Source organism: Megascapheus bottae, chromosome 27 (assembly GCF_031878675.1).
Source record: "Megascapheus bottae isolate mThoBot1 chromosome 27, mThoBot2.hap1, whole genome shotgun sequence".
NCBI classification, from domain to species: domain Eukaryota; kingdom Metazoa; phylum Chordata; class Mammalia; order Rodentia; family Geomyidae; genus Megascapheus; species Megascapheus bottae.
Window position 1 is genome coordinate 23,259,042 of NC_143535.1, and position 60,948 is coordinate 23,319,989.

The 60,948-nt window shown below is 38.2% G+C and overlaps 1 protein-coding gene and 2 pseudogenes across 4 annotated transcripts; 2 read left to right on the forward strand and 1 right to left on the reverse strand.

The window, feature by feature from the left end:
- Positions 1-4,432: 4,432 nt before the first annotated feature.
- LOC150045774 (ubiquitin-conjugating enzyme E2 L3 pseudogene) lies at positions 4,433-40,381 on the reverse strand (annotated as a pseudogene). The gene is made up of 8 exons (XR_016532881.1): positions 40,320-40,381; positions 37,957-38,296; positions 35,737-35,887; positions 29,273-29,445; positions 25,651-25,715; positions 11,456-11,565; positions 10,261-10,324; positions 4,433-5,131 (listed from the first exon to the last, which is right to left on the reverse strand). The product of XR_016532881.1 is annotated as a ubiquitin-conjugating enzyme E2 L3 pseudogene (transcript).
- Positions 40,382-40,905: 524 nt separating this feature from the next.
- LOC150045775 (uncharacterized) lies at positions 40,906-60,596 on the forward strand. Of its 3 annotated transcripts, XM_090319754.1 has the most exons (5): positions 40,906-41,429; positions 43,298-43,356; positions 56,521-56,647; positions 56,981-57,070; positions 58,054-60,596. In XM_090319754.1, exons 2-5 carry the CDS (start codon positions 43,300-43,302, stop codon positions 60,453-60,455), a joined length of 2,676 nt encoding a protein of 891 aa, XP_090175880.1. In that variant the 5' UTR covers positions 40,906-41,429; positions 43,298-43,299; the 3' UTR covers positions 60,456-60,596. The 3 variants fall into 3 exon arrangements, with proteins under 3 accessions (XP_090175880.1, XP_090175881.1, XP_090175879.1); XM_090319753.1 differs by lacking the exon at positions 40,906-41,429 and having other exon boundaries at positions 43,293-43,356; XM_090319755.1 differs by lacking the exons at positions 40,906-41,429; positions 56,521-56,647 and having other exon boundaries at positions 43,277-43,356.
- On the forward strand, positions 50,607-51,229 carry LOC150045776 (serine/threonine-protein phosphatase 2A catalytic subunit beta isoform pseudogene; annotated as a pseudogene).
- Positions 60,597-60,948: the final 352 nt, after the last annotated feature.

The window sequence follows — 60,948 nt, forward strand, 5'->3', positions numbered from 1 at the left end:
GTCACAATAGCTCAAAAGCTATGTACATATGGCCATATAGGATGAGACTAAGCGAAATGATCTCTAGGATATGGAAATAAGAGGTTTATCTTTGTGATTGTCATTCTTAATGTACTATGTGAAGTTATTTCTTTTCTCTTTTATCCCTCTTATGATTTATCTTATGTGGTTACTGTATTTGACTTCGTTAGTTGGTATATTGTATATATGTTTATTTGCTTATTTGAAATAGGGAAGGGAATGGGGAAAACAAGATTATTGGGAAGGAGTAGAGGGAGAGAAAGAGGGTCAAAATCATGAGAAGGGGTATCAGTGTTCAAGAAGTAATGTATCCACTATGTGATGAATATAACTTAACCCCTCGATACATTAACCCACATATAAAATAAAATAATAAAAAAGGGAAAAAATGATGGTAAAATCTTGCAGAGGTTTATCCAGTAAATAACCAAACAGGCAACCACACAAATAGACAAAAAGCAGACAAACAGAAGGAGGGCAGGGCACACTTACAGAGTGTAAGTGCTGTCATAGGGAGATACAACTTACAGACATAGAAAGCAAGAGAGAGAAAGAGTGAGGGAGAAAGAGAGAGGGGGGGGAGGGAGGGAGGGAGGGAAGGAAGGAGAGGGAGGGAGGGAGGAAGAGAGAGAGGGAGGGAGGGAGAGAGAGAGAGAGAAACACCTAGCTCCTTGAGCTGTAGGGATTATTTATAGGGTAATGACAGGGGGTTTGGCTTCAATGTTATGCAAAGACAGGTGCTTTGTCTTTGTTCTAATCACACCTGGTGTTATTTTCTGAGCTTCCAAGTAAGAATGCACCCTGCCATTAAACAGAAGCTTATCCTTGGGACAAGGAGGTGCTTTGTTATCTGCATTTTGGTGTAAGATGGCATAACTTCTCAGGAGGGCATTCATTTTGTCAGTCAGTAAGTTGTTAATTCTTGGGTGAGAAAAAGCATCCTGTTGTCTCCCTTTGGAACAAAGGCAGCACTCCTATGTTTCTAATCACAATATTTCTTTTTGCCATATATTTTTATTATAATTAATAGAAGAGCTACATTATATTCACCAGTTATAAGGTTCATTACTTCACAAATATTGATACCCTTTCTTATGTCTTGGTCCCCATTTCCCTCACCCCAACATCACCACTCATCTTGTATTATCCCCTTCCCTATCCTATTTTAAATAATCAAATAAGCATATATACAGTATATAAGATAACAAGGTGAAATACTGTAACGATATGAGGTGACCAATGGACAGCAAAAGAGATGAGAGATAACATAGTACATTAAGGACAACAATCACTTGTTATATAGCTTTTGTTTCTGCATCCTGGAGGTCCTTTCATTGAGTGTCATACTATATGGCCTTATGTATCTAGGTTTTGCTCTATTGCAAATCTCTGCTAGGAGAGCCCAAAGTTTCTACTGATTATGACAAATGAGGGAAACCATTGAGCCTATGTTGTTTTGAGTCTGGCTTACTTCACTTAATATGATTTTTTCTAAGTCTTTCCATTTCCTTACAACTGGCGCAATGTCATTCTTTCTGACTGCAGCATAGAATTTCATTGTGTATAAATATTATATCTTGTTGATTCACTCATCAACTGAGGGGCATCTGGGTTGGTTCCATATCTTTGCTATGGTAAATAGTGCTGCAATGAACATCGTTGTGCTAGTGGATTTAGTATGTCCTTGTTTTTGGATGGTTGGGTAAATGCCAAGTACTGGAATTGCTGGGTCATAGGGGAGCTCTATATTTAGTCTTTTGAGGAACTGCCATACTGCTTTCCATAGTGGCTGAATGAGTTTGCACTCCCACCAACAGTGTAGTAGTGATCCCTCCTGATTGAATCCCCTCCAGCATGTTGTTATTAGATTTCTTGATCCTGGCCATTGTAACTGGAGTGAGGTGGAATCTTAGAGTTGTTTTGATTTGCATTTCTTTTATGGCCAGAGATGTCGAGCATTTCTTCATGTGTCTATAGGCCATTTTTGTTTCTTCTTCAGAAAAGACTCTTTCAGTCTTTGGCCCATCTTTTAATGGGATGGTTGTTACTTTGGAGATTAGTTTTGAAGTGATTCAATTTTTTGAGCTGTTGATATATTTTAGATATGGGGCCTTTGTCCTTTGTATGGTTGGTGAAGATCTTCTCCCACTCTGTAGACTTCTAGTTAATTTGCTAGCTACATAGCTTTGCCATACAGAAGCTCAGCAGTTTAATGCAGTCCCACTTATCCAGCTTTCTCTGATTTGTTGTGTTTCTTGGTCCTTATTAAGAAACTCTCGACCTATACCAAGGAGACCTAGTAAACACCATATTTCTGACTTGCCTTCACCAGGCCTCAGTTTCCTTAAGTTTCCCTGCTTCATGTCTCTTAATATGGCTTTTTTTCCCTTAATCTTAAAGGAAGTACACAGAGGAATATTGCCTAGATTTGCTGTAAGCTTACCATTCCTATTTTCCCTAGTCTATTCAGCTTCATTTCTCCTAAAATGATTTTTGCTTCTTTAATCTTAAGGGAAGTACATGGAAGAATATCTCCTATATTTGCTTTAAGCTGGCTGTTCCTCATTTCCTTAAGTTATCTAGCTTCATTTTCCCTAAAATGACTTTGTTCTTTAATCTTTTTTTTTCTTTTTGCCAATCCTGGGGCTGGAACTCAGGGACTGAGCACTACCCATGGACTTTCAAAGGCTAGACCTCTACCACTTGAGCCATAGCACCACTTCTGGATTTCTGGCTTTTTCTATGTATGAACCCAAGTCTTAGTGCATGGTAGACAAGCCCTCTACCACTAGGCCAAACTCCCAGCTTATATTCCCTTAATCTTAAGGGAAGTAGATGGACAAGATTTAAGCTTAAATCTTTGAATCTCTGGCAGCCAATTACCATGACTCATTTATCTTAGACTACCCTGCTTCACTACTGCAGTGTCAAAAGTATCATTGCCTGAGTGGCTTCAACCTCATCTGATTAGTGCAGTGTGAGATTCTTCTTTTTCATATATTAAAAGTCTAAAAGCCTTAGATCAATTTATTGGCAGGGTTGGTTTCTTCTGAGGCCTCTCTCATCAGCTTACAGGTGACTTACTTTTTCCTGTGTTTCACATGATTTTTGCTTTGAAGATCCATGCCAAATTTACTTTTTTTAAGAGCATATGACATTTTGTGGGGGGTAACACTCCTGATCTGACTTTAATGTAATTACTACCATAGATACAAGTCACTTTTCCAAAAACAGTTATATTTTGATATACTAGGAGAAGGGACTTCAAAGTAAGGGAATTTTATAGCTATTTTTTAAATTCTTAATTTCTTAGATTGTCTTGTTTGGCTCTTATCCTGTATACAGTATCTATGTGTGGCCCATTCTTGATAGTTTGTCTTATTTCCTTTCTGTTTAATCTTTCAGAATCTTGGAATTTACATATCCAAGGAAGAAAGGTTGATCAACTTCTAGTCAGATATGAGGTATGCTTAAAAAATCATTAGCATTTGCAACTAGTCAGACTGATAGGTTATATTAAACTTAGAACCACATGACCTATTCAGTCATAACTTTCTCCACCTAAACTTGTTTGATGATAGGACTATTTGTTTGAAAAATAAGTGAACAGCCACAGCAGCTCACACCTGTAATCCTAGCTACTAAGGAGGCCAAGATCTGAGGATCATGGTTCAAACCAGCCCAGGCACTAAAGACCTTGAGACTCTTACCTCCAATTAACCACTAGAAAAACAGAAGTGATGCTGTTGCTCAATGGGTAGCCTCAAGCTGAAAAGCTCAGGGACAGCACCCAGGCCCAGAGTTCAAGCCCCATGACCCACCCCTCCACCCACCAAAAAAAAAAAGAAAGAAAAAGAAGTGAGCAGACAGAAATGTTTGCTACTGGTGGAGATTCCTTTGATTTTATGGAAGGGATGCACTAGTAAATTAAATAGAAAAGAAGAATATGCTTGAAGGAATGGCCTCTGGGAATACTTGCAAATTTCTCTTCTGAGTATACATTTTGATCTGGTAAATGGTATGCACTAATTCCAATTCCAGCAAACATGGAAAGTAACCATCTTAGCACCTGTGGCAGTACTGTTATTTTTTTTGAAATACCCCTTTAACAATATGCTAAAGGATTGGTCCTCAACTATTGGTTGTTAATGGATAGTGGTGGATCTGGTAGGATGTTTTGTGTTATTGGGATATGTGCCCTTGAGAGAATAGTGGAATTCACCTTCACCGCTTCTTCCCTCCTACTCTTATTATTTTCCCACTCCCTTAAAGTGAGAAGCCTCTTCATGAGCTCCTGCCATATGTGCTGCCTTACCATGAGTCCAAAGGCAAGGCAGATAACTAATCATAGAAACTTTCAAAACTAAATAAATAAAATAACTTCCCTTGTGTTAAGCGATTGTCTCACTCATTTTTTTGGAACATATGAAATTTTTAATCCTTTCTTTAAGGTTACGTAGACCACTTTTGATTAAGAAAACTGTAGAAAGTTAGTAACTGCCACAAGCAAACACCAGGCAGTGGCACATGTCAATTTTCCAGAGGCCTGCTTTGTGGGGTGTCTGAGTGCGCTGCTTGGGGTCTCTGTTCAAATTTGCTGGAATTCACAGCAGATTTTAATCCACAGGTCTCTTTCCCCATATTTCTTTGTAAACTCTTCAGCGTTCTTACAGAATTTTTTTTACAGTCCTTAGAGTATTCCTCAGCTATGTCAGGCTGGAGAAAGTGTTTGGGCTGGGGCCGTTCACCAGTGTTATGAGGGACTGGATTACTTGATCAGTCTTGGTTGCTGGCTTTCAGCTCTCAGCACTAATGGCAGACAGGCAGACCTGATCTTTTTTCATCAATGTTGGGGTGATAGATCTTTGTTTTAAATGTGATCTTCTGTCATTTGAATGGGTACTCTGCTGGAAATTTGATTTCAATTCTGAAATTCCCCTTATCATATGGAGGGTTATCAGGAACAATTAGCCCTTGCCAATTCAACAAATTAGCTTCATCAACATATCATTCCACATTTGAGGATCTCTCCAAGCTCTTTCATCAGCATCCTGCCACCATCTCGAATCTGGTGCTTGTCTCACACTTTTTTTAAAGTGGTGAAAATTGGCTAACAGATGATTTCATAATGCAAAAGAAAAACAAGCATATAGAAGTACTTATATCTCAATTGGATTTCAAATTATGGATATGCATATAAAATATCAGGAATTGAATGGCAACTAAAAATCAAGCAATGACACTAACCATATTGTTTTTTGCCCCATTGCTGTACACAAAACATTTTTCTAACATAAAATAGTATGATCTAAATCACTTTCTCTCTGGCCCATGTGATATAATCAGTAATCATTTTGCAAAATAATGAATCTGTCAATATAAGAATTCCAGAAGGTCTGATTGCCCTTTCCCTAATATTCTCTTACCCTTGAACAGTTTAATACATTTTCAGATTTCTTGCTGATATAAAGCATGGAATTGTATTCTGAAGAACTTGAATGCCAGGAATATATTTTAAATGGAAAAAATAGTAGAGCAAAAAAGAACTAGAAAGTGAAGGAAATAAAAGGAAGGAATAGATGAGTAGAGGAAGCACAGAAAATATAAGCAACTCAGAGAATACTGAGACTAAAATAAATAAACCCATGTATTCCAAACAGCAAGCTTGGCATAGTTGCTGTTATTTATAACCTAAGTTATTTGGGGAGCAAATACCAGGAGAGACATGGTTGGAGTCCAGCCCTAGCAAAAAGTTATTGCTATCTTAACAAATAAGCCAGAGAAATAATAATAGATGTCCATGATCTCAGCTATGGGAGAGGCTGTAGGAAAGAGGATTGTCATCTCAGGCATCTGTAGGCAAAAAAAAAAAAGAATTTCTCTGCACAATAACTAAAAATAAATGACTACAAGAGTGGCTTCATGGAATGCTTATTTAGCAAGTAGTCTTTGAAAAACTTGGGACAAAAAGAAAAAGAACTAGACAGTGAGAAGAAGTGATAAAGATCGGCAAGATTATTAGAAAGAACACATAATTTGCATCTCATCATAAAACTAACTTAAAGCATATAAAATTAATTAAAATATATGATAATGAAAAATCCACAAGCTGTCATCACATGAAAATGTCATGATGAATTATCTAACTATGTATAAATATACAGAGAAATTTGAATTAGGGAATGAAAACATGCTCCATAGTTCTCACCTCTCACTTGGCACCTCCAAAATGCCATAGCAAGCTATTTTCATTAATGAAAACCTTCCTCTGGAAGTGATGCTTATTTATATTTTCAATCTAAATAAATTCACCGTTTATATGTCTGACAATGTCATGAAATTTGGCTTTTCAATCATTAGCCCTTGAAGAACTCACCTTTCCATAGCTAATCAAATCTCAGAAACAATCAGCAATGCTATCTTGAAGTATGCCTTTTGAATATAAACCAGCTAACCCAGAGTCTACATTCTTAACCACCTTCTTTACCAGGTTCACACATTCTGTGCCACTATCCAACTGCACTAATTAACCCAAGGCTATGCACACTAGGCACTACAGGTTCTCTGTCCCCAAACCTACCAAAATTATTCCAACTAGCCAAATCCTAAGTCTATCTTTTCTCATGGAAGCCACAATAACTTGTTGCCTACAGTTTACTGTGAACATCTCCTGATCTACTCTATGCATCCCCACCTAGAACACCAAATTGGTGATCTATAGCAAATTATGTTTTCAATTAAAATGATACTTTTTTGCCATTGTTAGGTCATAACACAACTATATTTTTTAAACACACAAGTTCATATGAATTCAGACAAAAAAATGGGTTGAGCAGTGCTGGAAAACTCAGGCAGACACAGAGAATCCTATTGTGATAAGTTGGATAGTAGTCCCAGATTATATTAATATTATAAATTTCAGATCCTGGGGACACATAACTTTATGCATTTAAAGAGTCAATGATGTGATTAATGTAAGGCTCTTGAGATACATACATATTGGACTTCCTAATCAGTGTGTTATAAGATAAATCCTTACAAGTAGGAAACATGAAATGTCAGAGTCAGAGAGATTACATGATTTTATGCTACTCACTTTGAAGATACTGGATAGAATCATGAACTAAGCAACTTTAGATGCCAATAAAGAGAAGGACACAGATTTTTCCCTATAGACTGGGAAAGAAATAAAGCCTACTTATAGCCTGACTATAGTCTGGGGACACTTCTTTGGACTATGGGCCTCTAGCTCCTAAGATAATAAATTTATGATGCTATCGTTACTGATATTAGTGATTTCTTGTTATAGCAACCAGAGCACTGTTACATAAACCATAGCATTTTTATAGTTCTAACAATGAGGTGGCTCTAACACATACTTGGAAATGTGAAAGTTGTGAAGGGACTAAATAGAAGTTGAAAAAAATGAAGAGTACAATATTAATGTTGTATATTGGCCTTCACACACTGTCTGTAGAAATGTAGATGTTAAGGTCTCTATGTGTAAAGCTTAGAAGTAAATGAGGAGCAGGATACTGAAAACTACATCATCTGGGAAAATGTATGGATTACTATAAATAAACTTAATCATAGTATGTTCTGCTGGTGAGGCCTCAGGAGGAAATAAAAAATGTTATTGGAAAATGGAGCGGGGATTCTTGCTTTGAAGTGACAAAAAGCTTAGCTCAGTTATTTCCTGGTAATTATTAGAAAAGAATAACTTGTATTTAATAAACTTGACTATCTAGGTAAAATTTTGCACCAAAGTATTGTAGGTATGATTTTATTCTTCTTGTATTTCTTTAAAAATGAGATTAGCCGGGTGTTGATCGATCATGTAATTCTAACTACTAAAAAAGCTGAGATGTGAGGGGTAAAGTTTGAAGCCAGCCTGGGAAGACAAATCTGATAAACTCTCATCTCCAGTTAACCACAAAAAGCCAAAGTGGTAGAGATAGCTGAAGTGGTAGAGTATCAGCCATGAACAAAGTAAGCCAAGTGAGAGCACAATTGCTTGGGTTCAAGACCCAGTACTAACACACACAAAAATAAAGTAATTAAAAAGAAAGTGAGGACTTAATGATTTAAGAAATTATCAGAATATTTAGATTGTTTAAAATTAAGAGATCCACTTTGATGAAATATATTCTAAAGAGAAAGAAAGAATATGACTTGATGATTCTAGGAAGGATCAAAAGAGCAAAATATCTGATCTTAGGAAAAACTATATGACCTTTTTGTAGTTATCTTCATAAACCAGAAAAATAGATGAAGTAACCAGACCAGAAGGAATGCACATTAGAGTAATATATTGAAAATATTGTAGCCACAGGAAACATGGTTTGATACAGAAGTTACTGAAAACAGACATGGCAATATGTTTTTTGTTTTGTTTTAAAAAAAAGAAGAATTAAAAGGGGCCGCAAATGTGGGCTAGTGGTAGAGTGTTTGTGTAGCATTCAAAGAACCCTGAGTTCGATTTATCAGTGCCACATACACAGAAAAAGGCAGAAGTGGTACTATGGCTCAAGTGGTAGAGTGCTAGCCTTGAGAAGGCTCAAGAGCAGTGCCTAGGCCCTGAGTGCCCCAGGACTAGCAAGAAAAAATAGTAAAAGAAAAAGAAATAAAGCTGGGTGCCAGTGACTCACACCTGTAATCCTAGTCACTCTGGTGGCTGAGATCCAAGGATTAAGGTTCAAAGCCAGCTCAAGCATAAAACTCTCTGAGATTCTTATCTGCAATTAACCACCAAAAAGCTGGAATTGGTGCTGCAGCTTAAATGGCAGACTGGTAGTCTTAAGCTGAAGAGTTCAGGGATAGTGCCTAGGCCCAGAGTTCAAGCCCCATGATTGACAAAAAGAAGGAGAAGGAGAAGAATAAGAAGAGGAAGAGGAAGAAGAAGGAGAAGGAGGAGGTGGTGGAAGAGAAGGAAGAGAAGGAAATGAAAGGTCATGAGGCTTCAAAAATTCTGCAGGATAAGGTGAAATTGATCCTGTTACAAACACAGGCTGTTTTTCAAAAACTCAGAAAGAATACTTTGAGGATGTATCTCTTCAGAGAGAGTTATAGTAGGTTTTTGCAAAGCCTACAAACTAATGAAATTGTATTACTTTTAAGGATTTGAAGGCCAAATGGTTTGTTTTCTTAATTTTTTTCTCATTTTTAAATGATCTATAACTCATTCTTACTAATGCCCTTTCTCTTTCTTTCTTTCTTTCTTTCTTTCTTTCTTTCTTTCTTTCTTTCTTTTTTTCTGTCTGTCATGGGCATTGAACTCTAAGCCAGGGCTTTGTCCCTTTGTTCTTCAACTCAAGATTAGCACTCTACCACTTGAGCCACAGGCTACTTCCAGTTTTCTGGTGGCTAATTGGAGATAAGAGTCTCCCAGACTTTTGTGCCCAGACTGGCTTTGGACTGTGATCCTCAGATCCCAACCTCCTGAGTAGTTAGGAATAATAAGGCATGAGCCTCTTTACTACACTTTTTATCTTAAGAGATTGTTATCATTCTTAACTTGTCCTCCTTTCTCCTGGTGTTTTTTTGTTTGTTTGTTTTTCTTGGCAGGGGTAGGGGGGTGTAGGGCTTGAACTCTGGGCCTGGGCACGGTTCCTGAGCTCTACCATTTGTGCCACAGCACCAGTACCAGTTTTCTGGTGGGAATTGAAGAGTCTCAAGAACTTTCATGCTCAAGCTGACTTTGAATCATGATCCTCAAATCTCAGCCTCCTGAGTAGCTAGGATTACAGGCATGAATCACCAGTGTCTAGCACCATTCGATTTTTAAAATAAATAATGTGTTTCTAGTTTCAAAGATCCATAGATAAAGAGAAATTTCACCTTAAGATGAAAGAAATTTTTGGTGGATTCAGAGTCTTTAAGACTTTGCATACAAAATAAATGTGAATCACTGTTATGCAGATATGTGATTGTATCTGACTGCTTAAATAATGGTCTCCTCCTAAGATGTCAACTTTCTAATTACCAGAATATGTTCATATGTAATCTTAAAGGTTAAAGAAAATTTACCATTAGAAGCTGGAAACAAAGGAATAGGTTTTACTTTTGGGGTTTCCAGAAACAAAAACGCATAGCGTAGCTTAGAACTTGATTTTCTGCTCAGTAAAATATGTACCCAATTTGTCTTTCCACAACTGTAGCATAATAAATTTGCATTGGCTTCAGCTGCCAAGCTTATGTCAATGTGTTACAGTAGCAATGGAAAATTAATATGCCACCTACAGTGGTGTCAGGCTGTCAAGGTGCAACTGGCATGTCTCTGGTCATGGAGGTGACTCAGGGAACTCTGAAATGGGAAAGAGAGTTTATGATACAGTGATTGGAGAGGTACCAAATTTCCTCTGTTTTTATTACTCAACTGGCAAAAGAAATGCAAGTAATAAAGTATCTCTAGGATCTCCAAAGACCCAACCCAAATATCCAATAATAGTCTCTTTCCCTTCTCTGGCATCTGTAGCAAAGTACTCCCTTCCCAGTACAAGCTGAAAATAGAATGTTTGGTTTATTATTCCAACATGGTTATGAGAAGCCACATTTCTAAGAATGAGTAAGGAAGATAAAAATGAAAAGGACAACAGAAGAACAAATCAATCTCAGGGTCATACTATTACCAGGGAAACTATGTGAATGTCCAAATATCAGACATGGAACCATTTTTTAAGACTGCTCCTCCTTTTTGCATGGAACTTTTTTTCTCTTTTCTTCTATGAAAAGAAGTTGCAGTTGCTCAAGAATGTTTACTTTCATTCCTGAGCGTTACAACACAGGCCACTCTGCCAAAATTTGAAGTAAGTGCAAGGGAAGTTAGTAGATACCCCACCTGTAATGCCTAAGGTTCTAATGTATCTCTCCTCGGGTGAGAGGGAATATGGATCTCTCTGGTCTCACCAACTCCTGTCTGAGGAAGTATAGCAACTTGGGTATGGTCAAGTAAGCAAATGAACTTCTCTTTTTTCATCACTAGTATCCTTTCTGATCTGGACTTAAAGTTGGGGAAATTGACTTCCTTAGAAACATACAAATAGACTTTTTCTCATGCTAACATAAAGCAGTTATTTTCAGCTATGTCAGTAGCAAGAAGTAAACAAAACAAACAAAAAACAGTCCTTGGTTTGTCTTGTGTTTGTCTTTTTCTTTGTTGGGAAAATTCACATGTTGTCATAGATCTCACATTCCTGGCATTTTTCTTTGATTCTTTCCATAAAATTTATGGCATTTGGACAAAGCCCTTTCTCTTGCCCCAAAGCTCTAATCTCAGACAAAATCTTGGTTTTCCAAAGCCAACTGCCCAATCTATAAAGGGAAAGGGCAAAAGAGTATATATTTATCTTATTGATTTCTTTAGTATTTCTTCCTCCTGAGTAAACCTTAATTTATTGTTTAGACAATTCTTGTGCCTTTTTCTAGGTGTACTTACTCTGCTGTAAAAGTCATTCTCATGACCACACTCAGTATCATTGTTTTTATTTTGCAAAAGTCATGACAGTGTCTATCCAAATCAGATCTTTGGCTACATTGTGCAGAGGCCTGTAAAAATAAAACAGGAAAAGCATGACCCCAAACTCCCATGTATATGTTAATTATGGATTATTTTAGCACCAGGTCCACTGGTCAATTGTAAATGTGTGTATGTGTATGTAGTATAATATATAAATGTATACATATGTATGTATATGTAAATATAGATACATACATTATACATACACATATACACATTCATATACACTTGCATTTCAGCCATGGTTGCTTGACCATAAATTTTGAGCCTATGGTGCCAGGTACCCTATGATATGCTTATCATGGTTCATCACATGACCAGGAAGAAATAAATGATTGACTGCTTGATTAACTTAATGATTAAATAACTAGTTAGAACCAAATTCCATTATTCTCTTGATGGACCCTCACTCAGCCATCTCTCCTAAAGTTTCCACCATCTACCAATAATTCCATGGGCTGTTAATGAAGCTTTCTAACAAGACATGGATGTAGTTGTCATTCTAAATCCAAACCACAGCACTATCACGTTAAGAGAGACAGAAACAATCAGAAAAACATCTGCAGAAAGTTACCAAAAATGATAAGAGAAGGGAGAAAGATTCATGAGTGTAGAGGTTATTCATTTCTTGGAGTGTTATGGAACTTCAGGTGAACTAATGTCTTTGAAGTATGACTAGTAGGCCTATGCAATGACATCTTGTCCCCACCATTATCTTAACTCCTTGACAGGTAACAGGAACATTTCATTATAGATGGGATATAGGTCATTCTGAGAACTGCAGATACGTCATGTATTTTTAGACTTTAGGAAATCATTATTCTTTATCCCTGATAGGTAAAATGGTGGGGTTTTGGTAAATCTCTATCCCTGATACCCCACTAGTTAACCTCTAACAAATCCTAACTGCTCCCTCCATTTAGCCAATAACTAGATTATTTTGCTTTTGTAAACATGCTTTGCTAATGCCCATAACATGCAGCATCTGTCTTGATGTGATTTTTGCTTTTATAAGCTTTATGCTAACAGCATTTGGGACTACAGGCTCTTTGGGATGCTAGTCTACTTTCAGTCACTGGCTTTCTAATAAAGACCCCCAATTTGACCTCTTAAAATATGGCTTCTCTGTATCTCACTGATAAAGTTCACATATAACATCTTAAATCCTAGTACACTGTACTCAGCAGCTCCCAAAGAGGCCTAGCCATTACTATAACACAACACCACAACAGCACTACAACAGTGTGGCCTGAGGTAGTACATCAGTAAGACCAAGAAGATCTTCTTCTCTAGAATGGCTACAAGAGAAGCAGCAAGAATTTAGTTCAGAGACTGGGATTGAAATGAAAAGGCCTTGTGGTTTCAGTCACTCAGGTATTTGACTTTGTTCCAAAGACAAACCATAGGGAGCAAAGTCATCTTAAAAAGCAGACACAAAGGCCTCGAGTTTAGCCTAGTGGTAGAGTGCTTGCCTAGCATGCATGAAGATCCAGGTTTGATTCTTTGGTACCACATACATAGAAAAAAGCCAGAAGTGGTGTTAAGGCTCAAGTGTAGAGCTCTAGCCTTGAGAAAGTCCAAGGACAGTGCTCAGACCCTGAGCTCAAGCCCAGGACTGGAAAAAAAATAAGACAAACAAGACACAATTGAGAGTAAATTGAGCTGCTTGTGAGGCCTACAGTACTTTCTACCTAGTGATTATCTAAATGGCTCCCATTTCTTTGCCTATCTTTTGAGTGGAGCCAGAAGCCACTGTCCTGAATGCTACTCTGCCTCTAATAGAGAATGTGTTCAATTCAGAATTTTGGCCAGTGAGATTAACAACTGCCAGCATGATGGCTCAGGAAATGAGAAGAGTCCTCAGGATAGCTGAGTTTAGAGAATTTTAAATTTTCTGTTTAAAATATTACTAAGAAGACCAGAAGATTTTGAAGATGCTTAAAATAATTTGAGGCTACTTATCATATGACAGAATATCAGCAACCATATATGCAAAGACATGCTAGGAAAGTTTCCACCTGTGCTAAGAAGCCCTAGTGTAGCTTCTATTCCTTCCTGTAATATTTTTAGGGTATCTGCTTTTACCTTGCGGTCTTTGATCCATTTGGAATCGACTCTGGTGCATGGTGATATATAAGGCAGCATTTATTTACCATAGCTAAGATATGGAGCCAGTCCAGATGCTCCTCAGTAGATGAGTGGATCAAGATGTGTAATGTCTACACACTGGAGCTCTATGCTTCCATCAGCAAGAATGACATTGCCCCATTTGTAAGGAAATGGAAAGTCCTGGAAAAAAATTATATTAAGTGAAGTAAGCCAGACCCAAAGAAAAGTAAGTTGCATTGTTTTCCTCATTTGTAAAAACTAGAATGTGTCTATGATATTCTTAACAGGGGATCTCAGTAATCCAATGGTTAGTGTACAGAACCATATATAATGAAGTGCATCAACATGAATTCCAAGACATGGGAAAAAGAGGCTCTTATTATGACCTGGATGTAGGGTTTTTTTCTGTACTTTGTGTCTTATATATAAGATTACTCAGTATGTAGGAGGGAAAGGGAACCACAGAAACAGCAGGACAAAGGATGAACTAATGCAACATTGATACTCACTTGACACTATGTTGGATATGAACAGATTGTGGGGAGGGAAATAAGATGGGGCAAGCAGGAGAAAATGAGGGATGAGGTAACAGTGTTCAAAAGCAAATGTACTCATTACCTTATTTATGTAACTGTAGCCCCCCATGCTCATCACCTTTTCATTAAAAATTTTTAAAAGAAAGAGAAGATTTATCAATAAGTATATTATATGCAGGGTAAACTGCCTCACAAACAAGAAATGCCTTATTATCTTAATGGAAACAACCAAAACCTTAGGAGATTGCCTAATAAACACTTTTATCCTACACTGTCCCAATAGTAAAATAATAACTTTTCTGGAAGTCTTCCAGAGACTAAGGTTGAGCTAATGGTCAATGAGGACATACTGCAACTTGAGACTGTCCTACCCATGCAAACTTTTCTCATTCCTGGCCTTAAATTTTCCCAGTTTGACCTGAAACCAATGTCTATATGCTGAAAGTTAAAGATATATGGAAGGCTGTCTTCCCATAGATGTTATGCAATAAATTTCTTTTTTCTGCACTTAACTATATTTCTTTATTTGGCATATGTAGGAAAGTGGCCTGATATAATATGAAAATCAAGGACTTTGGAACTGAGATCTGAAAATCCAATTTTAAGTTTCAACTATACTGAGATGAAAATTTGGTGCTTCAAACCTTTCAATACCCACTCTTTATTATTTCCTATTATGGGAACTCAAGGCCTAGGAGTTGTCCCTAAGCTTTTTTGCTCAAGGCTAGTACTCTACCACTTTAAGTCACAGCACCATTTCCCAGTTTTCTGGTGATTAATTGGAGATAAGAATCTCCATGGACTTTCCACCCCTGGCTGGCTTCCTATCATGATCCTCAGATCTCAGCCTCAGCAGTAGTGGCCTGGGACACTGCCATCTAGCTTGGTACCCACTATTATCTAGAGAATGCAATCCAAACTCACAGATGTGGTCCTCTGCAGGAGTCACATCTCCCTCTGTCCTCACTTACCTCCAAATCACTGTTTCTTTTATGCTGTAGATCTGCTTGTTGTTACTCAGACTTACTGCTGCCCTGGCGTGCCATGTGAGTTCCCAAATTTGTCTCTGTGCACAAACATTTAGCTGCTCTAATTTACTGGTTAACCTGAGGTAGTTTTACCCCATGTTTTTGCCTTTAAAATTAAACGTTTTATTCATGTGAGGAATTGAAAAGGTTTTTCATACACAGAACACTGGACATTAGATATCAGTGCCTCTGTGCCTTGACAGTCCATTCACCTGGACTGATTTCTGGTCTGGGTGAATAAGACAAAAGCCATATGGTCTAATCTATACTTGGACTTAAGAACAATTTTGACTGGTTCTGGAAAATTGATCTAGAGTATCCATGTCATCAATCATAAAATGGGAATAATAATTCTTGTATCATGATGCCATGTATGAATAAAGTGAAAACATATCAAAATACTTAACGAAGAGTTTGGTTCATTCAAAACTTAGTAAATATTAACAGTTCTTGTTTGTTGTTACTGTTGATGTTTTTTTCAATAGTATTGAAGACTCAGATCAGCTTCCTTTTCTATCTAGGACCTGTTTTCTTATTGTAGCAGTCATATTCCTTTTTCTGTGCTGAGGGCACCCTCTAGTGGTTCTTCATCACAAGCTTTGGAAATGATGCTACTACCAGGACAGACATTTTTCCATTTGGCACATTTAAAAGTACATCATATTTATACACTGTATGTTCTAATGAACTAAATTGAATAAATAAGGAAATTACTTTTACACAAAGAAGTAATGGGAAGACATATGAAATTTCAAGAACGGTAATAATAAATAGACTTTGATTCTATTGATAGGATATTAATGGGAATACACACGCACACACACACACACACACACACACAACTTTAAGTATTTGTTCTGAAAGTACTCTAATCGTCTCAGATGTTTTTGAATATAGATCACTGATAAAAGTCACTATGTCATCTTTTCAAGGCAAATACACAACAGCATTTATAATGAAACATCTTCAATGCATTCACTTGGTGAATGGTCTGCTTATGCCTTTTTGGGGGATCTTCACCCATGGAAAGGCCTCAGAACCAAAGTATCTTGGCTTCTGGAAAAGTTGCTGTTTGGTGATATTAAAGATGGTGTACATGGAATAGCTCACAGCCAAACCCCCGATGAGTAAGTAGCCTACTGGATACCCCCAAATATTTTGAGAAAGCAGAGCTAGTGGTGAGCTACAGAACTTAACCCAGACCCCTCTCACTCCCACCCAAGAAGGATTGACAAGCCTTCGGGGGGACATGGAACTCAGAATCCTGTCCCTCCCCCAGCAGCTCCCTACCTCAGGCCCTTGAGAATGGAGACTGTCAAGCAATTGCTAATACCCAGCACCCCAACAGCAGTTAGAGGGTGTCCCTGCTTGCACTTGCCCAACATCCCCCTCCCACAGGCCACTGAAACTGGAGACTGAGGGGTGCTAAGACCCAACATCCCAACAGCAAATGGGGCTGTGTGTGTTTGCGTGCATCTGAGTGAGCCAAAGACTTGTGAGGGGCCTTCCTGCTGGGAGCCTCTGGCAAGCCAGCACCAGGGAGGCCTCCTAACTGAGACATAAAAGGACACACAGCCCAAAACAGTCCTGTACTTCCAGTGGAAATAAGGGGTGTGCTCTGCCCTAGGACAGAAAAACATAAAGACCAGGGATAGCAACCCCAAAACACAGCAGGGAACTGGAGGACAGACCAGCAAGAGTGGAGCTGCACTCTGAGAACTGGAAAGGCGCTGCTCCGCCCTACTGTGGAAACCCCCAGATCTGCATGTCCTGAGCTGGGCCTGGCCTCTGGGAACAGGATGGGGAAACCAGCACCAGTTGGGCTAGCTTAGACCTAGGTGTGCAATTGCACTTAGCCTTTGGGAACTTGTAGGTACATCAACAAAGGCTACATGCTCTGACCCAGAATCTGGAATACACTCCACCGCACTACAGTTGGTTTAAGTCCAGAGCATGGGCACAGCCAGGAACTATGTGTCTCCACTGGGAACCAAGTGGGCGTGTCAACAATAGCCACTCACTCCTATTGGGAATTGAGAACATGCCCACCTAAGGGCAGAAAAAAACAAAAGAGAGCACCTACAGTTGGGCCCTTCTGCTGATCACCAGGTGTACAAGGTAACCACAGCTATGCTGCTCAGCTAAGATCCAAGCACACATTTAAAAAGCAAGTTCCTCCTGGCAAGGTGGCTCAAGCCTATAATCCTAGATACTCAGGAGGCTGAGATATGAGGATCAAGGTTCAAAGTCAGTCCAGGCACAAAAGAACATGAGACTCCCATCTCCAATTAACCTCTAGAAAATGGGAAGTGGGGCTTGGCTCAAGGGTAGGGTGGTAGCCTTGAGCTGAAAGAGCTCAGGGATAGTGCCCAGGCTCAGGTGTAGGGCAGTACTCTTCAACTGAAGAGCTCAGAGTGTGTGCCCATGACCCCCCCTCCCCGCGGGGCGGGGGGAACACAAGTGCTATTCATCATTGGGAACAAGCGGGCATGCCAACAACAGCTATCCAACCTTAACCGAGGAATCAGCTGTGTTCCCCATCAATAGAACCAAAGGTACAAGTCAACAGCCAGTCCTTGCTGCTGAAAACCTGGTGGACAAGCCCCAACAGCAGCTCTATCTACTTAATTCCCAAATACTCACACAGATAACTGTAAGCCACTACGGGAAATCAGCTATACACTCCTCCTGACCCCAGAAACACCAAAAGTGCAAATCCATACCTGGACCTGTTGTACCCGAACTCTTAGGACTCCGAAAGAACCGCCAGAGGCCGAGGCCAAAGCAAAGGGGCAAGGGTCGTTTATTACGAGTTTGAACCTGGACCTCCGTGAACTTGTTGCCAGTGACTCTGAGAGGTCCAGAGCAAAGATTTTACACAGCTTTTATAATCATGTACAAACAAGTTACACCTACAGGCTCATGACTGGATAATATTTAGTTTGACATTTAGTTTGATTCATAAGTATACTTCTGATTGTTTTAGGTGTAGGTGACTAACTGTTGGGTCCTGGTGACCGCTGGACCCTGTAAACAGGCTAGTTACTGGAATTTATGTACATTAATTGTGTTCCTGGAATAGATGTTTACCATGACCACTGGACCCTAAAGTTTTTACTTCCCAGAACAAGGTGGGAACAAGGTGGGCCTAGAGGGGTTTCTTAGCTTGTCCATTCCTCCTTCAGACCCTCCCACCTGAAATCAGCAACGAAATTAATTGGGCTGAGGACCACATATATTCATTCACAGATACCCAGATAGAACCACCAGCCCCAAACCAAGTATAGACTGCCACCTATTGACCACAGAGCAAACCTACAACAAGCCCTGAACGCCCAATGCAGAAACCAGAGACAAAAAAATGAAATTTATAAATAATCAAAGTCCCTTAGAAATCCCAAAAAGAAACAAGAGTGAAGGGATGAGAGATAATTCACCATCCAAAGAAATGACACCTGAAGAAATGCAAGACATGCAAGATGATTGTGGACATGACTAAGGAAATTAAAGCAGAACTCCAAAAACAATTTCAGAAATATAAGCAGGAAATTACCAAGGAGTTTTTCAATTTTAAAAGAGCAGTGGAGACAAAAATAAACAAAGTTTATACTTCCTTGCACACATGATGGGCTCAATGTCCACAATGCAAACTAAAATGGAAGCACTAAGCAACAGATTGACTGAGATGAAGAACAGGATATCAGGAATGAAAGATAAAACATACGAGCTAGAACAGAGAACCATAAATCTGGAGAAATCATTCAGAATTCAACAAAGAGAAGTCCAAGAATTGTCAGACCCATCCAAGAAATCTAATCTTCGTATACTAGGAATTGATGAAGGGGAGGAGTTTCAAACAAAGGTAATGCAACACTTTTTCATCGAGATTATAGAAGAAAACTTCCCTAATCTCAAAAGGGAAAATCTCACTCACAATACTCATGCCTTCAGAACACTGAATAAGCAAGGAACTCTTCCAGACACATCATAGTAAAAACATTAGACTTAAAGAGAGCTGATATTTAATGTTGCAAAAAAAACCCACAAAGAAAGAACTATACTACAATGGAAAGAAATTAGAATCACTGTAGGCCTCTCCTTGCAAACCCTAAATGCAAGAAAAGCTTGGAAAAATATAATTCGTGCCCTGAAGACCAACAACTGCCAACCCAGACTAATATATACGATAAAACTAGCATTTATATTGAGGGAGAAATAAGAATATTTCATTCCATTGACAAGCTATATGTCATTATGTGCTCTATGCACATAAACCACCATAAAATATTAAATAATCAAGAACAAAGAGCAGAAAATCAAGAATTCCCATCAAGGAGCTATCACCTATAAATCAGTAAGCACAAAGGGGAAAAAAAGAGAGAGAAACACAGAAGGAAAAAGAATGACAAAGGATGCTAATCACTTCTCCATAATTTCCCTAAATGTGAATGGGATGAACAATCAGACTGACTTAGGAAACAAGACCCATCACTATGGAATTCTACAAGAATTTTAAAGATGAGTTAGTACCTATACTCTTGAAACTCTTCCGAGAAATAGAAGCAGAGGGATCGATCCCAAACTCATTTTATGCAGCCAATATTATACTCATCCCCAAACCAGGGAAAGACCCAACCAAAAAAGAGAACTACAGACCATTCTCTCTAATGAAGACACAAAACTCAATAAAATACTAGCTAACAGAATCCAGAAACAAATTAAAAGAATTATAGACTACGATCAAGTAGGTTTCATCCCACAGATGCAAGGCTGGGTTAACATTCACAAATAAATTAATGCAATACATCATATCAATAGAACTAAGGTAAAGAATCATGATAGGCCGGGAGTTTGGTCTAGTGATAGAGTGCTTTCCAAGCATGCATGAAGACTTGGGTTTGATTCCTTGGTACCACATACATAGAAAAAAAGCTGAAAGTGGTGCTGAGGCTCAAATGGTAGAACTCTAGCCTTGAGAAAGTCCAAGGACAGTGCTCAGGCCCTGAGCCAAGCCCAGGACTGGCAAAAAAAATCATATGATAATTTCTCCTGATGCCAAGAAAACATTTAACAAAATACAGTATCCTTTTAGGTTGAAAGCACTAGAAAAAATAGGAATAGGAGGTACATTCCTGAAAATAATTAGAGCCATTTATGACAAACCTACAGCCAGTATTATACTAAATGGAGAAAGACCAGAACTATTAACCTTAAAATTAGGAACAAGTCAGGGATGCCCACTCTCTCCACTTCTCTTCAGTACAGTGCTGGAGCAATAAGGCAAGAGAAGGACACCAAAGGGATTCACATAGGGAAACAAGAAATTAAACTATCCCTATTCACAGATGACATGATCCTATCCCTGAACAATCCAATAAACTCCACTATCAAACTCCTAGAACTAATAAAGTACTTCAGCAAGGTGGCAGGATACAAAATCAAACTGCAAAAGCCAGTAGCTTTTCTGTATGCCAACAATACACAAACAGAAGGAGAAATCAATAAAATGATCCCATTTGCAATAGCTCCCCAAAGAATAAAATATTTAGGAATTAACCTAACTAAAGATGTAAAGGAATTATTAATGAAAACTATATAAGCACATAAAGAAAGAAATTAAAGAAGATACTGGGAAAGGGAAAGACATCCCATGCTCATGGATAGGGAGAACCAACATAGTGAAAATGGACATACTGCCAAAATTGATATACAATTTCAAAGCAATCACCATCAAAATCCCAGAGAGATTCTTTACTGAAATCGAAGGTGTAATCCAAAGATTCATGTGGAACAAAAGACCTAAATGAGCTAAAGCAATTCTAAGCAAAAAGAGCAATGTAGGTGGTATTACAACACCAGACTTCAAATTCTACTATAGAACCAAAATAACAAAAACATCATGGTATTGGCACAAAAATAGTCCAGAAGTTCAATGGGACAAAAATAAAACCACATACTATAGTCAACTTATATTGGACAAAGGAGCCCAAGATATACAGTGAAATAAACACAGCCTATTGAATTATTGGTGCTGGCAAAACTAGGCAGCCATATGTAGAAAACTAAAGATTGATCCCAGTCTAACTCCATGCACAAGCATTAACTCAAAATGAATCAAAGACCTCAGCATCAGACCTGAAACCCTGAAACTGATACATGATAATGTATGTAGGAGGAGACCCTATAACTCATAGGCACAGGCATCACCTTTCTGAACAGAGTCCCAGGGTCACGACAGATTGGAGAGTGATTCGACAAAGGGAACTACCTAAAAATAAAAATTTCTGCTCAGACAAAGGCATAGCTTCTAAAGTAGAAAGATGGCCAACCAACTGGGAAAACATATTTACCAATAATACATCAGACACATGGTTAATATCCAGTATCTAAAGGGAACTGAAGAAATTAATCCCCCCAAACACAACAAACCAGTCACTAAATGGACAAGGGAACTAAAGAGACTCATCAAAGAAGAGGTTAAAATGGCAAAAAAAAATGAGAAAATGCTCATCATCCATTGTCATAAAGGAAATGAAAAAAAAAACAAACCCTAAGATAACACCTTACCTCAATTAGAATGGCCAATATTCTGAACTCAGACAATGACAATTGCTGGCAGGAATGTAGAGGAAGAGGAACCCTACTGCACTGCTGGTGGGAATGTAAGCTAGTATAGCCACTCTGGAAGGCAGTTTAGAGGTTTCTTTAACCCAGGATATCATAACCCAGGATATGATAAGGACACCTGCTCAGTCATGTTCATCTCTGCACTAGTTACAATAGCCAATTGATGGAAACAGCTCAGATGCACCACTACAGATGAATGGATACAAAAAGAATGCGACTTTACACACTCATATATATATATATGTTCTACATAGCCACCAGACAGTTGCTTATTTGAAAGTTCCTAAACTATTTTGACACTTTCAAAAAAACCTAGATTTTAAAAATAAAATGGATGATTAAACCTATATTGATTTATTGTTTAGGTTTCTTTGTCCAGGTTTCAGACTAATCTTAAAGATCATCTTAAAGCCACCTCTATCAGAGGACTTACATTTAATAAAATTAATAATTAAGTTTTAGGGTAAGATATATATGTATATGCTATATATATTATATACTAGTCTCTTATATGTGGAAGTTAGATATATTTTAAAAGGATAGCCATGAACAGTTTTAACATCTTTAATAATATGTAGGCAGGATTTAGAAATTTAGAGATGGCTTAAGACCACCAGCATGAGCAAAAAGTAAGACATTGTCTCAACAATCAGCCAGTCATGGTGTAAATATATATACACATGTGTATATATATTTAACTAAATACTTATAGTAGTTCTCTTTATATTCAGCATTGTCATGATTTATCCATATAAGGTTATTCATTCCCTTAAAAGTCAAAACACACATAAATATGTACTGCTTCATTAATCCAAGTAACAAATCACTACAAAGGAAAGTACCAAGACTGTCAAATTCTCCCCTGATCTGCAGGTATTCTTTATGAAATAATACAATTTGATCTACATGACTAAAGTGCCCTTAGAATAGTAAAAAAAAAAGGGGGGGGGTTCGGAATTTGGACTGGTGGTAGAGTGCTTGTCTAGCATTCACAAAGACCTGGGTTCAATTCATCAGTACCACACAGCACCAGAAGTGGTGCTGTGGCTCAAGTAATAGAGTTCTAGCCTTGAGAAAGCCCCAAAACAGTGCTCAGACCCTGAGTTCAAGCCCTAGGACTGGAAAAAAAACATATAAAAAATCAAATTAGGCTGTGCATGTTTGTGTGAATTAGTGTGTCTGTGTCTGAGTTTGTGTATGTGTGATTATATGCAATGATTTTCCTTCTTAGAAAAATTTGTATGAATTGGAAAGTTACTACAGTAGCCTGTTCATACCTTAGCTCATGTGAGGTAAATGTTTCACTTTCACTACAGGTAAAAAAGCAGTCATTTTCCCGAATTAAACCAAAAGAACTCAAAACAAACAAACAATCCCCCAAACAAATAAAAACATAATGCATCCTCCCCACCCTATTTCTGTTGTCTACAGTGGAGATATTGACCTTACAAACTTGTTGCAAGCATCAAATAAGCCAATGTCTCTACATATACTGTGAAATATATGACTTGTACTGTTTGGTGCTGGGAATTTTACTATTATTTCATTTAGTGAACACAGAAAAGTGAGTAATGTAGGAAATACTTATGAGAAAATTCCTTTTCTTTACCCTTCCCAAAATAAAAGAATAAAAACCATGTAAGAGTCGGGTACCTTTGGTTCAGGCCTATAATCCTAGCTACTGAGGAGGCTGAAATCTGAGGATTGCAGTATGTCAAAGAAAGAAGTTCCCATAACTGCAGTACTCACAGATTGCTTAACAGAGATTCAAACGCAATCTTTTTTTTTTTTAATTATCAGGGTAATGTATAGAGGGATTACATTTGTCAGTAAGTGGGTGTATTACTTCTTCAACATTGATACCCCTTCTCATGATTTTGCCCCTGAATAGAAGCATTTGAATTATTTCACTAGATGCTTTATTTTGCTAGTTGTGGGGCTAGAACTCCAGGCCTGGGCACTGTCTTTGGGTTCTTTTGCTCACAGGTGGCATTCTACTAAAATGAGCCACACCTTTACTTCCTGTTTTCTGATGAGATAAGAGTTCACCCATTTTTCTGCTTTTGCTTGCTTTGGCCCTTCTGAGTAGCTAGGATTACAGGCACGAGCCACCAGCACCCAACTTAGACTTTATTTTTGATGTGTTGACAAATAAGAGAGATACTTGACTTGCTCAGATAATTTTCTTTCTTTCAGAAAATTTCCCCACATTCCATTGCTAAGTGAACCAATGTGGTCATTTTTGTGTTACTATTTAATACCCCAGAGCAACTTGCTACCCAGATGTTAGAAAGTAGTATTTTCTATCATGTTTATGCATTTTAATTCGGATTTTAAAACTACACCCCAGAAATTAAATTCTTGCGTTGCATGAAAACAACAAGAAGTGTGAGAGTAAAGTCATCTGTAGGCATTATGAGAAACATTTGTAATAGCATTAGTGATAATTATCAGTTACAGTGGGTGTCTATAATGTTCTTAATTGCAGCTGAAATAGAAGCCTTCAAAAGGAAATTCAGGGCCAGGAGTGTGGCCTACTAGCAGAGCACTTGCCTCACATGCACGAAGCCCTGGGTTGGATTCCTTGGTACCATACACACAGAAAAGGCCAGAAGTGGCACTGTGGCTCAAGTGATAGAGTGCTTGTTGGAGCAAAAGGGGCTCAGGAACAGTAACCTGGCCCTAGGACTGGCAAAAAAAAAAAAAAAGATTTTCAATCAAACCATCAAAACTATGTAGAAAACGTGAAAAGGCACAGCTATGAGTTAAAGAAAATGCTATCTTTACCAAGCAAGCTGCAGGTGGAGGGAGGTAGGGGAGGAAGGAGAAAGATAAGCCAGCCAATTATCAGTAGTTCATTCCTGTAATCACTGCTATGCAGGAGGCTGAGATAACAAATCCTTCCCTTGAAAATCAAAACAAGCAGAAAATTCCTAAAAAGTCCATCTTTTGTTAACCAGGAAAAAACCAGGTTGCAGGCAAAAATCAGCAAGAAAAGCAAGAAACCAAGCAAGCTTGAGACTCAAATCCCAGAACTGGGGGAAAAATACATACAATCTCCACACTCATGTTCCTCAATACACACATGAGCTCAGAATAAACTTGCATTTCAGTGTGTGCTTCATATTAAGGTAATAAGCAGGTTGCATGACCCTATGTGAAATAGAAAGCTCATTTATTATAGTCAAAGTATTCATAACTAGTAGTCTAGCTCTCAGAAAAAGCTAAATTATTCCTAACACAAAAATCATTTTTCCTAGATTTGTAAAGGGAAAATCATATAACAATCTCAATAAGACACCATAATTTTGCAACAACAAAATAGGTTAAGATGAATAAAACTGAGATCCATTATTAGAGGATGATAGCATCACTTCAAAGGCTAATTCAGTAAAACCAGGACTGTAGAATAGGCAACATATGATCATCCTGATAATCTGTATCCACAAGTTCATAAAAAAAAATAACTAATAATAGCTGGGTTAATTGGCTCACGAATGTAATCCAGCTACTCAGGAGGCTGAGGTCTGAGGATCTTGGTGAAAAGCCAGCCCTAACACTAAAATTTCTGTGAGACTCATATCTCCAATTACTCACCAGAAAACAAGAAGTGGCATTGTGGCTCAAGGAGTAGGGTGGTAGCCTTGAGCTCAGAGAAAACACCCAGCCTCAGAGTTCAAGTCCTACAACTGACTAAACAAACAAAAAACTGGTAGAGTATATGTCTTTCAGGTAAATCATACATTAAAATTAATACTGCTGGGACAATGTTAATGACCATACTTGCATGGGAAAATTCTTGTAGAGTACCTACTGAAATTACTGATGTAGTAGTAACTGAGGGTCTTGGAATTACTTAGCCACACAGTCTGTATCATCCTGTGAAAAACAGAGCATCTGATTAAACTTGGCCTAGAGAAAGAAACATCTTTTTTTTTAAAAAAAAAAAAGAATTGAGATTAAGTAGTTATGTATATTTTACAGCACTGAGGCAGTAATACTTAGATAATATCACAATCACTTTTACTTTCACAATACTAAGCATCATTGTTCTAGTCTACAAAATTTATAACAGTTGAAATATACAAACAAAACTAGTTTAACACAGAACAAAAGGTTAAACTCTTTGAACATCGACAATAAAAACATTTCTTCCAGATCGGGTGTTATGTACATTTCTTCTTTATTTGGGTATCAGTTCCCTCTTTCTCTCTCATTCTCTCTGTCTCATCATTGCCTTGCATTGTTTGGTTTCTTTTCATCAATGTCTGGTGCCACTGATGGGTCCTACATTTTACCACCTGCTTACCACTGATTCTGTGTCCTTCTCCCATTATCCCTTAGGTGTGTTCATGTATATTACATATATAAAGTACCAAAATACCCAGGGACCTCTAATAAGAAGACAAATTAAAGAGGGCTCATTTGTTTCTTTTCTTTAGGGTTCTTTAAGGCTTGGGTCTTACCCTTTGGTGCTTTTCTTCTGTGACTATCTTCTTTTGGTTTCATTAGGTATGGACATCTTAGGTCCTGTTTAATTTGTTTTGTCCTATCAAATTTTAGACCTAGCACCTGCTTGTCAGGGAGACAATGCCCCATTTGTCTCTTTGGTCTTGGCTCACTCCACATGATTTGCTCTAATTTCATCCATTTTTCAGTGAGTGCCATTATTTTAACTTGTCGGTTGGCTATATAAAATTCCATTGTATATAGGTACCACTTTTAAAAATCTATCTATCTATAGTGGGGCATCTGGCAGTGATGTCCTTACATTGTGGGCCATGTTGCTCAGAGTAGATGCCTATTAGTAGTATAACTGGGTTGTAGGGAAGGTGTATATTTAGGGTTGTTTTTTTTTTGCCAGTCCAGGGACTTGAACTCAGGGCCTGGTTACTATCCTTGGACACTTTTTTCTCAAGACTATGCCACTTGAGCCATAGCTTGAGCCACAGCACCACTTCTGGCTTTTTTGTGTATGTGGTACTGAAGAATCGAACCCAGGTGCATGCTAGTCAAGCACTCCACCACTAGGCTATGCTCCCAGCCTCATATGTTTAGTTTTTTTGAGGAAACCTCCAGACTCTTTCCACAGTGATTGTGCTAGTTTACATTTCCACCAGCAGTGCAATAGGGTTCATCTTTTTCCACATCCTTGTTGGCATCTGCTGTTGTCTGAGTTCAGAATATTGGCCATTCTGATTTGGGTAAGGTGGTATCTTAGGGTTATTTTCATTTGCATTTCCTTTATGGATGATGAGCATTTCTTCATATGTTTCTTTGCCATCTTTACAAGGAAGGACCACTTTATATCTACTCAGTGATATGGCAGACACACTAGTTCCATCACCAACAGAATCTATCCATCTCATATGGTTAGTACTTCATCCTAACACTCTGAGAACAATGCAGTCAATGTTATTCATTCAAAATAAATTTAAGGGCTGGGAATGTGCCTTGCTGGTAATATGCTTGCCTAGCATGCATGAAGCCCTGGGTTTGAATCCTCAGTACCAAATACAGAGAAAAAGGCAGAAGGGGATTTGTGTTGAAGTGGTAGAGTGTTAGCCTTGAGAAAAAGGAGCTCAAGGATAGTATCCAGGCCCTGAATTCAAGCCCCAGTCTTGGAACCAATAAATAATAATAATAATAACAACAATATGTTTAAATATATTTATCAGGAGCCAGACGTTTATAAGAATTGTTCTGTTGTGAGGTAATGCACCTTCTATCTGGTGAATATAATGCAACCCTTCTATTAATTACAATAAAAATTTTAAAAACTTAAAAAGAAAGAGTTGTTCTGCCTCAAACACAAACTCAACTGCTCTACCCTTAAAAAAATCAATATCTGGGCTGGAAATGTGTCTTAGTGGTAGAGTGCTTTCCTTGCATGAGTGAACCCCTATGTTTGATTCCTCAGTACCATATAAACAGAAAAGGCCAGAAGCTATGGCTTAAGTAGTAGAGAGCTAGACTTGAGAACAACGAAGCCCAAGGATAATGCCCAAGCCCTGAGTTCAAGCCCCAGAACTGGTAAAAATGTCCATTTCTCTCTCTGTGTATCTCTGTCAAATTGTGTAATAAATGGGATACTATAATATACTTGGTTGCAGTGTACCACTGCTGCTTGAAAGAGGCATATCTCTATTTCTGATTCAGAATTTTTTTGGTAATTACTTGGAGATAAGAGTCTCTTGGAGGGGCCAGGAGCATGGTCTAGTGGTAGAGTGCTTGTCTAGAATGCACAAAACCATGGGTTCAATTCCTTGGTGCCACATACATAGAAAAATCCAGGAGTGGTGCTGTGGCTCAAGTGGTAGAGCATCAGCTTGAGGACAGTGTCCAGGCCTTTGAGTTCAAGCTCTAGGACTGACCAAAAAAAAAATACCTCTTGGATTTTTCTGCTTAGGCTACATTCAAAGCTCAATCCTCATGGCAGAGTAATCTATATATTTTACAGATTCCACCATCAATTTGAATCCAGGACATCAGGCCATGATATCAGGCCTGTGATATCTGTTACCATTCTCTCTTGAATCCTTTCTTTCTTTGTGATATTTCAGTGAAGGCATTTGCTCATATAAACACTCTGTGATGTTTACACAAGCTACACTGCAAAAATCTTCAAAAGCACATCCTGACTCAAAGTCTTGAATGAAGAAACCTTCACAATTCTCTTTTCTATTTAAACACACATTAATTGTAAACAAAATTCACTTCCTGTCTATCAAAACAGAATTTAATGCTAACTGCCTATAACAATGAAGATGGGGACAAATCTATGTCTCTTTTAACAACTATTTTGCACTCAACTTTTGTGAGAAATTGGTTCTAGTTTTGTTAATTTTCATTTTTGTGTGAGATTGCCCAATGTGTTTCTGTGCCTGGTTATTACACTGATTGTAGTATCTTCCATGGCCCTTCATGAGATTGTACATGACAAAATTCTGACCACAAAGAAATGTATGTGTTTTTGGATATGTGCAATGAAAACATGAAACATATTTGTTAACTGGGGTGAAGTAATTCTCTGAGGGCCTGTTGGGGCCTGATCGCCATCTCTGGGGCCTGTTCACCATTCTGGCTCAGTGGCTATTAAAGGGCTTTGGCCAGGTGTTCCTTGCATACCTCTCCTGAGGTATTTCTGCGTTCATGACTCAACTGAACCCCCTAGGGTAGGTCCTCATCCCGCGAGTTTTCCTGCAATGGTCCCGCCCAGTATTGGAAAGTTTGCCCTAACCCTTAGTGATAGCACCTTGGCCTTTTTTTCTAGTGGTTCATTTCCCAGTTCCCACCTCTTCTTTCCCCACAGTATATAACTATGTGCTTGATGCAATAAACCTGAGATCTGCTGCGCTTTCATGGCTGACACAGCTCCTGGCTCAGTGTTGTTTTCTCCCCGGTAATTGGGGGAGGGCTAGGTTATCCATACTTGCCATCTCACTCAGCTCCGTAGAAATTCAGGCTGGCCCTGGGTGTCCCTCTCATACTGGTGTTGCTGGAGAGTAACAAGGACCGGCATTCCAGCAGCCAAGGTTCTGTGATGCTGTCTGCATCTCAGGGTCACTCTGGCCCAGCCTGGCACACTGGTGTTTTATTATAAATCACTCTGCAGAACATAATAAACTAAGAGTGAACCAATCACAAGTGATTCAAGACAAGCACTGAAGTCATTTTGGGGTTATACATCCAAAGCCAAATGCTTAAAATTCTTCTTCATTTACTCACCAAACAAATCAGAAGTGGAACTGTGATTCAAGTGGTAGAGAATTAGCCTTGAGCAAAGATGCTTACGGACAATGCCTAGGCTCTGAGCTAAAGCAGCAAGACTTGTACTCACACACAAAGAAAATGTGTCCATCTATGTCCTCTGTTTCATAAACTAACTTGTGTAGAAAAGGTGATTATATAGAGTTTACTGCTGGACATATTTTGTAATAAACAAGGAGTGGTAGCTTCAAGTAGATCCTCCATTCAAAAAATGATTTGCAAATAGTGAGTTACTTGTGTTATAATGCACGGACCACACATACAATGGGAGACTATTGGGAAGCAGTAGAAAAATTAATGTTCTCTTTTTTTATTGTTGGGATAATGTATAAAGGGGTTACAGTTAGCATTCATCAGGTAGCAGTGCATTACTTCTCACACATTGATACCTCTTCTAGTGTTTTTATCCCCATTTTCTTCCCCCTACCCCCTCCTAATCATCTTGTTTCCCCTTTCCCTTTCCTATTTCAAATAAACAAATAAATGCATATACAGTATACCAGGTAACAAAGTCAGATACAGTAACAATTTGAGATCAACCATGAAGTCAAAAAAGAGAAGAGAAATAATACGTATATTAACAACAATCACACATGATAAAGCTCTTGTTTCCATATCCTAGCTCTTTTCTGTGGCTCAAATCATGACAATCTTTTCCCATCTTATTACTCCCCAAACCACATTGGAGATTATCTGTCTCCACATTGCTACATTCATAAGGCTTCTATCCTCTATGGATTCCCTGGTGCAAACTGAGTTTTTCTCCAGGTGAAATTTTCCATACTCATGACATTCCCTAGGGTTTCTCACATGTGTGAATTCTCTTATGCCCATTGAGCTATGAATTCCAGGCAAAAGACTTTCCATATTTGTTGCATTCATGTTTCTCACCTGTATGAATTCGCTTATGACTATTGAGGAGTGAACTCTGGGTGAAGCACTTTCCACATTCTTTACATTCATAAGGTTTGTTACATGTGTGAATTAGCTTATGACTCCCGAGATGCAACCTTTGGGTGAAGGATTTTCCACACTCTTAACATTCATAAGGTTTTTCTTCTGCGTGTGTTCTCTGATGTAAAGTTAAGTATGGCTTATGTCTGAAAGACTTTCAACATCTGTTGCATTTATAAGCTTCCTCTCCTGTGTGTGTTCTGTAATGAAGATGCAAGGGGGTCTTAGAGGTGAAAGACTTTCCAAATTTGTTACATTCATAAGGTTTCTCTCCTGTGTGTGTTTTATGATGAACATGAGGGTGTGAGTTACAGGTTAAAAATCCATAAGGTTTCTCTCCACTGTGTGTTCTCTGATGTAAAGTTAGGTATGACTTCTGTCTGAAAGACTTTTAACATCTGTTGCATTCATAAGGTTTCTCTTCTGTGTGTGTTCTCTGTTATCTACTGAGAGTTGATTGTGGGATGGAAAATTTTCTGTATTCTTCATATTCATAGGGTGTCTCTTTGTGAGTGTTGGGGGCTTGGAAAGTCATGTATGACTTCTGAAAAACAGACTTTACACATTAGTTATATTCACTGGACTTCTCTGGGCATTTGCTCTGAGGTTTTATAAGGTGTATTTCCTTACTGAAAGATTTCTCACATTCATTACATGTACAAAAATTTTCTCCTGTATATTTTCTGATGTGTAATGACTGTATGTCTTAAGTAGAATGTTTTTCTAAATTCAGGCATTTTCCTCCCTCCCTAAAGTATTCCCTGGGCAAAGAGAGCAGACTTATCATAGTCTTCTCTATATTCAATATGGATATAAGAGGACTCTGCAGTACTCATCACTAAGAAAGTCCTGTTATTCCTAATCTGCTCTGGCTTATGATTTGAGCTCAAAGTAAAAAAATCTCACTCTTTCCTCTACTACTATTGCTTGTGACTACTATGTCACCCAGACATTCATCTACACTTTCCTGGCATGTCTTAATCATGTCCTCTGTTTCTTGAACATCTAAAATAAGTCATAGAAAAAAAGACAAAAGCAAAAGTGAGATTCAACCATTCCTTAATGTAAAAATAAAAACATTTTCTCCCATTAGAGGTTTTGAAATATTGAAGTAAAAATTTATTTATAATATATATTGCTTTTCTCCACAAAGAATTAAGAAAGTAATAGTGTTATTTTCCAATGGAAAATAATATGAGAGGAAATAGTTACTCAAATTACTCAACTTCATACTGCTAGAGTTTTACGCTGAGTACTTAGTATTTGCCTTTAGAATTCTTGGAGTTGGGTTTGGTAAATATTGTTTTGTTTGGTAATAAGGGAATAGCTGTTCTGTTTCATTTTTCTTTTTGAAATACTTTATATATTGTGCTTCTTTGCTTCTCAACCATTAGGTAGTTTGAGGAGCATAAGTATGTTTCATATGTCCCTTTGCCTTTCATCTAAGAAGGAACTGTTCCTGGAGTGAGGATTTATAGGTACATCTCTTCAGTTGTAACTTCCAACAAAGAATTACTTTAGCATCTGTGGAAATTTTAAAATTTGTTTCTCTCCATCTTAGACAAAGACTTGGTATCAGGGACTAGGCTGACAGTAACAAGGTAGCAGAGATGGCAGGGCAGGTATAGGGTGGCAGGGACATTGACAGTTACAAGAACAGGCAAGAATGGACAGGATGGTAGGGAAGTAGCATGGACTGGAATAGCAGGGGCAATGCAGCTTGGATAAGGTGAGATTGAAAGCATAGCAGGGACAGTGAGACAAGGACTGGTAGGGACAGGGTAACAGTGACCAGAGTGGCAGGGACAGAGACAGCAGAGAATAAGGTGGCAGATATTGAGGTAGTAGGGAGTGGGCAGAGAGGGTAACAGAGTCCAGGGTTCAGTGACAAATAGGAGGGACATTGGTTGCAGAGACAAGGTAACTGGAAAGGCAGGACATGGTAGCAAGGACAGGGTACATAGCAGAGATGCAAGGGCAGGATAGCAGAGATTCAGGTCACTAAGACAAGGGTGGGTCAGAGTCCCAGGCCTATCTTCCTATGTTAGCTCTTCTATCTTTAGGCAATCACTACTACCTCCAATAATTCCTCCTCCTCTTCATCCTTGTAGGTGAGGCAGTGGTTGAACAAGGTTGTTGCTAGTGTTTCAGCATCTCAGGCAGCATGTCTAGAATCTCTCACTCACAAATGTTCTTTAGGGAAAAATATTCCTAAGACGAAAAGTCTGCTTAGCCTCTGAGTGTCCCTATACTGAATAAAAATCCCTAGATGGGGTCATTGGGTTACCACTGGCTTGATTTTTCTGTTTCACTCCTGAGTGGCCAGAAGGGTATTTGGCTTCATTGGTAGTCCTGTAATATTTTCTTAGCTGGAGCCAATTTTCTACCTCTTGTTTCTTCTGACAGGTCAAGACTGAGATAGGGAAAGTGTAGGAACCACATTTCCAGGACTTTAGGATTCACCACAATCACTTCTATTCCAGTGATTATCATGAAGTATAGCTAACTCTTAGAACTGTTGATGGTGGAGTAAGCCAGAAGAGTGAAATCCAAGAAGGTGGCAGGCAAGTAGGAATGTAGGTGCAGCCTAAACATCTCTGTCATTGGTCAATGAGAAAGAAGAAAAACAAAGAGGGTATGTCCAGCTTCTCCCATTCTAAGCCAAGAGGAATATGTAGGGTCACAATGAACTCAAGTAACAGTTTGGGGTAGTAAGCCCACCCTCTTTGAGAGTCAGAAGGAACAGTTCTAGCAGAGGGCCTGCTTTGCTTTGCAACTGACCAGTCATGGCCTCTATGTCACTACTGTAGTCAACTGATAAGTTTAAGGGGATGTTCTCAGGTTGCTCTCCTGGACTGTCTTACTTTGCATACTGCTAAAGCAGGATTGGGAGTTACACCACTCAATTCAGGAAGTTGGTGAATAAGGGACAGTAGAGGCCAGTGCATCACTTAAAAGTCCCTTCTTGACTCCACATCTCTTCACCAATACTTTCATACATCAATTCCCTGCAGAGAATTCTCCTATCCAGTTTTTCAGATGGCCCCATCTTCACACCCTACCCATCTTTCATTTGAAGGTCCCTAATGCTGGTAATGAATCTCATCGCTTTCCAGCTATATCCATTCTTCCCCTTCCGTTTCCTAGTACTGATCCTTAGTACTCATATAATATTCTATTTCCTTAATTCCATTTAAAGGGAGAAGGATTCTGTCATTTATTCAATGGGGATTTATTTCCAGAACTGCACCAAAAATAAACCCCATTTCTGAGGTCCTTGTGATACAGGGACATGTTTTCATGTATTTCAAAATTATTCATATTCTATTCCTATTTTAACTGCTACTCAACACCTCCTAAATATATTTACCTTTCCTTTCTTCTCTTCCTTCTACTTTTTCTTTATTTTTCAGTGCTCAGGAACCCAAGGTTTAGTGAATTAGGAAAGAGGTCTAATCCTGAGTTATATCTCTAGCCCTGTGTGATATTCTTGACTATAACTTGTTCCATAAAATCAACTGAAATTCTGACAATTTTTTTCTGAATCAAGATAGAAGTTCTAGCACTGTGCATATAGATACTGCTGTATTATTTTTCTTTCTGTTTTTCCATGTATAAAATAGCAGATACCAGGCTGGGAGTTTGGCCTAGTGGAGGAGTGCTTGCCTAGCATGCACGAAGACCCAGGTTCGATTCCTCAGTATCACATACATAGAAAAAGCCGGAAGTGGTACTGAGGCTCAAGTGGTAGAGCTCTAGCCTTAAAAAAGTCCAAGGACAGCGCTCAGTCCCTGAGCTCAAGCCCAGGACTGGCAATAAATAAATAAATAAATAAATAAATAAATAAATAGATAGATAGATAGATAGATAAAAACATAGCAGATACCAGTCTCTTCTTCACATTGGGCCTATAAATGAAATTATGTCAATACATTCATTACCTTTTTATTATTTTAGAAAAAGTGTTATACAAAAAACAGAGGGGATCAGGAGTTTGGCCTACTGGTAGAGTGCTTGCCTAGCATGTACAAAGACCCAGGTTTGATTTCCTCGGTACAACATACATAGAAAAATCCAGAAATGGTGCTCAAGTGGCAGAGTTCTAGCCTTGAGAAAACCCAAGGCCAGTGCTGAGGCCCTGAGTTCAAGCTCCAGGACTGACAAACAAACAAACAAAAAAAAAGAGGAAAGGTAAAGTGATTAGTTTTAAAACAAGGTGTTAAATGGATGGAATCTGACAGATAGATTGTGTGCTGCAATTTATAGTTTTTTTCTATCAGTCCAAAGGAAATGTTAGTTAAGGACTTATATCTGCTAAACTGACTTAGAGGATAATGGTTATGGGTGAGATATTTCAGTGCAGGTTCTGGTAAAAAAAGGTTTTTTTGCCAGTCTTGGGGCTTGAACTCAGAGCCTGAGCACTGTCCCTGGGCTTCCCCAAGGCTACAGCTCTACCATTTGAACCACAGCACCACTTCCAGCTTTTTCTATATATGTGATACCACTGGGTCTTGGATTATGGTAGGCAAGCACTCTACAACAAGGCCAAACTCCAGGCTCCAGGTTCTGCTATTTAATACCAGATCCCCATGCTTTTAATGGGTTTTATTCACCTTGCTTTTTTATATCACCTGAGCTACATGTCTACTTCAGACATAGAAGGACAGATGACCAACTCATGTAATGCTATTATAGAAGTAGCATTCTATTCCCTTGGCTCTATTCCATGGTTAGCACATATCAAGGGTCTGTCTACTTAACAAGGAAAACACAGAGAATGGATGGATACCTAGAGTTAGGTCACAGGAGCACCTTAAAACTTTTCCTTCTATTTTAAAAACCACCTTTGTTTGTAGTGATGCTGATTAAACTCAGGTTTCCTGGCATGCTGAGTATGTGTTCTACCACTGAGCTACATCCCACACTCCATTACCTAAAGTAGTAGGAAACTAAGGCAAGAAAATAAGTACAGAGAGATTGCTGAAAAGGTTCAGGTGTAGAGGTGGCAAGCTGCCCAGCTGAAGCAGAGGAAGGGACACTTTGATAATGCCAACAGTGCACACAGACAGAAGATGAGCCTGAGCTCTTCTAGATTTGAGACCTTCATGTTTTGGAAGAAGAAAGTATAAAGTCAAGATCAAAACACCATATCAATTAAAAGTCAAGATCATCTCACCTTGTTCTGTCCAGGTCCAAAGTGGTCCTCAAATACCACTCCATTTGAGAGATCAGGGCACATTGAAGAAGCTGGTCAGACCCAAAGGAAAAAAATCCATGGCCACAACACAGCATTCATCAGAAACCACTCTGGTCTAGGTTAACTGCCTCTGGATGTAATATCAAAATGGAGTCATTAGGCATAGTTTTGGCAACTTGACTAGTAAATAACATAGTATCTACAGCAAAGGGAATAAGCCAATAATGATTAAACCCATGACGTCACCTAAAAGGCATAAGCTTAATTAGAGGATAAGCTTAATTAATTGGAGGATAATAGTACACTCATTCATTGATTCAAAACTTGTAGATGCAGTGGGAAGAAAAAAATCCATCATTTATCAAAAAGCAGGTGGAGGAAGTTGAAATATTCTGTAGAAATATTCTGGCTGGTAAAAGAATTTGACAAGATCCAACACCTCTTCATGATGAAAACTCTGGAAAAACTAGGAAATCCATGAAACATTTCTCATTATAATAAAACTGTATATGTTATAACTAGCATTATACTTACGGTGAAAAGTTAAAATAATTTCCTCCATAATTATAAATGCTCTCTCTATTCCTCTTCATTTAGCATTAGAAATCCTAGCCAGAGCAATAAGCAAGAGACAAGCATAAAGGGGATCCAAACTGAGAAAGAAGAAATAAAGCTTTCCCTCTTTGCAGATGACATGATCCTATATTTAAAGAACCCCATCAACTCCTCTCCCAAGTTACTTGAGCCAATCCAAAACTCTGGCAAAGCAGCAGGGTAAAAAATTAACCTATAAAAATTAGTCGCTTTTCTGTATGCCAACAATGAGCAAGGTTGAAATCAGAAATGCAACTCCTTTTGTAATAGCCTCAAAAAAATACCTAGGAATTAACTTAAAGAAGTGAAGTAACTTTATAATGCAAACTTTAAAAACTTGAAAAAGAAAATTAAAGCAGAATAAAGGAAGTGGAAAAAAACCCTCCCATGTACATGAGGATTAACATCATGAAAATGGCAATACTGCCAAAAGCTATCTACAATCCTAGCAGAGGATCATAAGAGCTTAATACTTACGTACATATGACCATGTAAAATGATGATAATCAAAGTGAACTTCAAGATATAGAAACAAGAGGTATTTTTGTTTTTTAATGTACTGTGTGGAGTTATTATATTTCTTTTTTTCTTCTTCTTCTTTTGGCCAGTTTGGGAGCTTAAACTTAGGGCCTGAGCACTGTCCTTGGGCTTTCTCAAGGTTAGAGCTCTACCACTTGAGTCACAGCACCACTTTTGGCTTTTTCTATGTATATAGTACTGAGGGATTGAACCTGGGTCTTTGTGCATGCTACGCAGCACGTTATTGCTAGGCCAGGCTCCGAGCCCCTTCCCCCCCCTTTTTTTGTTTTTGTTTCCCTATTTGTTTTATCCCCCCTTGTTGCTGTTTTGATTTTGGTACCTTGTGTCTTGCATGTATGTTTATTTGATTTGGGGAAAGGGGAATCACGGAATGGTGAGAGGGCCAATGCAACAGTGATATTCACAGGCACTATGTTGGAAATGAACTTTACTATTCGGGGGGGGAGAGGGCAGTCTGGGGGACAGGGAAAGTGGCAAAAAACAAGGGAAGGGGTAACAATGTTTGACAAGGAATATATTCATTACATTACTTATATAACTGTAATCCCTTTGTATAATACCTTTATAATAAAAATAAAATTAAAAATATATTCTGACTGCTCTGGTGTGGATAAATCACTTAAGATACATGGAATGGAAATTTAATATCCAGTGCATTAAAATGGAATATTTAATGCTGCTAGCAAAAGAGTAGAACAGAAAAAGCTTGGTCTGTTTGTCCTTATGCCTTTTTCTATCTAAGGACATTGTGATTGTGCCCTCTGGAAGGCCAAACACTTAATGTAGCATATCAGAATCAGAAAGTAGCACCTGCCAGATAGCAGCAAATTACCTTGAACTGCTTAATGGACAGAACAGTAAGAAATCTTCCAGTTCTGCCTGTATCTATTTCCATTAGACCCCATAAGTCCACGGCAGCAATATTTTTTCAGATATTTAATCAACTAATATGGATAAATATATCACTACATGCCAAAACATATCACTGTGCCTAGAGGTCAGAACAATAAATTTAAAGAACAGGCTAGAGGCTTACCTTAAAGTATTAAAAGATAACTAATATACCTGCGTAGGCTTGTGAAGATCCAAGATGTGGAATGTTCTCTTAAAACTCATTCCTGGAGTGATTCAGACCTACACTTCCCAGTTGGTGCATGAAGTATCAACATGGGCAACAGTAGGTTGTTGTTGGTGGTTGTAGGGTCTATGAAATCACATAGGGCACAATGCATCCAGTATTTATAAAAAGCCAACAAGTAACAGTTACCTCTCATCTTCCCAGGCTCTTGCTTTCCTCTCAGAAACAAGACAACAATTAGCTAGCATTAGTGGAACTTCTCAAGGTCGTGAAGGCAATAGAGATACAGCAGAAGCATGCTCAGACTGGGCCCTTGGAACAACAGCTCTGTAGGAATTTTAAATAAAATAGTCTTTAAGTAACGAGAAATAAGTCCTGTCCAGTTGTTATACTGCAACATTTAAAATGTTTTATTTACACTAATAATGGATGAAGGCATGGGAGGACAAGCCTGAGGTCCCCTAGATATGTAGCCTTGAGTTACCGAGAGGAACTTTTAGGATCAGAGAAAATGTAGGAATTTAAGCCAAGGTAGGGTACACAACATGGCAAAACAAAAATAGATTTGTTTGGGGCAAGGCTTCATGTCTCATGTCTTCATAGATCTATCCTAAACACTTCTCTACCCACATCCACATTCACCTAGATCACCCCAAACCACCATATCTTTGAAGAGCAATGGAGGTGGTGTGCCATACTTGAAGAAACCTCTGTATGGAAATTATTAAAGTAAAGGGAAGCAGAGCACTGCACACACTCACAAACAGCACCCAGGATCTGAGTTTAAGCCATTGGACCAACAGCAAAGAAAAGAAAAGAAAGATGAGAGAAAGGAAAGAAGGGAAGGAGGGAGAGAGGGAGGGAGGGAGGGAGAGAGGAAAGGAAGGAAGAAAAAGGCAGGCAGGCAAGCTCTTAAAGGAAAGGCCAAATTCAGCTTTATCTTAGAAACAAAGAAATAACCTTAAGATTTCATAGATGGAAGTTGAGGGTTTCTGGAAAAATAATTATTAGATTGCTTTAGAAGTCTAAATTGACACAAGAATTATGCTTCATATCTTCCTAACAATCACGCTATTTTTTTTAATATTGAGGGGTTACAGTTACATTCATCAGGTAGTGGGTACATCATTTCTTACACATTGATACCCTTGCTCATGTTTTTGTCCCTCTTTTCCTCCCCCCAACTCTCCCAATCATCTTGTTTCCCCCTTGCCTTCCCTTTTTCAACTAAACAAATAAACATATATACAACATGCCAGGTAACAAAGTCAGATACAGTAGCCACATGAGATTAACCATAAGGGGGAAAAAAGAGAAAAAAAGTAACAGTACATTAAGAGCAACCACCACAAAGATAAACCTCTTCTTTCCATATCCTAGAGTTCCCTTTGTTTAGTCTCATCCTATATGACCATGTGTACATAGCTTCTGACTTATTGTGATCCTGTGCTAGGAGAGTCCTAGATGTGTACTAATTATTACAAATGAGGGAAACTATGTAGTCTGCGTTCCTTTGGGTCTGCTTACTTCATTTAATATACCAAACGCGCTATTTTCTTTTCTTTTCTTTTTTTTTTTTGGTGGGTTTTGGAGCTTGAACTCTGGGCTTGGGGACTGTCCCTGAGCTCTTACACTACCGCCCTACCCAGGAGCCTGGATGTTGTCCCTGAGCTCTTCAGGTCAAGGCTAGTGCAGTACCCTGGAGCGACAGCCCCACTTCCCGTTTTCTGGAGATTAACTGGAGATAAGAGTCTCACAGTCTTTAGTGCCAAGCTGGATCTGAATTGTGAATCGTGATCCTCAGATCTCAGGCTCCCGAGTAGCTAGGATTACAGGCGTGAGCCACCGCGTGCCTGGCTATGAGAACAGTTTTTTTTTTGTTTCTTTTTTGTTTTTGTTTTGTTTTGTTTTAAGTGAAAAGGGAGACACTGTATTCGAAAATTGAGGACAAAACAGAAACATAACTCAGAATGAATTTGTTAAAAAAGATGAGAATAAAAACAATGTACTCTCATACCTTCAGTTACCTTATTAGAAATAAGCATTCAAAAGCAGGGTGTCCAAGAAGCAATCCACCTTAGCTCTGGCAGCAGGGAGAATGCACAAGCGCCCCTGCACCCCTAAAACCTAGTGCCTGCCACTGGTCCAACTTCGGAAACAAGCTCACAGGCTCCAGGACGGCGCGGTGCATTGTGGGAAATGTAGTTCTTTTCATCACAGACCCTCCGGAAGTTCGGGTTTTTAAGGTGGCTTCTGCGCATGCGTCTCCCCGCCCACTATTGGTATTTTTTCCGTCTGTAAATTCCGGTTTCTGCCCCTTCGCCTGGCTGCTCCAAGATCTGTGCAGTACCGTTTGCGAGGCCCAAGGCCGGTCTCAGCCTCTCTCCAGTGGACCTTGGGGGCTGTAACTTGACGGATATCAGGTAAGAAAGGCAAGCTGGGCTCCCGACGGGAGTCTGCTCTCCGCGTGTTCCTCCAGTGTGGGGTTGATGAGTTTGTTCTGCGATTCGTCCCTGTGGCTCCGGATGCCAAAAGCTGACGCCCAAAGCTCCGAGAGCAGGTTGGCTGGTTCTCCAGACCAGGAGGGCGGTAAACTGTGTGCTGTACTCCAAGACGGAGAGTCTGCATTCACTCTGTCCCGCTCTAAGACAAGTGCAGTAGCAGTTGTAGTGAAATTGTGAAGTGTGTGCCTGCCTTAAGTCTGGGTTTATTGCAGTTTTATGTTGTAGTTCCCTGTTGGCTGTCCTAAAGGTGTCTCTGCTCTGCTCCTGCCTTCTTAGCGCTCCTGGCTGGAGTTTACACGTGTTCGTTCTTGACCTAAAGATAATTCCACGTGGGCTCTTGGAGTACTCTGTGACGACCTTGTATTTTTAGGAATGAATGCTTAGCAGCGCTTGAAGGAGGGCACCTTCCCAATAGGGATCTCCCTCCTAAAAGAGCAGACCTTGAAAACTCTGACAAACCCTAAAGAGCGGAGGCAAAAAACTCAGGAAGGCAAAGCTTTATCTATCTATCTATCTATTTATTATTTAGCTTTCCTTGGCTTACACAATAATTGGTTCTACTTTCCAGATTAAAAGATTACGTGATAATCGTTCCTCCAACACTCAATCACTTGGTACTGTTGGAAGGTTTAGACCAACTTTTAGGAGAGTACATAAATTGCACTGAAAATAAGCCAGAGCCTATTTATTAGTGGGGACTGAGGCTGTGGCTTTGCGTGAAGGGATAATTATTACTACTGAATGCCTAAGTCCTAATGCCATAATTATATTCTCATGTATTCATCTTCTTCCCGCTATTATTTCTAGTATGTGATATCTCAAACTTATCCTATCTAAATGTCCCATCTGTGGCTGTGCTGATAGTAGCACTGATGTATTCCTTCTTCCTGGCAGTTCAGGAACTGAAAGGTCAGGGACCTTTGGCTCTTTGAGAAAAATTACAAAGGAAACTTAAGGTGATGCACCTTACTTAAGGCAGTATGAGTTGTATATATTACAGATCCTGAACTTTTGCCTCTTGTTACCCATTTTGTCATAGTCTGCTCAAAGAAGTATTATTTCACTTGGGAAATTCTTTTTGGTATTTGAAATCAGCGAAGTATAAACATTGCTTTAAAATATCTTATTAGAAACATATTGACCCTGTTTTTATCCTCAGCAATTCCTATGGCTTTTGTGCTAACAAAGATATTCTATACTTTATTTGTTCTTAAAAAAATGCCAATTCTGTACTATAATACTGAGTCTATTTTACATTACTTAAAATGAAAGACCCTACCTATACTTGGGCTTCCAAACAACTGATAAGATAGAATTTAAATGCACCTTTTATTGTGTGTGCTAGTCATGATTCTTGAACTCAAGTATTATGTACTTCCCAGGAGCTTCTTTTGTTCAAGGCTAATGTTCTACCACTTGAGCCACAGCTCCACTTCCAGCTATTTTTGGAAGTTGATTGAAGATACCTGTTTTCCAGATGTTCCTGCCTCAGTTTGCTTCATTCTGAAATCTTCAGATCTGGAACTTCTGAGTAGCTTGGATTACAGGCTGGAGCCATCAGAGCCCAGCTACAGTGCCCTCATTTAAGTGCAGATTATATTTCTAATAAAATGATCTCAATAGGAAACTATCAGTCACTGAGGTGTCTGAAGATCGTCCAAGTTACAAAACAAAAAGGCAGTGTCCCTCACTGAAATTTATAACACTCCTGGTCTCAAGCATTGTGAATATGGATACTTATCCTCTGATAAATTCATTTTTTTTAAATAAGATGTAGAAAAGCTCAATATCAATGTGTAAACATTTTGTTTAAATAACTCATATTGCCTTTACTTTCACAAAGACCTCACTGAGATATACAAAGTAGATTTTCATTTTTTGTGCATCTCTGTGAAGTTCATGTTATTTTAAAAGTTTCTATCCTACATAATAGTGTAAAAAAAAATAAAAGAGCTGTAGATAATAGCATTTCCTATGTAGTAAACCAACCAGCATGTACTGGTAAATCAGTCATTTGTTTTAAGTTTTGGGGATTTCCATTTGAGGATTGGCTTGATATTTTGTGTTAGTATTGTTGATGTAACATAAGAGGCTTTAATCATCTGGCTTCTTGGCTGAGGATGGTTGGTTTAGATTGTGTCATTTCTATGACCAGTTTTTTTTATGCCTTATTATTAGGCCCCATATCTTCAGCAAGATACTCGATTCTTTGTATGACTGTGTAAGGACTTCTTGAGTCTTTACTGATGTCCCATTGGCCAAAGCAAATTAAACAACAAATTGCAGATCATTTCACAAGGGTATTCTGAGTATTTGGATAAATTTAAGAACCACTATTGGAATTGTATATTGTATTCATTTTTCCTGTATAACTTTGGGTGAAAAATACTGAGTTATAAAATGCATGCTTTCCATAGTCTTTTAATATGTAATTAAATGAGGCATATTGGAAGTGTAATCCTATGATACCTTTGAATTAACAGTTCGTATATTCCTGTGTGTCAGTAATAAATAATTTTAGTTAAGATATAATGTCTTTTTTGTTTCAGTTGTTCAGTTATTTTGTGTGAGAACAGTAGTTTATGAATTCTGTATGTATATATATATATATTTACCTAGAAATTAATTGCTTTTATAATATCTATGATCTAATGGGTTGTGGATACATCTTTAACAAAGAGTTTAATGCTCTACTTGATTTATAGAACTTTTTCTCCCATAAGGTTTTATTTTTTTCCAGCCTCTGTATAATATTTTGAGCAGGAAAATTTGGGACAAAGTCACACTGGTTCTTTCCTGACTACCTCATTTGACTTTTTTCCAGCTATGCTTCCTGAATCTTCTATTGATTGTCATCAGCAAAAAAGAATGAGTGGATCGCTGGTGAGTTGCTTTTTATTTCTCACTTTGCTTTATATTCCAATTTATGGGCTTAAGATTTAAAATGGAAAAGGAGATTCAGCTTCAGAAAAATGTTCATAAATAAGATAAAGATGGCTAGCAGATTATAAAATCTTATGTTCTAAGTTGAGTACAGATTTGTTTCAATTTACTTCTAGTTTTTCTGATGTGAGAAAAGGTAGTCTACTTGTTATATGGCTTAATGACACCGGAAAGGTGACTGTAGAAGGTGAAGGTTCACTGACAACTGGTCAGAAGGTACATCTTTATTTATTTATTTTTTTTATTGTAATGAGTAAAAGGGTTACATGATATTGGCCAGATAGAAGGTGCATTAATTCACATACATTGATACCCTTTCACATGTCTTGGTACCCATTTCCCTCCAACCCCACACCCTCCACCCGTCTTGGTTTCCCCCCCTTCCCTATCAAATTTCAAATATCCAAATACAAATAAATTCAATATATCAGATAACAAAGTGAGATACTATAACAATATGAGATAACCAAGGGACAGCAAAGGAGATGAGAGACAATATAGTACATTAAGGACAACAATCATTCGTTATATGGCTTTTGTTTCAATGTCCTGGAGGTCCTTTCAATTACCTTCATACTATATGGCCTTATATATCAAGATTTTGCTCTATTGCAGATCTCTGCTAGTAGAGCCCAAGGTTTCTACTGATTATGACGAATGAGGGAAACCATTGAGCCTAAGTTCCTTTGAGTCTGGCTTACTTCACTTAATAGGATTTTTTCTAAGTCTTTCCATTTCCTAACAAATGGGGCGATGTCATTCTTTCTAACAGCAGCATAATATTCCATTGTGTACAAATACCACAACTTGTTGATCCACTCATCAACTGAGGGACATCTAGGTTGGTTCCATATCTTTGCCATGGTGAATAGTTCTGCAATGAACATTGTTGTGCTAGTGGATTTAGTATGCCCTTGTTTCTGGATGGTTGGGTAAATACCAAGTAGTGGAATTGCTGGGTCATAGGGGAGTTCTATGTTTAGCGCTTTGAGGACTGCCACATTGCTTTCCATAGTGGTTGAACGAGTCTGCACTCCCACCAACAGTGCAGTAGTGATCCCTCTTGGCCACATCCCCTCCAGCATCTGTTATTCTTCGTTTTTCTGATCCTGGCCATTCTAACTGGAGTGAGGTGGAATCTTAGAGTTGTTTTGATTTGCATTTCTTTTATGACCAGAGATGTTGAGCATTTCTTCATGTCTCTATAGGCCATTTTTATTTCTTCCTCAGAGAAGACTCTCTTTAAGTCTTTGGCCCATCTTTTAATGGGATGGTTCTTACTTTGGAAATTAGTTTTGGAGTGATTCAATTTTTTGAGTTGTTGATATATTTTAGATATGAGGCCTTTGTCCGTTGTTTGGTTGGTGAAGATCTTCTCCCACTCTGTAGGCTTCCTAATTAATTTACTGGCTATGTCCTTTGGCATACAAAAGCTCTGCAGTTTAATGCAGTCCCACTTATCCAGCCTTTCTCTGATTTGTTGTGGTTCTTGGTCCTTATTAAGAAAGTTTCCATCTGTGCCAAGGAGGCCTAGTGTATCTCCTATTCCTTCCTGTAAAGTTTTCAGTGTGTCAGCTTTTACTTCCAGGTCTTTGATCCATTTGGAGTTAATTCTAGTGCAAGGTGACAAAGAAGGATCCAACTTTAGTTTTCTGCAGGTCCTTAACCAGTTCTGCCAGCACAACTTGTTGAAGAGGCTATCTTTCTTCCATTCTATTTTTTTTGCTCCCTTGTCAAAGATTAGGTGGCCATAGGTCTGTGGTTTAATATCTGGGTCCTCAGTTCTATTCCATTGTCTTCAGGCCTGTTCCTGTGCCAGTACCAAGCTGTTTTGGGAATTACAGCCCTGTAATAGAGTCTAAAGTTTCGAATTGAAATTCCTCCAGCACTGTTCTTTCTGCTAAGAAGTGTTTTGCTATACGGGGTCTTTTATTATTCCATATGAAATTTTGGATTGCCTCTTCTATTTCTTTAAAGAATGACATTGGGATATTGATGGGTATTGCGTTGAATTTGTAGATAGCCCTTGGCAATATTGTCATTTTCACAATGTTGATTCTTCCAATCCAGGAGCATGGGAGGTTTTTCCATTTCCTTAGTTCTGCTTTAATTTCCTTTTTTAGGGTTTTAAAGTTTTCATCAAAAAGGTCCTTTACATTCTTGCTTAAGCTAATTCCTAGGTACTTTATTTTCTTTGAGGCTATTGTGAAAGGAGTTTCTTTCCTGATTATTGCCTGGTTCCTCTCACTGTTGGCGTAAAGGAAGGCAGTTGATTTTTGAGGGTTGATTTTATAGCCTGCTACTCTTCCAAAGTTTTGAATCAGCCCAAGGAGCTTGGGAGTAGAGTCTATAGGATTCTTTAAATACAGAATCATGTCATCTGCAAAGAAGGATAATTTTATTTCCTCTTTCCCTACTTGGATCCCCTTTATGCTTGCTTCTTGCCTTATTGCACTGGCTAGGAATTCTAGTACTATGTTAAAGAGTAGTGGAGAGAGTGGGCATCCTTGTCTGATTTTAGAGAGAATGGCTTTAGATTTTCACCATTAAGTGTAATACTAGCAGTGGGCTTCTCATACACAGCCTTTATTACATTGAAGAATGTTCATGGATTCCTAGTTTCTCCAGAGCTTTTAACATAAAGGGGTGTTGGATCTTGTCAAATGCCTTTTCCGCGTCTATTGAGACAATCATGTGACTTTTGTCCTTGCTCCTGTTGATGTGTTGAATTATATTAATTGATTTGTGTATGTTGTACCAGCTTTGCCTCCCTGTGATGAATCCAGTTTGATCATAGTGCATAATTTTTTTGATGAGTTGTTGTAGACGGTTGGCCAGTATTTTGTTGAGAAGTTTTGCATCAATGTTCATCAAAGAAATAGGTCTATAGTTCTCTTTCTTTGATGAATCTCTGTCTGGTTTGGGGATGAGGGTTATACTGGCTTCATAGAATGAGTTTGGTAAGGAACCTTCATTTTCAATTTCGTTGAAGAGCTTGAGGAGTATTGGTGTGAGCTCTGCTTTGAAGACCTTATAGAATTCAGCTGTGAATCCATCTGGCCCTGGGCTTTTCTTAGGTGGAAGTTCTCTAATTGCCATTTCTATTTCAGAGCTTGAGATAGGCCTGTTGAGTTGGGTTAGTTCTTCTTGGTTCAGTGTGGGTATGTTAATATTGGCTAGGAATTCATCCATTTCATCTGGATTCTCAAATTTGTTGGCATAAAGGTTTGACAAGTATTCCCTCATGATATTCTGGATCTTGGTAATTTCTGTCGTGATATTTCCATTTTCATCTGCGATTTTGTTTATTTCGATATGCTCTCTTCTTTTTTTGGTAAGATTTGCTAAGGGCTTGTCAATTTTGTTAATTCTTTCAAAGAACCAACTCCTTGTTTTGTTGATTCTTTCTATAGTTTTTTTGGATTCCAAATCATTTAATTCTGCTTTGATTTTAATAATTTGCTTTCTTCTATTGGGATTAGGGTTGGTTTGTTGCTCTTTTTCCAGGAGCTTAAGGTGAGACATTAACTTGTTGGTTTGCAATTTTTCCAACTTGTTGTTGTAGGTACTCAGCAGTATAAATTTTCCTCTGAGTACTGCCTTTGCTGTGTCCCAAAGGAGTTGGTATTTTGTGTGCTCCTTACTGTTAAATTTCATAAAGTGTTGGATTTCTGTTCTGATCTCTTCGGTGACCAGAAGGTACATCTTTATTAGCAACATTAAACTATATTAATGTAGTCTTACTGGAATTGCGAAAATAATGTGGTCACAAACACCTTAAATGTTCTAGAGGAGTGACAGCAGAGTTGTATTTTTTTTTCAAAGGTGTCTTCCCATAATTTTTTCTCTATTGTTGTTCTCTTTTCTCTCCCTTTTCTCTCTTTATTTCTTTTTTTTTTTTTTTTTTGTTTTTTTTTGTTGTTGTTGGTCATGGGGCTTGCACTCTGGACTGGGGCTCTGTCTCTGAGCTTTTCGGCTCAAGGCAACTGCTCCACCACTTGAGGCAAATGGCCACTTCAGGTTTTCTGGTGGTTAATTGGAGATAAGTGTCTCATGGACTTTTGTGCATAGGTTGGGTTTGAAATGCGATCCTCATTTCTCAGCCTTCTGAGTAGCTAGGATTATAGGTGTGAGCCACCAGCACCCAGCTCTTTTATTTTGTGTTTTGCTCTTATGCCCAATAGCTTTCTTTTTATTTCTGCCAGTTCTAGGACTTGAATTCAGCACCTGGGCAATGCTGAGCTCCCTCTGCACAAGGCTAATACTCTACCACTTAAGCCACAGCCGACTTCTGGCCTTTTCTGAGTGTTTTAAGTAAGATGACAGTCTCACATATTTTCCTGCCCAGGCTGCCTTCCATCCATGATCCTCGGGTATCAGCCTCTTGACTAGCTACCATTATAGCTGTAAGCCTTTGGCATCTGGCTATTAGCTTTCTTCTCTGTTGCTCTTTCTTTGTATCTGTTTTTTCTTTCCGTCCCTCTTTCCCTCCCTATATCTCCCACTTTACCTTTTTTACAAAGGCTCTGTCCTGGAACTATCCAGACCAATTTTCCTTTGTTGAGGTGGCCTTCAGAATTGATATTTTTGTTTTCCCATATAGGAAAATTACAAGTTTCCACTGATGATATACAGCAAAAAAAAAAAAAAAAGAAAGATTCAGATTCTGTAATTTATCTCTGATCTAATCTCATTTGATGAGGAGTGCAATTTTGTACATCTGACTCCACTTGAATATTTGATTGATTGCCAGTATAAGATAAAAACTGATTTTAATGAAAAAAATACAATGACTAGGTCTTTTATATTTGAGTCTTTCTTTTTTTTTTGCCAGTCCTAGGGCTTGAATACTGGGGCCTGAGCACTGTCAGGTTTTCTCAAGGATAGAGCTCTATCATTTGAGCCACAGCACCCCTTCTGGCCTTTTCTATGTATGTGGTACCAAGGAATTGAACCCTCGGTCTTCATGTATGCTAGGCATGCCTCTACCACTAGGCTACACTCCTAGCCCCTTGAAACATTTTTATACTTGACAGACATCTGCTCAGTAATAAAATTTGATCTCTTAGAAATTTGCTTCTAGGCCAGCATTTATGGCAGTACATCCTTTGGAATCTACTTGGAGAAATCATTGAGGAATAAGTGTATGACATTGGAATAGCAGATATAATGCTGTAAAGGCCACATGAACAGATTATAATTTGTGTCTTTTCTCTATCTGTGTGTTTTTTAGTAATGCTATTTGTTGTTTCCAGCTAGAAACTGTTTTAACATGTTTTCAAGCACGTTTAATTTGTTATTGCAACTAATTAAAATCAATAGGCAAAGTAGGTACATATGTCACCCGTATCTCTGATAAAATTCACAGGGCCCCAAAATTGATTTTTCCATATTCTTTTTTTTTTTTTTTTATTTGCCAGCGCTGGGTCCTGAGCACTGTCCTTGGGCTTTTTCCCCAAGGCTTACACTCTGTCATTTGAGCCACAGCACCACTTCCAACTTTTCTATGGTACTGAGGAACTGAACCCGGGTGTTCATGCATGTTAGTCAATGCACTCTACCTACTAGGCCAAACTCCTAGCCCCCCATATTCTCTTTGAAGACAGGTCTTGCTATCTCTTCCATCCATCTAGAGCATTTTTCATCTTCCATGTATGAAGCTATATAATCATTAAATATGCAGCTTCTGTTCCTCTCTATCACAGTCTCTGGAACCATCACTCATTTTGGCTCTATTGGTTTGATGATCCTTGGAAGCTCAGTAAGGGAAATTATACCATGGCTGTTCCTTTGAAACTGGCGTATTTTATTTAGCTTACTGTGTGCAAGGTTTGTCCCTGTTGTAATATGTATTAGAATTTTCTTTTTAATGCATTTACCCATTGGTCTACATGTTTTTATGTTTTGGTTACAGTGAGTGTTGTAAAATGATTCCCCAAATACTTGTTTTAGTCCATGTTTTCTCTTCTGTTGGGTACAAATCCATAAATAGGAGTGCTGCACCATATGTAATTCTATGTAATTCTGTATGTAGTTCTTTTTAGGTTTCTCCATACCATCTCTGATTGTCTTGCATTCATGCCAGAAATGTACCAAGGTTCATTTTTTTTCCCATGTCTTCCTGGCATTTATTAGATTTTTCAGGAATTTTGGTTTTTGTTTTTCAAATTATTTCCATAATGAGGGGTATAAAGTAGGTATTTCATTTTTATTTGTGTGTGTGTGTGTGTGTGTGTGTGTGTGTGTGTGAGAGAGAGAGAGAGAGAGAGAGAGAGAGAGAGAGAGAGAGAGAGAGAGAGAGAGAGAGAGAGTGAGAGTCATGGGGCTTGAATTCTGGACCTGGGCAATGTCCCTGAGTCCTTCAGCTCAAGTGAACACTACCATTTGGAGCTACAGTGCCACTTCCAGTTTTCTGGTGGTTAATTAGAGATAAGAGTCTCATAGACTTTTGTGCCTGGGCTGGCTTTGAACCATGATCCTCAGATCTCAGCCTCCTGAGTAGCTAGGATTCAGGCATGAGCTACCTGGCTTGAATTTTTGTCATAACTATTGATACTAGACTTCTTTTTATGTTAAACAACCATTTGTCTATATTCCTTTTAGATGAATTTCTTCAACTTTTTTCCATATGAAAATCAAATTTTGAGGGCCTGGAGAAGTAAGCTGGCCAGCAGTGGTGGTAGAGGTGGCTAGACATCATTGGGGGAGCTGCCCTGAGAGGTCACACTGTTCTCCCACATTTTGTGGTATTGCTCACCCACCTCTAGTGTTTGAAACCTGGAGCTCACAGCCTACCTCGAGGATGCTCTTATAGGCAAGTTCCTGCAGCCACCCATTGGGCTTGAGCACCACAAGGACTTGCAACTAAGCTTGGTCTCCTCCTGGGAAGTTGGCTGGCTATGTCCACTGCTGGGCCTGGGGGTGGGGGACGGAGGGGAGCTAAAATCCATGGGGACCAGCGGTGAGAAGTTTGTAGTAGTAACAAGAAGAAGTTTGTAGTGTTGTACAAGGCATTCACCAAGGAGTTGGACCCATTGGGTCAAGCAGCTAAACTAGTGAAAACAGCTCAATGAGAACTAAATGTGGACACTGCAAAAAGTCTAAGGACATTTTAGCAAAAGAATCAAATGTGAGAGAAGTTTGTTGTCCCATATTTATCTCTTTGTAGAATTGTACATAGCCAATTCCTTATGGAGCTCTTTAGAATCTATAGAAAATCACCAGATACAAACTATGTATTCATGGGTGATAATATAGGCAGAGGTTATTACTCTGGGAGATTCTTCTTATAGCATAAAGGTTCCATATCATGAAAGCCTGAATGTCTAGAGAAGTATGGATATGCCAATATCTGGACATATTTAGCTGATCTTTTGGTTATCTTCCACTTATAGCAATAGTAGATGGACAGATATTCTGCTCTGCTTCCATAGTGGCCTCCCTCCATCCAAAGATACACTAGAGATTGTATAAAAGCTCTGGATCATTATCAAAAAGTCCTACTCCATCTTGGTTGATAATTTCACCACATGGTGCTGGCTATACATTTGGACTAGACCTTTCTGAAATCTTTAACAGTGCCATCCAACTCATACTGGTTTCTCTCATCAGCTTGTAAAGGAGAGATACAGTTAGTGCCATGATTAGAGTATGGTTGTCATTCTTAGTGTGCACCCAAATACTGTTACCGTTGTGGGAACCAGGCTGCTATTATGAAATTAGATGACATTTTAAAATATTCTGTTCTTAATTTTGACCCAGCACCTGTGGATAGCTTCATATTACCAGTAATACCACAGACTATTTCTTGTAAATTTCCTTCTGAGGAAACGGTCCTTGTGTATGGATATATACCTGGCGTGTGTGTGTGTGTGTGTGTGTGTGTGTGTGTGTGTGTGTGTGTGTATTTAAAGCCAAACAAAAAAGACAGCAGTAATATTTGTGCTTCTGTTATAGATTGTTATCTATCTTGGCATCTACCACTTGAGCCACAGCACTACTTCCCATTTTCTGGCAGTTAATTGGAGATACTGGTGATAAACATGTAGCACAATTTGACACTGAAATTTAGTACACTGTCTTGTAGATGGGTCAGTCATTAGACAGTTTGCCCACTCTATTTGTAGTAACTATTTTTCTCTGGATTGCTCATATGAAATAGATTACTAACTGCTTCATCTCTTTTTGTGCTTATTTGTAAATGCAGTTAGAGTTTTAACTGCCATGGGTTAATAGCATTGGAGTTTTATTTTTAAGGAAAAATGGCAAGCTGATTTCCACTTAATCCATTACCCTTATTTTATTAGAAATGTATAATTAATTAAAGAAGAGATTCTTGGGAATATGTTGCTATAACATGACAGAGATTAGATTTCCCTTCATTGAAACTAAATTATTGTTTTTATGTTAAGCTGCATATTTCTGTGTATTTGTCATGAGAGTGATTGCATCCTATTTGATGTATTGAGCAAATAAAAATGTAATTTAAACAAATAAAATCAGTTTTTGTATGTGGGGGTTAATTATAAGATGTTGTGTTATATTTCCTAATTATTTGCAGTTATTAATCTACTTAGAGATGGATGCAAATATTTTCTCTCTTACTGTGAGATTTTCCTCATTGTTGGTAGTGTCTATTAAAGCACAGGGTTTTAATCATAGGACCTTAATTTGTTTGGTTTTGTATCAGGCACTTTTGGTGTCATATCCAAGAAGTAATCATCAAATCTAATGTCATAAAGTTTTTCTCCTCTCCTCTTTTCATTTCCTCCTTTCCCTTTCTCTCTTCTCCCTTCTTCTACTCCTCTAATCTTTCTCCCATCTTTTCCCTACCTCCTTCTATCTCCCCTCTAGCCACCTTCTTTCCTCTTTATATCTGAGATGAGGACTTGATATGTAGCTACAATTGATCTCTAATGAGAAGCTCATGTGATAGAACTACTTCAGCCTCTAACATGCCTTGTACTAGTACTAGAACTTGAACTCACAGGCTTCATAGTCAGTCAGCTTGTTCACTCACTGTCACTTGAGCCATTCCTCCAACCTGTTTATTAGCTGATTAATTTGAGTTGTCTGCCCAGGATGGCTTCCAGACCTCAGCCTCCATGGTAGCTAGGATAGGGTAAATCTTAAGCCAAAAGCACCTCTATCCTATATTTTGTTTTCTCCCTCTCCCTCTCCCTCTCCCTCTCCTTCTCCCTGCCTGGGCATTGTCCCTGCGCTCTTCAGTTCAAGGCTATTGCTCTACCACTTGAGCCACAGCACTACTTCCCATTTTCTGGCAGTTAATTGGAGATAAGAGTCTCCCAGACTTTAGTGTCTGGGCTGGCTTTGAACTGCAATCCTCACATCTTAGCCTCCTGAGTAGCTAGGATTACAGGCGTGGGCCACCAGCTCCTGGCTATATTTTGTTTTTTTTCTTACCTGAACATAGAACATTAATCACTAATTGGGTACTACAATAAAAAGAGATAGTGTTACTGCTTATAGAGAAATTAATATTCAACCTAAACTCACATATTTCATGTTTCAAAGTAACTGTTATAGTTTATTCCTAATAACTATAATTATTTTTCTAACTAGTAGGTTTTCTTCACTAAGCAAGCAGCCAAGGCCAGCACAACTTCATGGAAGCATTAGTTTTTACTTCAAAGGTGAAGTAAGAGAGTGGTCACCTTTAATCTACTATAAATCCCAGTGCTAGAGTACATTTTGTTCTAGATCTATATTACTCTGTTGAGTTTATTTCACCCATGGATTATTAGAACTCTATTATTTAATTTTCATGTTAACTTATAGCTTTATTTCTTAGACTGATTTCTACAAGGTTTGTCCTGAGATTTTTTTTTTAACTTGTGTCTTATAACATGACAGTGCTTTATAAACAATAGTTAGGTTAAGATAATATCCACGTATGTGTTTCTACTGACTTTTTGTCCTTTTGTTCTATTAGTTATTAAGTGGAGTATTAACTCTGTAATAATAATGTTGAATGAAAAAAATTACAATTTTATGGCTTTTTTTTTTTTGGCAAGTCCTGGGGCTTTTAATTCAGGGCCTGTGTACTGTCCTTGGGCTTTGTCAAGTCTAGCACTCTACCACTTGAGCCACAGCACCACTTCTGGCTTTTTCTGGGTATATGATATTGAGGAATCGAACCCAGGGCTTCATGCATGCTTACTACTAGGCCATGCTCCTGGCCCTCTCCTATTACTTTTTAAATGCTATTTAAGTACTTGTTATACTTCGTTGTTCACGGGATAATGACAATTTCTTTTCAAAAACTGGTCCCATACTTTTTCAAATACTTTGGTTCTATGGTTTGTTGAATCTGAGAGACATATATATGCAAGGCCTAATATATTCCTTTGAAAAGGCTATTATATATGAGCCCTAATGTAGTCTGGTAGTTTTACTGTTTTCTTCATAGAGAAGAAACCAGAGATTTTATGTATAGAACAAAAGCCATCCTCAGGCTGAAGGACAGAACTTCACAAAACGTAAAAACCTGAAGGAAATTTGTTGTTGTGCTATAGAACTGTAAGAAAATAAATTTCCCACCCAATCTGATACTTTCTTATGGAAGACGGAGGAAGTTAACATGCTGGATATATTTTAGTGTAATATTATTGTCATATGACATTGTATCATATACTTACTTCTTGGAGTAATTCATTTATAACCTTAATCTCTTCTACTTGTAATATTTGTCATGCAATTAATGCTTTGAATTCTGGGGTTCTTTTTGCCAAGAAAGTACAGTATTAATTGATCCATATCCAATGCATTTATATGTTTACATATTGAATCTTTATGCATTGTGCATCAAGATATGGTGATGTAATTATTCCTTGGAAAAATAAAAATCATTTTAGAGCAATTACATGAAGCATATATTCTTTTTTTTTCCCCCAGTCCTGGAGCTTGAACTCAGGGGCTAGGCACTGTCCTTTGACACTTTTTGCTCAAGACTGGTGCTCTGCCACTTGAGCCACAGTGCCACTTCTGGCTTTTTCTGAGTATGTGGTACTGAGGAATCAAACCCAGGGCTTCGTGGATGCTAGGTGAGCATGCTACCACTAGGCAACATTCCTGGCCTCCCCCAAAACATGAATTCTTTATGCTTTCCTACATATTTGCCATTTTACTCACTTTATCCTATGTGTACATCTAAGTTAGCATCTTTTGTTATTTTCTTAAACCAAGATAATTTCTTACATCACTCTTTAAGTGTAGATGTACTATTGATGAATTATGTCTCTGAAAATATCTTTAATCCACATTTTTAGAAGAGTTTCTCTGACCAGTAGATTGTGAATTAAAGGTTATTTTCTTTCAACACTTTACAGATATATTTCCTTTTTGTATGTTATTAAGCATTCATCTCTGGTGTTCTGAAGCATGGCTGGATTGGAAGGATTTTTGGCCATTCTTCATTTATAAAGGGGTTCAATATGGGAATAAAAAAACCTCTCCTTTTATCCTCTGCACAACAAATTAGTATTATATTTTATTCCAACTTAAAAATTTTCTTCTATATGTTTTAGATTGCATCCTTCTTTATTCTTATTTTGCTCTGTCCTTGCGGTGGTCATATTTCACATTTTTTTTTCATCTGGAATGTTCCTTAAACCTCTATCCATTTGCCTTCCATCCTTCCATGAAACTATTAAAACTCAGCTCTGATCAAGAAACATCTTATTCCCTTCTCACCTAAGTTCTTTATTAAAGGAGGTGGATGACATTCCCAAAAGTACATGCTTAGCAGTTTCTTTTTTTTTTGTAACAATAAAGTAAATACTTTTATTCCAAATGTAGATTTAGACTCTGTTGTCTTCTAAATAACATATCTGCTTAGGAAAGTTAGCATAACTAAATTAAAGAAGTTCACTCTATAAACAATGTGGTACCACTTCAATAAACAATGTGGAGCTATGAGAATGGAAATACAATCAAGAAACCACTGGAAATACAATCAAGAAACCACAACCTGGTGATTATAAGTACACTTTTACATATAAAGACTTACTTTCTCCTTATCTACTGTTGTTCATATGAATATCAATCTCAAAAGTTTCAAATCATCAATAAGTATAAGGACAGGAAAAATCAATATTTAATATACTTGTGTCCTTTACCTACAGCTCTCCACCCAGTAAGTCTCTGTAGGATGAGACTTATAAGGACTGGTATGTTCATTATAAAATACAAAGGACTTTTCTTTGCTGACCTGTGTGGTGAGGTACTAACTTTGAAGCCTGTTTGTGTGTAAAAAAATTTCTACATGACATTGTTTCCCAACTCAACCAAATATTGTCCAGCTTCAATGATATATGTATTTGCCTTTGCTGCATCCCAGCTCAAGTTTATTCAGCTTTCTTAAGTTATAGTAGCACCATCATCTTACCCTTTCAGTTTGAAGTATAGTTGTCTATATTTTGCTGGTATCAGTGTAACACAGGTACATTATGCAGTTGTTAGTGGTTCATTGAAGACTTAATCACCTTAGCTACAGATTTTTTTTTTACATCATACTTTCACTTATAGTAGTTCATTTTTCTGTAGGAAGGAAATATCAGGCTACCTATGACCACACTTTAGTCTTTAGAAATATAATAAGAAAAATTTGTATTGTGGTAACAAAGTGGTGTAAGTGCCAAATCAGTCATTAACTCATTGCTTGAGTATTGTTACTCCCTTTAACACTTACCTAGACATTGTGCTTTTGGTTTATCCTTAGTATGTTATGTATTCCTTGTGATATCCTGAATAAAGGATCTAAAAAGGCTTTCAATGAGGCAGGATATGAAAATGCATGAAAAATATTTTTATCTCATTGTTACCCTGATGTATTGTGAACTTTATCAAAATAAGGTAAACACAGTTCTGGATATGTACTTATATTTAGTGTTGTCATGACAAATTATTAACTCATTAGAGACACATATTTCTGCTTTGATTTTTCTTTCTTAAGCTCTATAGATAACAGAGAAAGCTCCAAATGTTGTCTGTAAGACAAAAGTATACACAGAGAAGAATAAAATTCCAGGCTTGGTATTTTTAATGGCTCAGGGCTAATTACTTGATGGACATTTGCTATTACAGAAGCTGGTATCATTTGATGATGTGGCTGTGGACTTCAGCTGGGAGGAGTGGCAGGACTTGGACATTGCTCAGAGGACCCTGTATAGGGATGTAATGCTGGAGACCTATAGCAACCTGGTATTCTTTGGTGAGCAAAAGTTTCATTAACACACAGTGTCAAGCGTTTTGTTCTTAGTAGAGAGGTGAATTAGTCTCGATGCCACAGGGACTGTCTGCTCAAACTTGACAATTGTTGTAGGTGGATATAAAATGTAGAATAGAATGTATGTCACCATTGGAACTGTGATGTGGAAATCACTAGTTTAAAGCTGTTATTTAAAATCCAAAGCTATTATTTAGGGAAAGTCAACCATGCAACTACTGAGAAATGAGAAACTAGATATAGGGTCAACCTTGTGTACCAGGATGTCTGAAATCAATTATTGCAACAGCAATAATTCTCACTATTTCTTATTAACAGGGCACTGTGCTCCTAAACCTAAATTGATTGTCAAGCTGGAGCAGGGTGACGAAGCATGGATGGGAAACGCGCCCAACGAGAATTTCAGAGGTTAGTTAATACATCTTGCCCAGTGATATTGGAGCCACAGCCCCATTTGTATGTCTGTGTTAAGCTATACTGTTCCTAATTCTCTTGAGTCATGTGTGTGTGTGTGTGTGTGTGTGTGTGTGTGTGTGTGTGTGTGTGTGTGTGTGTGTCTAAGACTTAGGTGATACTTTGTCTTAAAGACATGTCAATCAAGAACATGCAGAGATATACTGAATTTTGTGTGGGAGTAGAAGTAAAGGTAGCAATTCTCTTTTTTCTTTCTAGAAAATATTCTAAAACAAAAACAAAAAACATGATAAATCTGCATATTTCATGTTCTATAGATTTGGGAGTATGCATGTACCAGGAAGTAAGGGGAAATGCCAGGATTTTTCTCAGATAAGGAAAAAAGCATATTAGTGGTGGTGGGCAAGACCGGGAATTGCAACCAAAGCTTTTAATCTAGAGGGATGGCTACTGAAGTGATGAGCTGGTCCTGAAGGGCAGGAGTGTCAGAAAAGAAATTTGGATGAGACTTGGTCCAAATGGAGAAAAATGGATTTAAATATTCCCATAGAAACTTAAAGTAATTCTTAGTGAGAAGTTAGAACAGAAGCCATAGGAATAAATCCTCACTGTAAAGAACTATTCCTGCTCATGTGAAAGGCGAAGAGATCTATAAAACACTCTTATGGTCAATGACTCTAGAAAGTAATACTGTTTTTAACTTATGAGTTGAGAGACTTAATAGCACAAAATATAAATTATTTCAAGAAAATAAAAGAAAACTAATCCTCTATAATCTTAACAAAACAAAATACCTATTACTTTGAATTGTAAAATACCTGTAGTATTTAAGGAAAAAAGCATGTATTTCTTATAAATCACCTCCTAGTACTAGTATTTTAAAATGTCATGTAATTAGAATGGGAGGAAATATGTTATCTTTATATTAAGAAATGTTTCAGTCTCATTCATGTTTTTTTTTCTGTGAATCATTTTAGATGTCCAGAAAATGGATGACATGATTAAAATATGCCAAGAAAGTCCAGATGAATATGTGTGTGAAGTAGCAGTCACCAATAACAACACAGTGGAAGGACAACTTAGATTAGTAGCAAATTTTAATTTAAGCTCAAAACATATGCCAGAGCTGATGGGAAATAATGGGAATTCCTTAGGAAAAAGGACTGAGAAATTCTTTGACTGTCAAGAAATGCTTATCTATAGTGAGCCTGATGAGATGCATGCTTTATATATGCCTCGTGTCTCTCCCGTAGTTGAACAATCTCTCAGATGTTCAAAGCATTTTAGTGAACATTCTGAGGATCCAGTTGAGCAACAGTATTTTGAATTTACTGGAGAAAGGAAGATATTAAACTCAGGGAGCATACTTAATTGCATTTGCTTGGAAGAGTTCTGTAACAATAATGAATTCAGAGAAGGCTCTGACAAGTCTGCTGTCATTAGCCAAGAAATGCTTCAGGGAGGCTGCAATATACCTGAATGTAGTCAGTGTGAGAAAAGAGTCTACTTAAAACCTACAGTTACTATACATCAGGAAATGCACACAGAAGAGAATCCTTGCACGTGTAATGAATGTGACAAGTCTTTCAATAAGGATATACACCTTATAAACCTTCAGAGCAAATATCTGGAGAAGTCTGGTGAGCACAGCAAATGTGCAAAATCTGTCTATCAGAAGTCAGACCTGACTTTCCAGTCTCAGACACACAAAGGAGAGAAAACCTGTGAATATGATGAATATAGGAATTCTTTCATCAAGAAGTCTGCTCCCAGCAGGTATCAGAGTGCTCACATAGGTGGTGAGCAGCTTTATGAATGTAACAAATGTGGGAAGTCTTTTACTAGGAAAGCAAGCCTTACTGTTCATCAGAGAACACACACAGTTGAAAAACCTAACAAATGTAACAGATGTGTTAAGTCCTTTACTAATGAGTCGACTTTCAATAGGCATAAGAGAATTCACACAAGTGAGAAAACTTATGAATGTGACAAATGTGGACAGTCTTTCACCAGGAAGTCACACCTCAGTAGTCATCAGGTAACACATACAGGAGAGAAACCTTATGAATGTAACAGATGTGGGAGGTCTTTCAAGCTGAAGTCACCTCTCCACCGGCATAAGAGAAGTCACACAGGAGAGAAACCTTATAACTGTAACAGATGTGGAAAGTCTTTTACCCGGAAGGCAAGCCTTACTATTCATCTGAGAATACACACAGGTGAAAAACCTTATGGATGTAACCAATGTGAAAAGTCCTTCACTCAGAAGTCATCACTCATCATGCATAAGAGAATGCACACAGGTGAGAAACCTTATGGGTGTAACAGATGTGGAAAGGCCTTCATCCAGAAGTCAGATCTCAGCACACATAAGAGAATTCACACAGGAGAGAAACCTTATGGATGTAACAAATGTGGACAGTCTTTCACCAGGAAGTCACACCTCAGTAGTCATCAGGTGACACATACAGGAGAGAAACCTTATGAATGTAACAAATGTGGGAGGTCTTTCAAGCAGAAGTCACCTCTCCACCGGCATAAGAGAATTCACACAGGTGAGAAACCTTATGAATGTAACAAATGTGAAAAGTCCTTCACTCGTAACTCATCACTCATTACACATAAGAGAATCCACACAGGAGAGAAACCTTATAACTGTAACAGATGTGGAAAGTCTTTTACCCGGAAGGCAAGCCTTACTATTCATCAGAGAACACACACAGGTGAAAAACCTTATGGATGTAACCAATGTGAAAAGTCCTTCACTCAGAAGTCATCACTCATCATGCATAAGAGAATGCACACAGGTGAGAAACCTTATGGATGTAACAGATGTGGAAAGGCCTTCATCCAGAAGTCAGATCTCAGCACACATAAGAGAATTCACACAGGAGAGAAACCTTATAGATGTAACAAATGTGGAAAGTCTTTCACCCGGAAGGCAGACGTTACTGTTCATCTGAGAACACACACAGGTGAGAAACCTTATGAATGTAACACCTGTGGAAAGTCCTTCACTCAGCAATCAGCTCTTCTTAGGCATAAGAGAATTCACACAGGTGAGAAACCTTATGAATGTAACAAATGTGGGAAGTCTTTTAAGCAGAAGTCATACCTCAGCAGTCATAAGAGAATTCACATGGGTGAGAAACCTTATGAATGTAGTAAGTGTGGAAAGTCTTTCACCTGGAAGACACAACTCAGTTTACATCAGAGAACCCATGTAAGTGAGAAATGTTATGTAACCAATGTGAAATGTCTTTCACACAGAAGTTACACCTCAGTGTGCATCAAGAGAACATACACAGGAGAGAACATTCAGGAATATAACAAATGTGGAGTCTTTGACCCAGAAGGCATACCTCAGTTTGCATCATAGACTACACAACAGACAGAAACCTTATAAACGTAACAAATGTGGAATGTCTTTCACTCAGAAGGCATGGCTCAATGTTCATCATAAAATACACACAGGTGAAAAGTCTTATGAATGTAACAAGTATGGAAAGTCTTTCAAACAGAAGTCAGAACCTCAGTGTGCATCAGAGAACACACATAGGAGAGAAACCTTATGAATATAACATGTGGAAATTGTTTCAGGGCAGAAATCAATCCTAAAAATGCGTTAGAGAACACACAAAAGAGAGAGACTATGTGAATGTAACAAATTAGTGGTAAGTCACTCGGAAGGCATACCTTTGTGTTCATTAGGGGGCACACATGAGAGAACTCTTATAAATGTAACAAATGTAAGTCTTCCAACCAGAAGTCGTATCTCACTATGCATCAGAGAACTAGAAAAGTAAACATAAAAGAAAACTAATGAATGTAACAAAGTACAATATTTTTAATAAAGTCAGTTTTAAGTGTGC

What these genes read in the sequence shown, in the direction of transcription:
- LOC150045775 (XM_090319754.1), top strand. Translation starts at nt 43,300, where the DNA reads ATGCTTCCTGAATCTTCTATTGATTGTCATCAGCAAAAAAGAATGAGT. An exon ending in TAGCAACCTGGTATTCTTTG is followed by an intron (nt 56,648 to 56,980) that starts GTGAGCAAAAGT and finishes TCTTATTAACAG; the next exon opens with GGCACTGTGCTCCTAAACCT. An exon ending in GCCCAACGAGAATTTCAGAG is followed by an intron (nt 57,071 to 58,053) that starts GTTAGTTAATAC and finishes GAATCATTTTAG; the next exon opens with ATGTCCAGAAAATGGATGAC.